This window comes from Triticum aestivum, chromosome 2B (genome assembly GCF_018294505.1).
Source record: "Triticum aestivum cultivar Chinese Spring chromosome 2B, IWGSC CS RefSeq v2.1, whole genome shotgun sequence".
Classification (NCBI taxonomy): Eukaryota; Viridiplantae; Streptophyta; class Magnoliopsida; order Poales; family Poaceae; genus Triticum; species Triticum aestivum.
Window position 1 is genome coordinate 276,748,721 of NC_057798.1, and position 72,089 is coordinate 276,820,809.

The following is a 72,089-nucleotide window of genomic DNA, read 5'->3' on the forward strand; positions in this document are numbered from 1 at the left end:
TTTGCCTGGTAATCAAAAAGGAGAGGAGCAGGAAGAGTAACATGGACAGCATTGCGTCTGTCATAGATTAGACGATACTGGAGGAATTGTTCATTCCTCTTAAGAAAATGATGTTGGACCATAGCGTCATAATCTAAATAAGTAGGAGGTAACATCATATACCCCTCTCGTGGGGCTATACCAAGGTAATTAGCCACACGGGTCACATAGATTCCTCCAAATAAATCTCCAGCCCTACCATTATTATGCAACCTACGTGCAACTATTGCCCCCAAGTTGTAATCTTTATTACCTACCAAGGCACTCTTGAGGACACTAAGATCAGGGACACACATATGACATGCTTCGTCTTTACCGTTAATGCATCTACCAATGAAAAGAGCAAAATAATGTATAGCAGGAAAATGAATGCTCCCTATGGTAGCTTGTGCAATGTCCCTAGATTCTCCCACAGTAATACTAGAAAGGAAATCTCTAAATTCAGATTTGTGGGGATCATTAATATTTCCCCACTATGGAAGTTTGCAAGCAGTTGTAAAATCCTCTAAGTCCATGGTATAAGATGTATCATAGATATCAAATAGGACACTCGGAGAATTACGTGTACATTTATATTTAAACTTTCGCACAAATGAATCAGTCAATTGATAGTACTGAGGACACTTATCTTGTAGGAAGTCCTCCAGATCAGCATTACACACATACGCGTCAAATTCCTCCTTAAAGCCTGCTTCGACCATAAAATCGTCAGATGGCCACTCACAAGCTCGTACTTCTGCGTCTCTTGGTAGTTCCTCATCTTGTTCACGTATAGCAATCCTAGGTCCTTTCTCTACCGAGGAACCACCTTGGTACATTCTCCTAGACATAATTCTTTTTCTGAAAAATTTCTGAAATTTTAGTAACTTTAAAATAAAAGTGAATAAAACTAAACGAGATTGATAGCAACTACTCCTACAAGTGCCTAGACCCTATATCATGCATTAGAATTACTTGGGACCTCATAAATTTAACATGCAAGCTCAAGAACATGGCCGCCTATGCAGCAAAAATTTGCAATGAATAAAGCACTAGAACAAAAGCTAATTGGACCAATGGAGGAGTCACATACCAAGCAACAATCTCCCAAAGCAGTTTTGTGAATGGAGCTTTGAGAAAGGAGATCGAAAATCACAGCAAAATGAGCTAGAACTCGTGCTTGAGCTGGATGGGGATTTTTTTGGGGAAGAAGATGGAGTGTGTGGGTGCTGGCATAAGTGGAGGGGGGCCACCAGGGACCCACGAGATAGGGGGCGCACCCAGGGAAGGTGGGCGCGCCCTCCACTCTCGTGGCCTGGTGCTTGCCCCTCCTGCAGTGATTTTAGTGCCTAAAATCCTCAAATATTCCATAAAAAATCATACTAAATTTGCAGGCATTTGGAGCACTTTTATTTTCGAGATATTTTTTATTGCACGGATAATTCAGAAAACAGACAAATAATACTATTTTTGCTTTATTTATTTAAAATAACAGAATATAAAAAGAGGGTACAGAAGGTTGTGCCTTCTAGTTTCATCCATCTCATGATCATCAAAATGAATCCACTAACAAGGTTGATCAAGTCTTGTTAACAAACTCATTCCGAATAACACGGAACCGGAGAAATTTCGAATAACACTAAGTTACCTCAACGGGGATATGAACATCCCCAACAATAAGAATATCATATTTTTTCTTGATAGTAGGGAGAGGAAATTCAAAACCTCCAATAATGATAGTTGGAACTTTTCCAATAGAATTGATGCTATGAACTTGAGATTGTTTCCTCAGAAAGTGTACCGTATGCTTATTACCATTAACATGAAAAGTGACATTGCCTTTGTTGCAATCAATAACAGCCCCTGCAGTATTCAAAAAGGGTCTACCAAGGATAATCGACATACTATCGTCCTCGGGAATATCAAGAATAACAAAGTCCGTTAAGATAGTGACATTTGCAACCACAACAGGCACATCCTCACAAATACCGACAGGTATAGCAGTTGATTTATCAGCCATTTGCAAAGATATTTCAGTAGGTGTCCACTTATTCAATTCAAGTCTATGATATAAAGAGAGAGGCATAACACTAACACCGGCTCCAAGATCACATAAAGCAGTTCTGACATAATCTCTTTTAATGGAGCATGGTATAGTTGGTACCCCGGGGTCTCCAAGTTCTTTGGTATTCCACCCTTCAAGGTGTAATTAGCAAGCATGGTGGAAATTTCAGCTTCCGGTATCTTTCTTTTATTTGTAATGATATCCTTCATATACTTAGCATAAGGGTTTACTTTAAGCATATCAGTTAAGCGCATATATAAGAAGATAGGTCTAATCATTTTAGCAAAGCGCTCAAAATCCTCGTCATCCTTTGTCTTGGATGATTTAGGAGGAAAGGGCATGGGTTTCTGAACCCATTGTTCTCTTTCTCTACCGTGCTTCCTAGCAACAAAATCTCTCTTATCATAACGTTGATTCTTTGATTGTGGATTATCAAGATCAACAGCGGGTTCAATATCTACATCATTATTTTTGCTAGGTTGAGCATCAACATGAACATTATCATTAACATTATCACTAGGTTCATGTTCATCACTTGATTGTGTTTCAGCATCAGAGATAGAAATATCATTGGGATTCTCAGGTGTGTCTACAGTAGGTTCACTAGAAGCATGCAAAGTCCTATTGTTTTATTTTTCTTCTTTTTAGAAGAACTAGGTGCCTCTAAATTATTTCTCTGAGAATCTTGCTCGATCCTCTTAGGGTGGCCTTCAGGATACAAAGGTTCCTGAGTCACTCTACCAGTTCTAGTAGCCACTCTAACAGTAAAGTCAGGTTTATTATTTTATTCATCAAGCAAATCATTTTGGGCTTTAAGTACTTGCTTAGCTTGAGTAGCAACCATAGAAGCATATTTGCTAATGAGTTTAAGTTCACCCTTAACTCTAGCCATATAATCGCTCACGCGTCCTATCTCGAAAGCATTATTCTTTAATTCTCTACCAACATATGCATTAAAACTTTCTTGTCTAGCCATAAAGTCATCAAATTCATCTAAGCATGGGCTATGAAATTTAATAGAGGGGATTTCAACTTTATCATATCTATAGAGAGAATTTACCTTTACTACCTGTGTCGGGTTATCAAGACAATGTGGTTCTTCAATAGGCAGTATATTAAGACCATGTATTTCTTCGATAGGTGGTAAATTCTTAACATCTTCAGCTTTAATACCTTTTTCTTTCATTGATTTCTTTGCCTCTTGCATATCTTCAGGACTGAGAAATAAAATACCTCTCTTCTTCAGAGTGAGTTTAGGAATAGGCTTAGGAGTTGGATCAGTTGGTTCAGGAATTTCCTCAGGAATTGGCTCAGGAAGAGTCCAATTATTTTCATTAGTCAACATATTATTCAATAGTAATTCAGCTTCGTCGACTGTTCTTTCCCTGAAAACACAACCAGCACAACTATCCAAGTAGTCCTTGGAAGCATCGGTTAGTCCATTATAAAAGATATCAAGTATTTCATTTTTCTTAAGAGGATGATCAGGCAAAGCATTAAGTAATCAGACAAGCCTCCCCCAAGCTTGTGGGAGACTCTCTTCTTTGATTTGCACAAAATTATATATTTCCCGCAAGGCAACTTGTTTCTTATGAGCAGGGAAATATTTAGTAGAGAAGTAATAAATCATATCCTAGGGACTATGCACACAACCAGGAGCAAGAGAATTAAACCAAGTCTTAGCATCACCCTTTAATGAGAACGGAAATATCTTAAGGATATAATAATCGCAAGACTTCTCACGATATAATAATCGCAAGACTTCTCATCATTAGTAAACAGGGTGGCTATATCATTTAACTTGGTAAGATGTGCCACAACAGTTTCAGATTCAAGGCCATAAAAAAGGACCAGATTCAACTAAAGTAATAATCTCAGGATCAATAGAGAATTCATAATCCTTATCAGTAACACAGATAGGTGAAGTAGCAAAAGCAGGGTCGGGTTTCATTCTAGCATTAAGAGATTGCTGCTTCCATTTAGCTAATAACTTTTTAAGATCATATCTATCTTTACAAGCAAAGATAGCTCTGGTAGCTTCCTCTTCCATAACATAACCCTCAGGAACAACAGCTAATTCATAATCAGGGGGAGAACTTTCATCATCACTATCATCAATAATAGCATCTTCAATAATTTCATTCTCTCTAGCCCTAGCAAGTTGTTCATCAAGAAATTCACCTAATGGCAAAGTAGTATCACGCATAGAAGTAGTTTCATCATAAGTATTATGCATAGAAGAAGTGGCATCATCAATAACATGCGACATATCAGAATTCATAGCAGTAGCGGGTTTAGGTGTCGCAAGCTTACTAATAACAGAAGGAGAATCTAGTGCAGAGCTAGATGGCAGTTCCTTACCTCCTCGTAGTTGAGGGAAAAATCTTGGTTCTTTCGTCTTTCAAGTTCCTCATAGTGATCAACAGATATAAATCCCAAGTGACTCAAAGAATAGAGCTATAGTCCCCGGCAACGGTGCCAGAAATTAGTCTTGATAACCCACAAGTGTAGGGGATCGCAACAGCTTCCGAGGGTAAAGTATTCAACCCAAATTTATTGATTCGACACATGGGGAGCCAAAGAATATTATTGAGTATTAGCAGTTGAGTTGTCAATTCAACCACACCTAGATAACTTAGTATCTGCAGCAAAGTATTTGGTAGTAAAGTAGTATGATAATAAAGGTAACAGTGGCAAAAGTAAAGGTAATAGTTTTGTAGTGATTGTAACAATAGCGACGGAAAAGTAAATAAGCGAAGAACAATATGTGAAAAGCTCGTAGGCATTGGATTAGTGATGGATAATTATGTCGGATGCAATTCCTCATGTAATAGCTAAAACATAGGGTGACACAGAACTAGCTCTAGTTCATCAATGTAATGTAGGCATGTGTTCTGAATATAGTCATACGTGCTTATGGAAAAGAACTTGCATGACATCTTTTGTCCTACCCTCCCGTGGCAGCGGGGTCCTAGCGGAAACTAAGGGATATTAAGGCCTCCTTTTAATAGAGAACCGGACCAAAGCATTAACACATAGTGAATACATGAACTCCTCAAACTACGGTCATCACCGAGAAGTATCCCGATTATTGTCACTTCGGGGTTGTCGGATCATAACACATAATAGGTGACTATATACTTGCAAGATAGGATCAAGAACACACATATATTCATGAAAACATAATAGGTTCAGATCTGAAATCATGGCACTCGGGCCCTAGTGACAAGCATTAAGCATAGCAAAGTCATAGCAACATATATCTCAGAACATAGTGGATACTAGGGATCAAACCTTAACAAAACTAACTTGATTACATGGTAAATCTCATCCAACCCATCACCGTCCAGCAAGCCTACGATGGAATTACTCACGCACGGCGGTGAGCATCATGAAATTGGTGATGGAGAATGGTTGATGATGACGACAGCGACGAATCCCCCTCTCTGGAGCCCCGAACGGACTCCAGATCAGCCCTCCCAAGAGAGATTAGGGCTTGGCGGCAGCTCCGTATCGTAAAACGCGATGAAACTTTCTCCCTGATTTTTTTCTCCGTGAAACGGAATATATGGAGTTGGAGTTGAGGTCGGTGGAGCCTCAGTAGGCCCACGAGACAGGGGGTGCGCCCAGGGGGGTGGGCGCTCCCCCCACCCTCGTGGACAGGGTGTGGGCCCCCTGGTCTTGATTCTTTCGCCAGTATTTTTTATATTTTCCAAAAAGTGCCTCTGTGGATTTTCAGGTCATTCCGAGAACTTTTGTTTTCTACACATAAAACAACATCATGGCAGTTCTGTTGAAAACAGCGTCAGTCCGGGTTAGTTTCATTCAAATCATGTAAGTTAGAGTCCAAAACAAGGGCAAAAGTTTTTGGAAAAGTAGATACATTGGAGACGTATCAGCTGACTATGCTAATTATATTGTTGCTAAATACATACCACCTAACTTCACATACCAACAAAAGAAAATTTCTTCTATGATTTAAGACATTACTTTTGGGATGACCCACATCTTTATAAAGAAGGAGTAGATGGTATTATTAGACATTGTGTACCTGAGTATGAATAGGAACAAATCCTACGGAAATGTCACTCTGAAGCTTATGGAGGACATCACGCGGGAGACAGAACCACTCATAAGGTATTGCAATCTAGTTTTTATTGGCATACTCTCTTTAAAGATGCCCGTAAGTTTGTCTCGTCTTGTGATGAATGACAAAGAATAGGTAATATCGGTAAGCGTCAAGAAATGCCTATGAATTATTCACTTTCTGTTGCACCATTTGATGTTTGGGGATTTGGTTTCATGGGACCTTTTCCTTACTCTAATGGGTATACACATATTTTGGTTGTTGTTGATTATGTTACTAAGTGGGTAGAAACTATTCCAACCAATAGTGCTGATCACAATACCTCTGTTAAAATGCTCAAGGAAGTTATTTTCCCAAGGTTTGGAGTCCCTAGATATTTAATGACTGATGGTGGTTCACACTTTATTCATGGTGCTTTCCGTAAAATGCTTGCTAAGTATGATGTTAACCATAGAATTGCATCACCTTATCATCCTCAGTCTAGTGGTCAAGTTGAACTTAGCAATAGGGAATAAAATTAATCTTACAAAAGACTGTTAATAGGTCCCGGAAGAATTGGTCTAAGAAATTAGATGATGCACTTTGGGCTTATAGAACAGCTTATGAAAATCCTATGGGTATGTCTCCATATAAAATGGTTTATGGAAAAGCTTGTCATTTGCCTCTTGAGTTAGAACATAAAGCATATTGAGAAATTAAAGAACTTAATTATGATTTCAAACTTGCTGGTGAAAAGAGGTTATTTGATATTAGCTCATTAGATGAATGGAGAAACCAGGCTTATGAAAATGCAAAGTTATTCAAAGAAAAAGTTAAAAGATGGCATGACAAAAGGATCCAAAAGTGTGAGTTCAAAGTTGGAGAATATGTTCTTTTGTACAACTCTCGTTTCAGATTCATTGTAGGAAAACTCCTCTCCAAATGGGAGCCTATGTCATCGATGAGGTCTATCGGTCCGGATCTATCAGAATAAATAATACTATACTAACCCCGAAGGTTGTCAATGGGCAACGAATAAAACACTATATCTCAGGTATGCCCATTAATGTTGAAAGCAATATTATCCAAACTTTGACACCGGAAGAACACATAAAGGAAACCTTCCGGAACACTCCAGAATCATGAAAAAAGGGAGGTACGTGATACGGTAAGTAAACGGACTCCGAAAAATCCGCAAAAATATTTTTTGTCAGTTTTGGAATATTTAAAAAATTAGGAAAATAAGAAACTTCCAGGAAATTGACCCTAGTGGGCACGATACACCAGGGCGCGCCTGGCATGCCAGGCGCGCCCAGGTGGGTTGTGCCCACCTCGGGCACTTTCCGGACTCCGTTTTTCTTACGTTCTGCTTGTTCCCAAGATAAAAAAAATCTTTATATACCTCCCGAACCTGTTGACCTCCGTATCGCGGAAAAATCTCCTGTTTTCTTTTCTTGCTGTTTTCTGTCAGATCCAATCCATCATGGCCGTTTCAAGCTCCTCCAAGGATAAGTTCTTCGACAACGTCATCAACCCATATCTGCGGGGGGTGATGTAGCACCCTCAAGCTATCCATATGCACGATGGGGTGCTACACATCCGCGATGTGCAAGGACCCAAGGGGACTGGATCCTGTGGAGGCCAGGCTTGAAGCTATGGAGCAGCACATCTTCAGGTGCAATGGTGGAACATGGACTTAATGCCAATCTCCTCATGATCGCGGACTACACCTGTGATCTCAAGGTGGATGGCTAGTCCATAAAGGACATCATCTTCTCCCTCAACGAGCAAATCAACTTCCTCCATAGCCAGATCCATGACCTTCAAAGCCAAGTCTTTGAATATGAGGCAAGGTTTAAAGGTATGAGTTTGGCTGCCAGTTGCAGGATCCGGGAGACTCACTCTTCCTCTTATGATGGTGAGCCTCTACCATGGAAACCCGAGGACAAGAAACTTCCTACTTCATCACCATCGCCTCCTTCTTCACCACCAAAAGACAACTGAGTATCGGGTATGGGCACTCCCCTTGGCTTTCGCCAAGCTTGGGGGAGGTTCCCCGATATCGTATCATCTCCACTAGCTTTTGCCTTTACTTTCTTATTTCGATCCTTTCCTTTCAAGAGTTTGCTTAGTGATCAATCTTTGTAATCGTGTGCGAGATATATAATAAAGTTTAGTTTGAGATTTGTCTTCTTTACTTTCTTGTTGCAATAAAAAAGAAAGGAAATAAATGAAAAAGATCATATGCTAAACTTATGGTAGGTGATGACATTACACAAGGAAAAGTGTAAGTAGGAAATTTTATTGTAGATTGGCAAACATAGCATTGGTTAATGATGCAACTCATGAAAAAGTTAATAAGGGAAGAGAAGATTCACATACAAATACTCTATCCTGGAAATCTTTTGTGATTGTGGGCACCCATCAAAATATTATATGCCAAAATTGTTGATGTTGGACAAGGAAGACAACTAAATGATTTATGTTTTTTCATATTCACATAGAAGTTATATTGTCATAGATCCTTCAACATGTGGTGCTTGCCCCTATCTTTTCTAACCAAAAACTCTGCACTAAGCAGAGATACTACTTGTGCGCCCAAATCTTGTTTGAGAGTCCACCATACCTACCTATGGATTGAGTAAGATCCTTCAAGTAAGTTGTCATCGGTGCAAAAAGGGCAATAAAAATTGCTTCTAAAAGTGTGAGATCATTTAGTGTAAGGGAAAATTGAGCATTGTACGAGCTTGTGATGGTGAAGAATAAAAGCGACAAACTGCATAATAAAGGTTGCCATCATAAGGGGCAATATAAAGTGGCATTCTCTTGCACTAAGGGGTTGAGCATACAAACAAAAAGCGCATGGCAGCCTCTGCTTCCCTCTGCGAAGGGCCTATCTTTTACTTTCATGTATTTACTTTCATGCAAGAGTCAAAGTTTTTCTCTCTATCCCTTTTATTTTTCTCCTTTGGCACGCATCATGTGATGAGGAAAGATCTAGGCACATATATCTAGTTGAATATGGGTAGCATGAGTTATTATTGTTGACATCACCCTTGAGGTGAATGCATTGGGAGGCGAAACAATAAGACCCTATCTTTCTATGTGTCCGGCTAAAACGTTTTGCTTATGTGTACGCGGTGAGTGTTAGCAATCATAGAAGACTAAATGATGGTTGAGTATGTGGACTTGCCTAAAGGCTCCTATACGTGACCCTTCCTGAAAAGATGATGAATTGTAGTTGCAAAGTTGACTAAGAACATAGTTTCTTGGTTTCCAATAGAGTTTATGCTTTATACTTCGATGTTGTGATGAATTGTCACTTGTTCATGAGAAGTCCATGATAAAAGTTGTATGATAACAGTTTTATGTTAAAGGTTGTTGTTGTTATAATAAGTTACATGATGCTGCTATGTCCATATTTTGGTTTTTATCGACACCTCTCTCTCTCTCTCTCTCTCTAAGCATGTGGACATGTTTTTCGATTTCGGTTTTCGCTTGAGGACAAGCGAGGTCTAAGCTTGGAGGAGTTGATACGTCCATTTTGCATCATGTTTTTATACTGTTATTTATGATATTTTATTGTATAATAATGATTTTTGGAGTAATACTAATGCATTTTCTCTCATAATATGCAAGGTATACACAAAGGGGGAGAATTCTGGCAGCTAGAAATCTGGACCTGAAAAAGCTACGTCAAGCTACCTATTCTGCACAACTCCAAATGAGCTGAAACTCCACGAGGATTTTTTATGGAATATTTAAGAATTATTGGAGCAAATAAGTACCAGAGGGGGGCCACCAGGTGGCCACAACCCACCCGGGCGCGCTAGGAGGCCCAGGCGCTCCCTGATGGGTGCTGCCCTCCTCGGTCCACCTCCGGTGCCCATCTTCTCATATATAAGTCATTTTGACCTAAAATAATTTGGGAGAGGACTTTCGGGACGAAGCGCCGCCGCCACGAGGCGGAACTTGGGCAGGAGCACCTTTGCCCTCCGGCGGAGCAATTCTGCCGGGGGAACTTCCCTCCCGGAGGGGGAAATCATTGTCATCATCATCACCAACAACTCTCCAATCTTGGGGAGGGCTATCTTCATCAACATCTTCAACAGCACCAACTCCTCTCAAACCCTAGTTCATCTATTGTGTTCAATCTTTGTACCAGAACTATAGATTGGTGCTTGTGGGTGACTAGTAGTGTTGATTACATCTTGTAGTTGATTACTATATGGTTTATTTGGTGGAATATTATATGTTCAGATCCATTATGCTATTTAATACCCCTCTGATCTTGAGCATTATTATCATTTATGAGTAGTTACTTTCGTTCTTGAGGTCGCGGGAGAAATCATGTTGCAAGTAATCATGTGAACTTGGTATGTGTTCGATATTTTGATGATATTTATGTTGTCATTCTCTTAGTGGTGTCATGTGAACATCGACTACATGACACTTCACCATATTTGGGCTTAAGAGAATGCATTATGGAGTAGTTATTAGATGGTGGGTTGCGAGAGTGATAGAAGCTTAAACCCCAGTTTATGCGCTATTCTGTAAGGGACCGATTGGATCCAAAAGTTTAATGCTATGGTTAGAATTTATCCTTAATAGTTTTCTTGTAGTTGTGGATGCTTGCAAGAGGGTTAACGTCACGCCCAATATGCGACCCTATCCTAAAGGAACTCGAAGGTCCCACCAAGGATAGAAGCGCATATTGGAGACGCTTTTGCAAGGTGGATATCATTACATCGTACCATTAAATAATAGTTGGGGATACATACAAAAGGCATACAATGCCACATGAATACAACAACATCATACATAAGGCAACATCGGACTACGGATGAAACACAAACAGAAACTCGACGACATCCACCCTGCTAGCCCAGGCTGCCGACCTGGAACCTATCCCCTGATCGAAGAAGAAGTAGAAGAAGAACTCAAAGCAAACAAGCATCGCTCTCGCGTCATGATCATCACATTACCTGTACCTGCAACTGTTGTTGTAGTAATCTGTGAGCCACGAGGACTCAGCAATCCCATAACCATGGGTATCAAGACTAGCAAAGCTTAAAGGGTATGGAATGGATAAGTGGTGAGGTTGCAGAAAGCGACTAAGCATGATATGGTGGCTAACTTACGAGTATAAGAATAAGACGAGAAGCTACACAAACGGTCGAAACTAGTAATGATCAATAAGTGATCCTGAACTACTTACGTTCAAACATAACCCCATCGTGTTCTCTTCTCGACCCTCTCGAAAAGAGATCGTCACGGTTACGCACATGGTTGGTGTATTTTAATTCGAATATGGTGTCAAGTTATCTACAACCAGACATTAAAAATTCCCATCTGGCACATAACCGCGGGCACGGCTTTTGAAAGTTTAAACCCTGCAGGGGTGTCCCAACTTAGCCCATTATAAGCTCACGATCCGCGGAGACAATCTTCCATCGCGGGACATCCGATCAGACTCGGGGTCCTGGTGCACAAGACATTTCGACAATTGTAAAACTAATCCAGCAAAGCCTCCCAGCGTGTCGACACCCTGATAGTAGTCGCGCGTATCTAGTCTCAGGACACGTCCAGATGGGAAAGCTTACGAGTAAAACCAGATCCTCGGGTTGCCCCGTGGTGGCCTTGCAGTCTGCCCGTTTGGGACCGACGCCATCAGCGCTGGCCCCGCCCTGTATGTAGAAAAAATCCTCGGGTTCATGACGCCCTATGCAAATTTATTATTTAGTTTAAGTATTATTATGGCAAATGTTAAAACCAATGTTGGGCCTTGCTGGGAGAGTTTTATTCAAAGCGAACTGTCAAGAGGGGCCCATAAACCCACACCGTGTTAGGGACGCAAAATCAAGGAACATAACACCTGTATGACGGAAACTAGGGCGGCAAGAGTGGAACAAAACACCATGCATAAGGCCGAGCCTTTCACTCTTTACCAAGTATATAGATGCATTAATTCAATAAGAGATATTGTGATATCCCAACATAAACATGTTCCAACATGGAGCAATCTTCAACTTCACCTGCAACTAACAACGATATAAGAGGGGCTGAGCAAAAGCAGTAACATAGCCAAACAACGGTTTGCTAGGAAGGGTGAAAAGGTTAGAGGCTGACATGGCAATTTGGGAGGCTTGATAAGCAAGTGATAGGTAGCGCAGCATAGCGATAGAACGAAGTAACTAGCATAGCAATGACAGTAGCGAGATCCGAGGTGACGGTCATCTTGCCTGAAATCTCGCTAGGAAGAAGAACGAGTCCATGAAGAAGACGAACGGGTGAAGACGAACCAAGCGTAGATAAACGAATCCTCACGATCGCAACGGAACAGGAACTATCGAGAAGGAGCACAACCGGAAAGAAGCAAACAACATGGTAAACACACAACACATAAACATGAAATGATGCACAATCAAGCATGATGCATGACAAGGCTATATGATGCTACTCATGGCAAGAGATGATGCAAACAAGAACAACACGACAAAGCAAGTTTAAATGAGGCCGGAAACAACATATAACTAATCTAGTAAGTCCTCATATGCAAATTTTGAAGTTGGTCCAGATCTGAACAAACATTAAGTTGAAGTTCTTAAACAACAAGTTAAAGAGCACCATGATGATCTACATGAAATTCTAGTCAAGTTTCATATAAAGTTCATTTAATTCGGAGCTACGGCCTAGAAGATATGAGTAAAACAAGTTAAACATGGCATTGATGCAAAATGCATTCAAACAATCAAGAAAACACCTCAAAACAAGGATGCAACATGATAATATGAAACTACATGCAACTCTAAGCAAGTTTCATATAGAGCATGCTCAAAACGGAGCAACGGTGCAACACATACACTCCAAGCAAGATATAATAACAATCTGCCCAAAACAGCAAGTAGGCACTTTGCAAACATCAAAACAACATGCTACAGGAATCATATGAATACAAACTTGATATGCACTTAAAGTAGAGATAACATACTTCAAATATCATTAAAGGTTCAGGTTCATAGGCATCAATATTAAACCAATATGATCAATGCAAAATGCAACTTTATAACACAGGAGCATATACATGAGCAGAGTTAATATGATGGCAAGTTGAGAGCAAGAAAGAGACAAGCTACAGCAAGAAAACATATCAACAAAGGGCATGGCATCAAATTAAACATAACAAAGAGCAAATAACATCATGGCATCATATACATATGGCTCATGGATTAGTAGGAACCAACATGACAAGATTGGATGTTGAAACAGTTTCAGCAAGTGTAAACCAGCAACATTATCATAGCATGTTTGCAAGCATGAAAGAGAGGCATATGACACACAAAATTAGCAAACATGGCATGTGAACAAAGTACTCATAGCATACTTCAAATCATGTAATTAGAGCATCTCCAGAAGAGGCATGGATCACTCAATAACAAGCTCACAACATAGCATCATGAAGTTAACAGCAATCTAAAACATTATATAAGCATGTTCATGGCAATAAAACATATGCTACAGGACATATATAGGGCATCAAAAGGTATGGCATGATATATCATAACATAGGAAACAAAACATGTCAACTAAGCATCTCCATATTATGCATGGATTAATTGGTAGCATCAAAAAACATGGCAACATGATATAGCAGATTCAGCATTGACAGAACATTAACAGCGGATAGCCCACTTTACAAGCTTGATGCACTCATTACAGGCATATAAAAATACATGGATTGCACCACTGTAAATATTGCATAAAAATTCTCCTAAAACTTGTAGACATCATGTTCATAGAATGCACACACAAAATGCAACAAAAATGACAAATCAGCAAGTTACAGCAGTTAACAGCAACATGCACTTTTGCAACAGGGAATATGATAGCTAGATGTATCCTAACATGAATGAAAGGCATACCAACATATAGATCATGAAGAGAAGAACATGTGAATATCAAGATCATCATCATAGGATCAACAGGGACAAAGTTGTGGCACTCACAAGAAGCATACATAACGTTAACAACCAGCAGATTCCAGCAGCTTATATTACTTAGCAGTTTTGCAACGAAGGTTAAGGCATCAAGATGAATCCTAACATGCATTAAAACTACTCCACCATGAAGAGCACTCTGAGATGAACATTTTGACATATTATACACGCAAAATGGTGCAACGAGCATCCAGTTATAGCAGGTCAAACATGTGCACATGATGTTGAAAATCTGGGACTTAGAAGAAAAATGGATCTCGGGGAAAGTTGGACGGGGCGGTTCGGGGACGAGCAGATCCGGGACGGTGGGGGCGTTTGGATGGGTGTGCTGGTGGATCTGGTCCAGGAAAAACTCCGGCGAGGTCGAGGAAGTCCGGCGAGAAGCGAGGAGGTCCGGAGGAGGCCGAGGAGGCCGGAGAAGCTCGGGGCCGGCCGGATCCGGTCCGGCCCGACCGGATCCGCGGCGAGCGGTGCGAGAGGCGCGCCGGTGAGGCGCGGGGCGGCGCCCGCGGGACGGCGCAGCGCCAGAGGGCGGCGGCGGTCGGCGGAGGGAGAGGCGGCGGCTCAGGGTCGACGCGGGGCGGCGCGGCCCGCGGTGGCCGGTGCTAGGCGGCGCAGGCGACGGGGTCTGGCGAGCGGCGAGCGGCGGCGGGGTCCGGCGACCGGCGCATGGAGAGGAGCGGGCGCGCGGGGTCCGGGCAGCGGAGCGGGAGGCGGTCGGCCGGGCCTGCGCGGGCCGCGGTGGAGGGAGTCGGCTGGGGGCAACATGGCGCGTCCGGGTTGGCCGCGGGCGCGTCTGGGCGGCGAGGTGGCGGCACGGGAGGAGGCCAAGTGTCGGCGGCAGATCGGGCAGTGCAGAAAACGATGAGGAGGCGGGGTCGGCTACGGCAGGAGGTAGGTGGAGGGTCTAGGGGCTAGGGTTGCCCAAAATGGAGAGGGGGTGCCCATTTATAGCAGGTAGGCTAGGTTAGGGGGGGTTTGGGGGCTTTTAGAGCCCTCCAATCGCGATCCGATGGCTCCGGTCGGAGGGGGGTTTTGGATGGCTAGGTGGGCTGCAAGTGACTGTGTAGAAGGCCTCAGGTTGAGAAGAGAGGGGGAGAAGTGCGGCCCGTCACGGTTTCTGGAGACCGAAAACATCCGACGAAGGTACCAGCAACGGTACCGCTATAGGTTTAAAGGTTGGGCTATCAAATGGACTCCGTATGCGACGAAATTTGACAACCTGTCTACCTACACTATAATAAGACCACATGCCAACTTTCATCCCATTCCAAGAACATTTTTGTGCCACTTATAAAATAACATTTCAGAGGTGCCGCGGGTGCGTGCGAGTGTCTGGACTCTGAACGGACAATGGAGAGAACTGGGAGGACCCGAACGGATGCAAGTTTTGAAAAACATGCTGATGAAATGCAGATGATGACATGGCAAAATGCAACATGCAAGCAGATGACATGGCAACGATGGCGAATAACTGGAAGACACCTGGCGCATCGGATTCGGGGCGTTACATTTAATCATAAGTAGGAGGTTTATTCAAGTAAGAACATCACCTAAGCACCGGTCCACCCACATATCAAACTATCAAAGTAGTGAACACGAATTAAGCCAACATGATGAAAGTGACTAGATGAAATTCCCGTGTACCCTCAAGAACACTTTGCTTATCATAAGGGACAGTTTTGGCATGTCCTTTGCCTCAAAAGGATTGGGCTACCTTGCTGCACTTTTGTTACTACTATTGTTACTTGCTCGTTACAAATTATCTTTCTATCAAACTACTCTGCTACTTACAATTTTAGCACTTGCAGACATTACCTTGCTGAAAACCACTTGTCATTTTCTTCTGCTCCTTGTTGGGTTTGACACTCTTACTTATCGAAAAGGCTACAATTGACCCCATATACTTGTGGGTCATTAGTGTCCCATCATCAAACTTGTTGACTTGCTAGGGATTGAGGGAGGAAACCTATATATACACTTACACCAAACGAAACTTGATTCCCCCATACTTTCACTTGTGAGTCAATTGCACAAAACTACCACATTTGCGACTAGGTTTGCAGAAAACCACCAAGTCGCTAATCCGTTGCAAAAATCACCGTGATCCACATAATCTCGTTGCAAAAAGCACTGATCGGGTGATTTGTCCCGTTTGATCGCTTTGTGACAACTGGGGCCCAATTGTAAGGTGCTGACATGGCAAAAAATTGACATACACATCCCTAGATCTAGAATAAAAAAGCAATCAGACCCCCACCCATCCCTCCCCCTCCCTTGCGCTTGTGACCCATCTCTCATCTCCCCTGCGCGACTGACCTTCCTCCGACGCCGGCTCCGGCTCCGGCCACCTCACCTAACTCATCGGCGCCGCCCTATCCTGCTGGGGCCTGGCCCTTCTTCTTGCTGTAATCGGCGTCATCGTCTCCTTCCTTGTCGGTGGCAGGGGCGGGGGCGGGCGCGGCATCGGAGTGGAGGGAAGGGAGCGGGGACGTCTCGGTGGGCACAGGAGGGGATGCCGCCGACTCCTTGTCCTCGTCGAGGGACCCCGTGGAGGGGGCTATGGAAGGGGAGGTGGATCTGTTGGCGTCGAGGCGGAGGAGCGGGGACGCGGTGGCGCGCCGGGCGACGGGGGCTGCGAGATGGAGCTCTGCGCGGCGCGGAGCGGCGGCGCGGCCACCATGAGGAAGAGGAGGAGGATGCCATCGTGGAGCCCCCGTCCAAGAGAGCCACGCCCAGCCCCTGGTGGTGGTGCACCGCACGGCGTCCCCAACTGCTCTGCGCTATTGCTTCGGGCACGACGTCGAACCAGGGAGGAGCGGCATCGAGCTGCTGCCGCTTCTTGCATGGCGTCGAGCAGCCGCGGGGCCGAGCACTCCCGTCACCACCGAGCTGAGGGTGCCACTGCTGCCCTTCTCTAGTGAGGATGCCGTCACGGCGGCTGCGTGCAGACGAGGCCATCATCTGGGCACGACGGCTCAGGACATAGATGGCGACGTCGTCAGGTTGGAGCAAGGCACGGCGGCTCAGGGCGTCTGTGCCATCGAGCGGCGGCTGGGCTTCCTGTGGCGGCGATGGGAGCCGGCGGGATTGAGAGCAGGGGGATTGAGAGCAAGGGGGTAGATTGCTTTTTATTTTTAGATCCAGGGGTGTGTATGACATTTGTTTGCCAAGTCAGCTCTAGACAGCCGGGCCCCACTTGTCAGATAGTGATTAAATGGGTTAAACCACCCGATCAGTGCTTTTTGCAACAAGTTTATTACTCATGAAGTGTTTTTTGCAACGGATTAGCGACTTGGTGGAATTCTGCAAACCTAGCCGCAAATGTGGTAGTTTTGTGCAATTGACTCTTCACTTGTGGATCTGGTTACTCTTGGGTGTTTAGGCACCCTAGATGGAAGAGGTCACCTCGGAGACACATTCCATTGTGGTGAAGCTTCATGGTGGTGTTGGGAGCCTCCAATTCAGTTGTGGAGAGAGCCACAACCTTGTTTGTAAAGGTTTCGGTTGCCACCTTCAAGGGCACCGCTAGTGGATTCGTGACACCTTGCATTGCGCGAGGGCATGAGGAGAATAAGGTGGTCCTAGGGACATTTGGGGAGCATTGTGCCTCCACCCTCTCCAACGAAGACATTCCTCCCCCAAAGGAGGAAAGTTGGGCAACGCATCCCCGTCTCCATCGACTCAACTTGCGGTTACTTTGTGCCTCTACTTTGTGCAAGCTTTTATTGTGTGTTTACTCTTCCTTGCACTTTCTACTTGTGTTGCTTGCCATATAAGTTGTCCACCTAGTTGCATATCTAGACAACCTACATTGTTGTCGAACCTAAATTTGCTAAAGAGGCTAAAAATTGTTAGTCTCCTATTCACCCTCTCCCCTCTAGTTGACCATATCGATCTTTTCACAAGCACAAAAAGTAACTAAACAAAGTAGGTAACATGGTAGCAAAGTTAAGGTATGCAGAACCTATGGTAGAAAGACAAAACTAAACAACAAAAGTACCAAAAAGACTTGGCAAAATTGATGGTAGATTGGGTTGAATGTACCTGTAAAGCAAACTACCCAGCAGCGACACTCGAAAAAGGCTTGCTTCCTTTGAACTAGCAAGGTGTCGGTCCCCAAGTGCAAGGCTTGTAGCAAGCATCAATTTTCCTCAAGTAGATGACCTTGAGGTTTATCGAATCAGTAGGAGTTTGTGGCACATCCAATGATCAGGATATGCACACAAAAATACAAAAATCCCTTGGTGCCCAACGAAACAAGAAAGGTTGTTAATCTCACTAGCTCTGCTAGTTACAAGTATTTAAATGCACAAGTGTATGGAAAATTTGATTGCATCAAGAAAGTAAAAAACAAGGAATTTTAAAAAAGAGCATGTGATCGGGGTTGAAGGAAATAGGAAGAATAATGGACCGAAATCCTTAGGTTCACTAGTGGTTTCTCACCAAAAGGGCGTGGTGAACAAATTACAGTTGTGTATCGATTAAATTATAGTTTTATAACTATGACTATCCATGCATAACTAGCATATGAGCATCAGACGCAAATATCTATCCAACTGCATCTATAACTAATACTCCACCCATGACTGCTTTCCATCATGCATATTAAAGTATTAAGTAAAAACAGAGTACTGCTTTAAGTATGATGACATGAATTCGATGATATATTGTCTTCACCCTGCGTTCAAAGGTCAATTACGTAATCATCTTTTTATCCCTGGTGGCAACAACACGATACAATATTTTTCCACTTTCTGTCACTGCGGTAAATTACTTGCAAGATTGAACCCAGCTATCATACACAACCCCCACTTTTGGGGATCAAATATCAAACTTTTTCAAACAAAGACAATTAGATCATATAGCATATATGAATAAGAGTTATGCAACAAAGAAACCAAATAGATCTCTAAAAGACTCATCGATAAATCTGACCATCAAGTGACAATTCATCACACTGCAACAAACGCACCAACATACTACATCAGATGGACCGCGGGCATGTAGGGCAGCTCATGTGATCATTGTATTGAGAAGCAATGGAGAGAAAACCATCTAGCTCCTGATATGGACCCATAGTCCAAAGGAAACTATTTACATGTGCTCATGGTGACTTTCAAGTTGATGAAGATAGCCACCATGATGATTTCCCCCTCCGACAGAGTACCGGGAAAGGGCTACCAATTGGATCGGATCGCCAAGGAACAGAGAGGTGCGGCGGCAGAAACATAATAACTCCTCGATGTTTAGGGTTTCTGGAACGAAAAAGAAATATGCGTCGAAAGGCGGTGGATAGGAGATTCAGGGGGGCCACGCGCCCCTGGCCGCATGGTGGGGCTGTGTGGAGGCTGTGGGGCCCCTCTGGTGGGTCTTAAGCCCTTTGGAAGCTTCCCGAGGAAAAATGATTCGTGCAATTTTGGGGGGTATTGGAGCTCTGTAAAATTGATTTTCCTATAAATTGAAAAATTGGGCACTGAGTTAATAGGTTAATCTAGAAAAATGATAAAAATTGATTTCAAAACTATGCCAAAATAATATAAACATAGTATGAAACAATCGAAATTTATAGATATGTTTGAAATGTATCAAGTGTCCAGAAGCCCGTTGCGCGATGAACTCCTCCATGCGGTGTGCGCGGTGATTGTTTGGAGTTTTGGTGCTCTTAGACATAACCACCTGCCAAACAGCACCATACAATTGAATGGATTTCTGGTGTTTTTGTTGGTGACTAGTAAAATACCATTCTATCTTAATAAAGGAGGAAATCTTTATTGAGTTGCCAAGCATGGCCTTACTAGATGGCTCTGGAATGTCATCCTGGCCCGAGAGGGCCCTTGCTCGCCTTATATACTCTGCTGAGCTAGGGGTTACATGGCCCGGATCGGAATAATTTTGGGTTTACGACCCTTGGTCGAACAAAACATGCACGGGTAGCTTTCTGCTTCCTTGTCTCCGAGGTTGGTGCGCTCGAATGGCCGACTCGACACCTTGGTAGATGACATGGTTGATCCAATGCCTGCCTACCTGGTATGCCCAGGTGTCATATCCTCATTATCGAACGGTGGAGTTGCGAGCGGAGCAAACCATGCCATGTGCAGGAGACCGGGAGTGACAAGACATGAAGGAGAAGATAAGGAGGACTTTTTTTTCAGGATGAGAAGCAAGGATTAGATGACCTCGACCTCACATAAGAAGACTATAGTGGCTTCCGATGGATCAACCGACGCTGCCTAGCACCAGTCATCCCGTAAAGGGCTCCTTGATTGAAATCATACAGTCCATGAAGTTCTATAGAAAATAATGATAAACAAGTTAATTTTAATTTATATTTGGAATGCTTCCAGTGAACTTTTATAATAGATTTGGGTAATTCGAAAAGAGAAAAAGACATTGAAAAAGATCATTCATCGGCTCCAATCAATGGAAGGCAAAAGGCGAACCAACTTGTGGTTGGATGGTTAGATGGACTGTGATATCCCAGCCCATCAGGGTTCAATCTTGGTGCTCGCATTTATCCTGGATTTATTTCAGAAATTCCGGTGACATGCGTTTAGTGGGAGGAGATGTTTCCATCAACTACAAGGCGTCTACGGTGACTTCGTAAAATCTCAATATGATATGTCGGCTCAGTCTCTCGGATGTGCTCATAAGGGTAGGATGTGCGTGTGTGCGTTCATAAGGGTGAGTGTATGCGCGTATATACGAGCGCTTGCGTCTGTGCTGTGTTAAAAAACTGGGAGGCAAAAGTATGTCTGACACACGCCATGACTTTACACCACAAAGAAGTATAAGTATATAGGTAGTTTAAAAAAGATTAACCAAAACAAGTATGAATTAAACCAAAAAAGGCAAGCAACATTTCGCTCCTGAACCAACAAATTAACCGAGATGCGCATGCTGTTTCGCCGACGTATATAATGTGGATGGATCAGTAGTTGACGGCGGAGCACTTGGATCGGACCTCGCCCTCGCTGCCGGTGAGGACCTGCACGTTGCCGAGCCAGTGCATGGACTCGGCGAACTGGCGCTTGAATTCCTCGGGCTCTCTGGCCATTTCCTGGACGAAGCTCCTGGTCCGGGAGTCATGGAGCATCTTCTGGTCCGTCTCCAGGAGTCCCATCCTGCGCTCCAGGTTCTTGTAGTACCCGTTATCGAACGCCGTGGGCGTGACGCCGTCGAGCTCCACTCTCTCGTGCTCCGCGTCGCCGCCGCGGCACTTGCGCCTCAGGAAGTCACCGTACTTGCCGTCCAGCGTCTCCGGTTTGCTCTTGCACAGACGCGGCTTCACGGCGGCACAGCTGGCCTTGCCGATGGTGTGCGCGCCGGAGAGGACGACGAGGTCGCGGACGTTTAGGCCCATGGACTCGAAGAAGGCGACGAGGTCTGTGACGCTCTCGCGGCCCATGGGCACGTACTTGTCGGCGGCCTCTTTGCGGGACTGGCGGCCGTCCTTCCGGCCGTAGACGAGAGGCCAGTAGCTCACTCCCACCTCCCTGCTGGCGTCGCGGGTGGCGGCGGTGAGGATGTCGGCGCAGGAGACGGTCTCGGGGCACTTGGCCTCCAGCTCCGTCTTGATGGCCTCGATGAGCTCGAAGCCCCGGAGCGTCTTGCTCGCCGCGGCGTACTTCTCGCTCCCCGGCGCATCTATCAGGATCGACGCGTCGCACCCCTGATTATCGATCAAATTAATCAGAACAGTGCAGATTGATGATCTGTGGAGAGAAATGAATCGTATGATAATTCTTGCATGCATTGCATACCCCGACGGCAAAGTCGTGGAAGAAGAGGCGGATGAGGCCCGCGGCGATGGTGTAGTCTGCGGCGAAGGCCTTCTTGACGGCCCTCTGGACGATGCCCTCCATGTCGGGGCACGACTCGCCGTAGTATCCGGCGACAAGGCCGTCCGCGGGCTTCCTGTAGGCCGGCGGCTGGTAGTCTTGCGGCTGGCTGTAGCCGTCCGCCATCGCCATGGGGGCGAGGATAAGCACTGAGACGGTGAGGAAGGAGAGAAGCGACAACGCCGTCCTCATCGCGCTCGTCGGAGAAATGAACTGTTGACAGATGGATTGACCTGAGGTTGGTTCTAGTGCTGGTTATATAGTTTTGCGCGGGAGCTGGTTTGATTCCTTTCGTCCTACACGCGAGCACGTTGCTTGAGACGACGTGAGGAGCAATACATGAAGGAGATTGTAAATGGGCTGCACGTAGGGAAAGGAGATGACAAATCAGGTCAGCGTGTGCTAATCATCAAATAATTGCACTCGTACATGTATATAATCAGCAAAGAGACCAGGTATAGTCCAATGTCTGAAATAAGTAAACAAATCAGGTCTAGTAGTTGTATAACAAAAGGTTCCCCGCAAAAAAAAAGTATAACAAAAGGGAAAGGGAATTGTGCCTGAGCTTCATGATGAAACAAAAGGGGATTATGCAAGCATGCGAAACAGAAGCAGTTACTGACGACTGAAATTTTTTCAGGCGCCCGATATTTAGCAAACATGCAAAAACATCGACATGACAGGCAAAAGTCAAAGTATTTGTATAGCCACAACAACATAGTTTCCAATTAGATCTTGCAAATATATATGCACAAAATAATGCAGCCTGCCTTTTAGTGTCGGTGTCACATGGAAAGATAAGTCGGTGTGGGAGAAAACTCCACTCTGTTTGATCGTTCAACAAACAAATCCAATTAAGCTATTCTAGGATTCAGGAGTACACGTCGTAAAACTCCAATACTGGGTTAAAGCTACAGTTTGGTATTCGGAGGAAATCTCTTCTGTGACAACGGATAATGCTCCAACGTATTCATACCCCAAGAAAAAAATTGGGGAAATTTTCTCACAAGGCTAGCTCTGAATTGCCGCAAGACTTGCTGCTAGCAAATCGTTCCATGCATCGGTTGGTCCTGGTAAACACCAATGCATGCAATCGTCGTGCTTCTTTCCTCCGGTTGTCGCCGGATGAGCATCAGCTCTGAATTCACTCATGTGAGTGACGTTCAAAACTCTCAAGGTAGTAGACAGCTCCAGAGCCTTCATCAAGTGCTGGTTTACCAAGCGTGCTTCTATGTTTGTGCCGTTGTTGTCCAAGGAGAAAAATTCTTTGACCTAGACCAGTTTTGCTCAACATATTAATCTCAAAACTCCAGGCTCCAAACAATCACCAACCTTCTACAGCCCAATATTTGGTATTTAGACCAAAGGGAAAAAATATATATTGCAGCAACACTGAAATATAAACACATTCAGTAACTTTCAAGAGATTGATTTCATGTTCAGCAGGAAAGTGTTATTCCAGCAGAGGTAAATAAATATACGAAGATCAGATTGTCTGCCAGATACTGCATATTTTCTGGGGGGGGTAATAACCGTGCATTTGCAAATGCTATGCTATATTGGAATCCATGCAAGGCATTGATGATCACAGAGGAGATATGTTGACAAGTGCAACTCTTTTTTATGTCATACGGATGTTTGTTCTCTTTAGTCAAGCCGTTTGCGCTTCAGACTTGAAGTGCTTGTTTTTTCTGTTAGGGGAAAAAATTACAAAGCAGGTTTTTTTCTGTTAAAACTTGAAAGTGATTGATAAGCGATTGGAGTACTTCATGGAAAGGTGCAATGTCAGGCAACCAGAGGAATCAAATTCATGTTTCTTTATTTTGAGGTGAAACAGACAGCACTCTTGTTCAGATACACAAATCACATGTGTGTGATAGCTTATGGCCTTACAACTACTTTAAAAACCTAACATATAGACATGCATATGCTTTTGGCAAACAAGACTATGGTGCAGTCCTAGTATCCCCTTGTTAGAACATCTGTTTCACTCCATATTACAACTGTGAGTTCTGATTTAAACAACTTCTGTCATTTATCACATTAAGACTACCTACCAACAATTGAACATACTAAAAAGAGTATAACAATAATACGTATGATTTTGAAAGAAAAAAGGAGAAGAAAATGGAAGCATGCAGCAGAAGATGAAAAAGCGCAATCCAAATATCAACATACTGTTGTTTCGATACCTCTTCAGAGGACAAGGGTTGGTCATGTTGACAAGATCCACCTTCATTCCAATCACCACCTTCAAAATGTCTAGGAGATTGAGTGCTGAAGAATTTCAATCCATTGGGTCTCATTGCTTTGTTCACAAATGTTATCTGATGAAAAAAATTATTCATAGTGTTAGAGTGAAAGTTGAATATCATGATGATATTAAACAGCAAAGCAGATATTTTTCTTCTTTGCTAGGGCATATTTAGACAAGTCATTTAGACATAATGTAGTGTGAAAATATTCAAGTCAAAATCAACCCAATTTTTTTCTTGAGAAAACACAAAAAGCTTTGCGTCTCTTATAGACTATTTCAATGAGTGAAATGATCAAGAATGGCCCACCGCTTCGCTGGTCTAACCGCCGGTTTAATGCGTAAAAAATCACATTTAATTGATTCTCAAGTCAGTTTGGAGGAAGCTTTGACTTCATATATACTTGGGAAACACATCATAGCAGTTATACATGGTGACTTGGTCATAAAAGGAATGCAGCCCAGCAGGTACTGGGCATCCCATGCCTGCGCGAATGGTGGCGAGAGGTCCTAAGTTTGATCCCTTACCTGCTGCTCATATACGATGATCTTTTGTTGAACCGGTATGGGCCCTAGCCCATCTAGATCTGGCTCTTGGGCCCAAGCCCATGAGAGGGGGTGACCTAGAAGAGGAGCCAAGCCGCCACACAAGTGAAACACTCGCGCGAGCCACCAGACAGCTGCTCGATCCAGTCTGGGGGTACCTCTCCCTCGAATCAACATGGTATCAGACCAGGCTATGGAGGCGGCGGCGGCGGCGTAGTTGCTCGCTGGCGAGGTGGCGGGGTCCGGCGGGGCCAGGCGCGACAGAGACGGCTGCGTGCGGGGCTGTGTGCGCGCGCGCGAGGCGGCTGTGCTGTGACGCGGAGGTGTGGGGCCGGCAGGAGAAGAGGCGGAGGAGGATAAAGGAGAGGCAGCGCCTGAGGGTGCGGGAGGAGGAGGAGCTGCTCCCACAGGAGCAGGACAGGCAGGAGGCCCAGGTGGCCAGGTGGAGGAGGACGCTAGGAGGAGAGGCGGCTGGCGGGGGTGATCCTGCGCAGGCTGCTAGAGTGCTCAATCTGAAACAGGAAGAGCTTGGGCTGGACTGCTGGAGTGTCCTGCTGCTACTGCTCCTACTCTCCAAGAGTTGTTGACTCTGCAGCTTGCTCGTGAGGGGCTGTGAGCTGCTGCTGTGTGCTTTACTAAGGGTTTTTTTTCTGTGGACTTGCTGCTGTGTGCTTGGTGCTGTGGTGGTGGTGGTGCTGTTTGGGAAAGAAGACTTGCTGAGGCTAAGTTCTGCTGCTGCTGTTGAGAGCTGCTACAGCTAAAGTGTGCTGTCCTGAGGGTTGCTGCTGCTGATTATCCCGCCAAACGATGGCTGAACCAAATGCTCTTGCCGAGGCTTTCGAGAAGCTCACTAAGATCCTCGTCGAGTCCAACTTTGGGGCCATCGTTGTTATGGCGCTGCTAGAAGGAAGGCGTGAGAGGGCCAGCCGGGGGCCTTTTGCCCACGGCCGGGCAAGAGGGAAGGGATTTCCTTCTTAATTCTTGCTTGATTAGATTGATACATCTCCTCTCTTTATATAGAGAGGTTTACTTGACTCCCAAGCAAGGCTTACTTGACCCCTAAGCAAGCGACCCTTATCTCTAATTAACCCTAAGACTAATGGGCTATACCGCCAGCCCAGGCCCATTACATACTCTAACACTACACCCCACCTGGACATACAACTTGTCCTCGAGCTGCAGCCTAACCAACTTATAACCATGACTCGACGCAACACAAACCTAACACCTAAAAACAAGCCTTTTACATCTCGGCTTGTTTTATGACTCTCAACCTGAAATGGACTGGGACGCTTTATTTTGGAACCCCTCAACAAAAAGTGGACACCATCCGCACGTTGGACGTGCACGTGTATAGCCACCTGGATCCCATGGACACCACCTGGACCAAAGGAGTGCATGTGTATGGCCACCTGGAAGTGGTCGCAAGAGCGACCAGCAAAGGCGCCCTCGCGGCGGCCGGCGGCGGAAAGCAGTGGTGCACCGCTGTGCACTCCTATCGGTGACACCCTGCCTTCTCCCCGCCGGACGACTATTGGTCTGCACCGCACAGGGAAGAGTGGAGGTCTTGCGATGGAGAATGACGAGAAGGGGTGCCCCCCCCAACCGCCGATGTCGCAGACTTTGAGGTCGCTACCCGCGGGGAAAACAGCATGTCCGCCGCCCATGGGGGAAACCGCATGCCCAAGATCCCCGACACAGTGGACGAGATCGAGGTCCTTTGCACAGCGAAGGGCAACTTGGAGGAGCGACAGCTGCAGACCACGCATCTCCCGCACACGCCGACGCGCTAGGAGGCCGCGCGCAGCAGCCTGCAGCCTCACCGCCGCCAACACGTGGCGGGTAGCAATCCAAGACGGAAGCGCTGACGGCGACGGCGGGGACTTGATCTGCTGGATGTGGACGCCCTGGGATGGCGGCGGCGCTGATGGGAACGAGGTCATCGCACTCCCGTCGTAGGGCATCCCATACTGGGCGGCGGAGCTGACCGGCAGTGGATGCTGCAGCCGCAGCGGTAGCTGCGGCGGAGCGCCGGGTGCGGCGGAGGCCGCCAGAAGCGGCGGCTGCCACTGCAGCCAGGGCTGGGCGGTGGTGGCGATGGATGGCAGCTGCAGCGGCCCGGTGAGCGCGGCGAAGGCTGGTGCAGCCCGGGGGCGGCGATTGGCGGCGCAGCCTGGTGCGGCCCGTAGGACCCGGCCAAGAACAAACGGATCTCCTGGACCGCCTGGGTTAGGTCCCGCAGCACCCCGGACACCTCCTCCCAGGTGAGGACGGCGGGGGCGGGCGCGACGGAGGATCCCGGTGCGAGCAGGAGCGGGGCGACGGTCGTGGTGGTCGCCGGAGGCAACAAGGTGACCGGCAGCGGGAGAGACGGGTTTGGCGGCGGTGAAGACATGATCGAACCGAAGCTAGCTGATACCAAATTGTTATGGCGCTGCTAGAAGGAGGGCGCGAGAGGGCCGGCCGGGGGCCTTTTGCCCACGGCCGGGCAAGAGGAAAGGGATTTCCTTCTTAATTCTTGCTTGATTAGATTGATACATCTCCTCTCTTTATATAGAGACGTTTACTTGACTCCCAAGCAAGGCTTACTTGACCCCTAAGCAAGCGACCCTTATCTCTAATTAACCCTAAGACTAACGGGCTATACCGCCAGCCCAGGCCCATTACGTACTCTAACAATCGTTCCTAGACAGGAAGTGGCTCAAAAGTTCGAAATGTCGCCCCTGGACATGAAGCTAGAGGAGGCCACTAATTATTTGAGCTGGTCCAGGAGGGCTTTGTGGGCTGTGGAGCAGAAGGAGCTTGATGGACATTTGTTGGGCACCGTTGTAGAACCAGGGGACAAGAGTAGTGCAGAGGGCAAGAGGTGGAAAGTCATCCACTCTGTACTTATGGTGTGGTTGTTGAACTCCGTGGTGCCCTCCATTGGACGCTCTGTGGAGGGGCTATCCACTCCTGCTGAGATATGGAAGATTCTATCCACCCAGTACTCTGGCAAGGGCAATGCCATGCTCATTGTTCAGATTGAGGACAAGATTAGGTTGTTGCGCCAAGATGATGGCATGTCAGTGATGACATACGTGGCAGAACTGCAGGCGTTGTGGGCTGACCAGGATAATTGTGATCCCCTGGAACTCTATGACGCGGCTTCAATCGAGTCAGGGACAAGTGGATGGCACGCAGGCGTGTGGTGAAATTTTTGGCTGGCCTCTAAGGTTGCTTTGATGCCAGGAAGGCTTCCCTGTTGCGCCAACCTAGTCTGACTACCATTCCCGAGGTTGTTGCAGCGATGACTCAAGAGGAGGTGCGCCTATCTCTTGAGCATGCAGACATGAAGGTTGTGCCAACTTCGACCTTTGCAGTCACTAAGCGCATGGAGTGGGGAGATCCCACCAAATGTCATATCTGTGGGGAGGTAGGTCACTGGAAGAGAGAATGTCCAACTCGTGGCAGAGGCAGGGGATATAACAGAGGGGGAACAGGCAGAGGCAGAAGTGCTAGAGGCAGAGGTGGATACTCAGAGGCCTCATGGGGTCAGGCTGCTAGAGGCAGAGGTGGCTACTCAGGACACTCGGGGGGGGGTCAGAGGGCTCACATGGCCGTTGCAGGAGAGACTGGTACGTCCAAAGGCAAAGATGTAGATGATGTTGTCTATGGAGATTTTGCTCACTGAGCCTCCACTGATGAAGGTAATCCGGAAAGAGCATCTCTTGCTACTAATGAGAGTGCTCCAGAGTGGCTTCTTGACTCTGGAGCATCTAAGCATGTTGCTAGTAAATCATGTGTGTTCGAGTCTTACAATAAGCATCCTCCCTCTCACACAGGCACCATACAAACGGCTGATGGCATAAAACAGCCTGTCATAGGGGTTGGTACAGTAAAGTGCGCTCCAACCATTTCCCTATCGTCAGTTTTACATGTGCCAGCCTTTCCTGTCAATTTGGTCACTTTCAGTGCTCTCATTGATCAAATAGAATGTCGTGTGATCCTTGACAAGTTCGGTTGCTTGATTCAGGAGCGACAGACGAGCCAGGCGGTTGGGACTGGCACCAGGCGTAGGGGGCTCTGGTACATGGACCAGGAGGTGCAGCCGGACTTGGTGTGTGCTGTGACCATGGAGGACAAGGAGAAGCAGGCGATGATCCATCACTGTAGGATGGGGCATGTATCTTTTGATAAGATGAGTAGAATATTTCCGGATGTTATGTGTGGCATAGGCAAGGGCAAGCTGACGTGTGATGCTTGCGAATATGCAAAACACACATGAGCCTCATATGTGAGTAAGGGGCTCAGGAGCATATCTCCTTTTATGCTTATTCATTCGGATGTATGGACTAGCCCCCCTAGTGTCAATGAATGGGAAGAAGTATTTTGCTACCTTTATTGACTGCTATTCTCGCATGACTTGGATTTACTTGATGCGTCACAAGGATGAGGTGTTTAGCTGTTTTCAGAACTTCCATGCTCTTGTAGAGAACCAGTTTCAGGTGCAGGTCAAGGTGCTCCGGACTGACAATGGCACGGAGTATGTGAACAACAGTTTTGGGGCTTTCATGGCTGACCAAGGGATTCTACATCAAACTTCATGTTCGGACACCCCCCCCCCCTCAGAATGGAGTGGCCGAAAGGAAGAATCGTCATATTCTTGAGGTTGCTTAGTCGTTGATGTTTACCATGAATGTGCCTAAGTTCTTGTGGGATGATGCAGTTATGACAGCCACATACTTGATCAACCGGACACCTTCCAGGATACTAGGCATGAAATCTCCGTCTGAGTTGCTCATTGGAGATAATAAGTTTGTTGTTCCCCCAAAGTTGTTTGGCAGTATCTGCTTTGTTCGTGATCACCGACCTTCTGTTGGAAAGCTTGATCCTCGGGCAGTGAAGTGTGTCTTTCTGGGATACTCGTCTAGTCAGCAAGGGTATAAATGTTGGTGCCGCTCTGAAAAACGCAGGTTTGTAAGTATGGATGTTACCTTCAGGGAGTCTGAGCCATTCTATGGTGAGCCGACTGATCTCAGTCTACTGTTTGCAGAGCTTGACCACCTACACCCTGTGCGTGATGGTCAAGAGGGGGAGAAGGCTGTGTCTCATACTCATGGTGATTCTGTGGACATTAACACTGATAATGATGTGCGGGCTTAGGTTCAACCAATAGTGGGTACAATTCCGTTTAGTACCCTCACCGATGATGATGTGCAGGCTCATGTCGAGCCAAGTGTCGATACACTTAAGATTGGTGCTCTCCATGTTCCTGTTCAGGATCGATGGCAGACGAATACCTTGGTGTACTCTCGACGGCAACCACAAGTGCAGGGGGAGTAGCAAGGCAGGGAGGCAAGAGTGCAGGGGGAGCAGCAAGGCAGTGAGGCAAGAGTGCAGGGGGAGCAGCAAGGCAGTGAGGCAAGCTGTTGTAACACGGTAGAGCAGCCCATTGCGTTGCGAAAACCTACACGTGAAGCGGCAAGGAAGGGTGAGGTAGCAAGGAAGGCTCTGCCAAAGGATGATGCTTGTGATGACCTTGATATTGGCAATTTTGTGTCTTACAAGGCTTTGTCACCTTCATACAAGGCGTTTGTTGCCTCTCTACAAACTGTGTCTATCCCTAAGGATTGGAAGGCTGTGAAGCAAGATACAAAGTGGCGTGAATCGATGATAGAGGAGTTAGAAGCACTGAAAAAAACAAGACATGGGTGCTAACCACATTGCCGGCAGAAAAGAAAGCAGTGAGTTGAAAGTGGATTTTTACCATGAAGCAGAATCCTGAGGGCAAGGTGGAACGATACAAGGCTAGATTGGTCGCCAGAGGATATAGTCAAACTTATGGAATTGACTATGATGAGACATTTGCTCCAGTTGCAAAGATGAACACAGTAAGGGTATTGGTCTCGTGTGCTGTAAACTTTGGGTGGAAATTGCACCAGTTAGATGTCAAGAATGCCTTCTTACATGGTGACTTGAAAGAAAGGTGTACATGGAGATACCACCAGGTTTTGGCACAGAACAGACTACGGGGAAGGTATGCAGGCTGAAGAAATCCTTGTATGGTCTGAAGCAATCGCCAAGGGCATGGTTTGATAGGTTCAGACGGGCTGTTTGGAATATGGGGTATGGCCAATGTAATGGTGATCACACGGTGTTCTATAGACACACTGATAAGAAGATCAACATTCTTGCAGTGTATGTTGATGATATCATCATCACTGGAGATGATGAGGAGGAAATAAAGAGAGTGAAGGGGTGTCTGAGCAAGAGGTAAAAGACTTGGGCAATCTAAAGTACTTCCTTGGCATAGAAGTGGCTCGGACAAAGAAGGGAATATCTTTGTGCCAACGAAAATACACCTTGGATCTCTTGGCTGACATGGGCATGATGGGATGTCGTGCAGCCCCTACTCCGATTGAACAAATCATCAAGTAACAGCACAATCAGGTGAGCTAGTGAATAAGGAAGATTATCAAAAGCTGGTTGGGAGGTTATTATACTTGTGTCATACCAGGCCTGACATTACGTATGCCGTGGGGGTGGTGAGCAGATACATGCATGAACCAAGGAGTGGGCATCTTGACATTGTTCACAGAATCCTGAGATATTTGAAGGGTACTCCGGGTAAAGGGTTGTGGTTTGCAAAGAGTGGACATCTTGAGGTGGATGGCTATAGTGACTCTGATTGGGCTAGCTGTCAAGATGATACTGTGTGTTTGTGGGAGGAAATTTGGTGTCATGGAGAAGCAAGAAACAGACTGTTGTGTCTGATCAACAGCAGAAGCTGAGTATAGAGCATTATCTCAAGGGATGTGTGATATGCTCTGGGTGAAGCACCTACTGTGCAAGTTGAAGCTTTTGAGGAAGGGACCCTTGAGGGTGTGGTGTGACAATCAGTCAGCTATAGCCATTGCTAATAACCCAGTTCAACATGATAGGACGAAGCATGTGGAAATTGATCGCTTCTTCATTAAAGAGAAACTTGATGTTGGGATCATCAGCCTTACTCATGTCAGCTCTGGCAGCAGTTTGCAGATTGCTTAACAAAGGGACTGGGTACAAAGGACTGTAACTTGGCGTGTGACAAGATGGGCATGATAGATATCTACCACCCATCTTGAGGGGGAGTGTTGAACCGGTATGGGCCCTAGCCCATCTAGATCTGGCTCTTGGGCCCAACCCCATGAGAGGGGGTGACCTAGAAGAGGAGCCCCCCCTTGTCCCAGTCCCGTGCAGGCCCGTATGGTGGCTGTTTGGAGCACCAGACACTCGCACGAGCTTGCACGGGCTGTTTGGAGTATGGACTGCAAACACTCGCACGAGCCACCAGACAGCTGCTCGATCCAGTCTGGAGGTACCTCTCCCTCGAATCAACATCTTTTCATGGTTGTTATCGGCAAAATGTTCTTTTAAGGTTTAAGCGAACCCGAACAGATGAGGGCCTAACTTCCGGTATATCCGGTTGGACAGACAGTCTGATTCAACATTATCAGACAAGGAACAGTAAACAGGAATTTTCAGAAAACTCAAGAGACAACCACAAGCGTACCATGTGTTTAAGAGTCAAATCCAGTCCTTCAGGTGGCAGTAAAGGAGGTATAATCGGCTTCCCTTTCTCAAAGAAGAGCATCGGTGACTGTATTGGATCAAACTTTGAAGAGGACCACCACCTGTATAAAGCAGAGGGGGATGAGCCCAGTAATACGAAATACGAATGCACACAAAAAACAAGTTTCAGGAAATAGCTTGGTTATCTTGCCCTTTATATGTGCTAGAGTGGTCATAGATTCGTCTAGCTCAGCACATAAAAATAGTTAGCAAAAGAAGCCAGGAAATATGGCATATCTAATAACAATAATCAGATAACACCGCATATCCTTTTCCATCATTACCATCAATAGGTTAATCAAAATACTTCAATAGCACCAATCAGATAATGAAAGCAATCTATCAAAACAATCATTTCTTTCTGATGTTATGTGCCTTGGTAAACAACACATATTGTGAATGATACCTTCTAGACATCTCGTTGAGTGCACTGAGGCCGAGGAAGAGGCACATTACAAAATAACAATAAATGGAAGAGAAACAACACAGTATTGAGCTATTAACTGATTACTCAGAGGGTTTAAATATTAGGATTCAGGATCACCAATTATTAATGGGGAGCTAACATTGGACAACTGATCAACTGTTCATTTAAAGCTTATATGCCTTAAGAATTGTGATGTCACGTACCAATGTCCTGTATTGAAAATAAGAATATCATGGAAGCTTGGTGCCTCTGCCCATGTTTGGTCGGCAATATCAACATCAATCCTGTGGCCTTGCTTGTATCCAAGAGATTCTAGGGGACCTCCGTTTGGACTGGCTGACCAGCTACAGAACCAACAATATAGTTTTGATCAATGATAACCAAATAGATGAGTTACAGCATCATCCATGAAAAGATCTATGAGTCACCCTCTAATACACAGAAAAAGGTTAGGGAAACAGTAGACTGTCTAAAATATTAGGCAAACAAAACAATTTAAAGAAAAATGGTGAACCGGCGAGAAAAGACTATTAATAGCAACCTTAATTTTTCTCAAAATCAAGTACCAAGAATGGTTTACTGGAAGCATTGCAATACTACCAAATTAGAACTAGAGTCCAAAACTGAAAGCAACGACCCACATTGTGGATATATAATTCTTAGACAACTCATAACAATAGAAGTTACATCCATCTCCAAAGAACTAAATTTTGGTACTAATACAAATGGCACTCGTTACCTGCCATAGCGTACCAAAAGATTAGTTCGGTGGTATGCGAGGGTGAGGTTGTAGCGTAGGAATGTGAAACCTCGGTCTGCCCCTGCTGGACGCCACTTGTGAACCTCTCCGTTCACTCCCCTGAGCATGCAGACCAATGAGACAAACATGTTTCGATTCAAAGAATCACCCACAAATCCTACAACAAAGCATTGAACATACATCAACGTGTGGTAGCATATTCAAGGGGTCACTGAAATGACTGAATACACTACACGTAGACAAACAGATAAATCTGAACCAAGAAGCTGTATCACTTAAGGTATGCATTGACCCAATTTCCTCTTATACAATTTATGATCATTATGCAGCAAGAATCATAATAACTGACCATGCCCCAACATGACCACACTACAAGATGACATTCGCACAGCTACATATGTAAATTTCAACACATTCAACAGTACAGGAAACCAATCACATATCTATCCGCATACCATACTACTACCTTGCTTAGTAGACCAAGCAAGGCATAGAGACGTTTCTTGAATGCCGATCTATGACAATGGGTAGTAAGCACCGCAAGTATTACCACGTTCTATACAGAGGATTTTTTTCAAAGACGCCAAAAACTCCAACTCTACAAGGAGGCTACACCAAAAAGGCTTCACTCTGCAGACGGAGTCACATCTCAACTCTCAAGCACTAGCTACCAAACACAGCGAAATGGGTGAGTACGAACCAATGTTGGTGTTCCTGTGACGCTCTAAGAACCGGAGCGGGTCGAGTCTGGGGAGTAGCTCGCACCCGGCGGGCTTCCATCGCCAGCGGAGGAGGGCGTGGCCGTTGCGCTTGCCATTAGCGATGCAGTTCCACCCCTTGAAGATCTCCTTGCACGTGTGGTCGTACCGGAGGTGGGACTCAGCGGAGGAGTCGGGCACCCATCCGCCGGCAGCGTAGTCGCAGGTCTGTTGGGACCTGAGAGCTGCGTCGCGGAGCGCGGGGATGGAGCGAGATGGGAAGATCAGGATTAGGGTCAGTAGAATAAGGGGGAGGAGCAACACGAGAGGGAGGAAGACTTTGCGCCGCCGCAGGCCGGCGGCCGGGCTCCTCGCCGGCGGCATGGGAGACCCGGCGAAGCGAACGGGATCGAGTTTTGCTTGGGCTTAAAAGAACAGTGGGCCTGAAGAAACTAGTCTCAGCCGAGTTTTTGGAGTCGGCTAGGCGTCACTTTGGCCCGAGACATAGTAAGGCACAATAGCATAACTGGGCTGAGCCTTTCCCAGAATATAGAACATAGAAAACCCTATTTGTCCCCCTAAAAAAACCTATTTGACCGAAATCATTAACTGAGGAGTACTCCTTGTAAAGATCACTCTCATCTTCTGCACCACTTGTCACAACCTGAAAGTGTTTATCCTTTTTCTGTAGATTCGTTTATTCAAAACGTTTTACCTCCTAAACCGTGAGACCAAATTTTGAACCGTTTTCACCATTGAATTTCTCACGGCGAGATGTTCAAAACTAGATCCCATGTTGATAAAGAATTTACTTTTTACAAAAAAAAATGGCCGAAAAAAACCAAACCGCGAGCATGGTTTTTTTTCGTTTTCGAAAGAGGCACAAGTGTGTCTCTCTCGGAAGCACAAGCGTGCGTATTGTGGAAGAAAAACCATGCCTCTCGCGGAATGAAAAAAAACAGAAAATAAGTTTTTTTTTCGTTTCCGAGAGTCACGCCCGTGTCTCTCACGGAAGCAAAGTCGTACCTCTCGTAAAAGAAAAAAGAAATAGAAAAGGCGTTTTCTTTTCGTTCCCGAGAGGCACGGCCGTGCCTCTCGAGAAAGCACAACTGTGCCTCTCGCGGAAGCAAAACTATGCCTCTCGCGAAAGGAAAAAACATAAAATGCGTTTTTTCGGTTTCCGAGAGGCACGCGCCTCTCGCGAAAGCATAACTGTGCCTCTCGCGGAAGCAAAAATATGCCTCTCACGGAAGAAAAAAAACAGAAAACCTGTGTTTTTCGTTTCCGAGAGGCATGACCGTGCCTCTCGCGGAAGCAAAACCGTGCCTCTCACTGAAGCAAAAAGAAAAAAGAAAACACGTTTTTTCTGTTTTCGAGAGGCACGGTTGTGCCTCTCGTGAAAGCACAACCGTGCCTCTTGCATAAGCAAACCCGTGCCTCTTGTGGAAAGAAAAAAACAGAAATATGTTTTTTTTTCGTTTCCGAGAGGCACGGCCGTGCATCTCGCGAAAGCACAACTGTGCCTCTCACGGAAGTAGAACCGTGCCTCTCATGGAAGGAGAAAAATAGAAAACATGTTTTTTGTTTCCAAGATGCACAACCGTGCCTCTCGCGAAAGTAAAACCTTGCCTCTCGTGGAAGCAAACCGTGCCTTTCGCGGAAAAAAATGTGTTTTTTGGTCCAAAAGCTAAGGAAGGCCGATGGAAAACCAAAAAGGAAAAAAAAAGAAAAAAAAAGCCAAAAGCGTGTGCGAAATAAAAACAAAATCTGAGGGAGCACAAAGAGCACAACACGTGGTGACGGCTGAGAGCGCGCCAAGATGCGAGCTCTCAGCCCACCCGCAAGTGATCGTTGTGAGGCTCCCGAAGAAGCGCTCGCCAACTAGTTGCTCCCCTATTTGACGCTCTCTGCGTCAAATTATTGGGCGCACGCATAGGCAAACTTCCCAGCGCAAGAAATTTGCCAGCCCACATTACCACAGCGAGCCAGACGATTTTAGAAACCTTCGAGAAGGTCCAACCGGTTTTTGTTCTTTTACAGGTTTTCCATTTTCTTCTTTTTCCTTTTTATTTTTTATTTTTGTTTTTACGTTTTCCCTTTTGTGTTTCTTATTTTTATTTTCGTTTTTTTGTTTTTCCTTTTTTTGTTTTTCCCTTTTTCGTTTCTTCTTTTTATTTTTCAAAAAGGCATAGTGTTTCAATAAAATGTTCATGCTTTTAAAAAATTGTTATCAAAAAGTGTTTGTGTTTTAAATTATGTTCGTAAATCCAAAAGGTGTTCCAATTTTTCAAAATTTGTTCAGGAATTTCAAAAAACGTTTATGTTTTTCAAAAATTGTCTAGAATATCAAAAAGGGTCCACTTAAGTTGTACACTTTTCCATCATTCTCCTTGATCAAGGCAACAACATGGCAGACTCGTAGTGCCCTTCTGTCGACCCCCCTCCCATCCCTTATGGAGGTAAGGTTGTTGTTTTCTCATGATTCTGGGGCCTCTGTGTTGAAGTAGTCAACCAGGCAGATGTGATATTGTACGGTAATGACCGCTAATACGAGCGGGCGGTGTCGTACCCCACACCGTCTTCTCTTTCCGATGGCTCCACGTTGATGGTTTTCTTTCCAGTTGATTAGTGTTAATTAGCATGATTTCACCCAAATACAGGTGTTTTCCAAGCAACAGATGAAATCTCCCACTTCTTTGAGATACTGGTGAAATTAGGCAAAATGTCGCATGAAAGCGGTAAAGTATGAAATATCATACAATTAAGGTATGAAAACACAAGGTAAAAAGTGACGCAAAATGCACCCACCATGCCCGAGCACCTCCGTCGTCCACCTCAAGTTTGGTCGCCCATTTGGCATTCATTAAGCTAGGTTTGTACTTCATCCATCCCATACTACATTCATTTGAGGTTCAAGTAATATGGAGTAGTACTTAAAATTGACTTTGAAAGGCATATGACAAAGTCAAATGGTCGTTTCTTCAATGGGCCCTGAGAATGAAGGGCTTGATGGGGAACGTTGCATGAAAATCAAAAAATTTCCTATGAAAAACCAAGATCTATCTATGAGAAGCATAGCAATGAGAGAGAAGAGTGTGTCTACATACCCTCTTAGACTGTTAAGCGAAAGCGCATATAACGTGGTTGATGTAGTCGTACTCTTCGTGATCTGATCATGATCCAACTAATCTAGTGTTGAATGGACGACACCTCCGAGTTTACACTACAAGAAATATGTCAACTAGTGACCTTCTGTTAGTGACCCTGGAAGAATTGGTCATAGATCTATGACCATTTCAGATCAATTGGTCAAAAACTGTTCGGGGGGCTCCAAACCCTAAACCATTGCGACCATTTTGGTCAGAAAGGTCATAATTTCCTTACACGAAATGGTCACAAAGCAAACAGTGCTAGTCTGCTGCCTTATTTCTAGTTGTTAATGACCAATATAGATGGTCATAGCCTTATAGATTATGGTGGGTTGTGATGACTAGGCGCCATCTCATCAGTTTTGCCTATGTGTCATGTCCATGTGGCAGTTTTTGCCCTAGGTTGTGAAGCAGCCTATATTTCTGTTATTCCAAAAATTCCCAAAAAATTCTCATAAATGTTTTGGATCATATCTTCGTCAAATATGTCAAAAACATTCCTTGCCTAGTTCAAAAATAATTCAAAAATATTCATTTTCCTATTCTGTTCAGAAGAGCACTTTGTGAAGGAAGTACCACTTTGGCATGTCCAAATGGTATCCATTTTCTACAGTGGTTTCCTATGCCCAAATAACCATCCTCCACAAAATGCCAGCTCAATCCATTCATTATTTTGAGCCCAGCTTCAACATTCGTATTTATGTCCAGTATGGTACTTTGTAAAGCAAGTACCACCTAGGCTCCTCCTTTTGAGGTGAAATTTTGTGAAGACGGTCTTCTTAGTAACTGATCATCCTCAGCCAAAACTCACGCCCATTAGCCATGTGCATTTCCCGTACCGCAAATCAAACACTTGGCTGCTTATTCATGTTTGAGCATCGATCGGTCTCCTCGTGAGAATCTTATGTTGTGATTTTCTTCCTAGCACCTACCTGGGGAGTGTCCAACCCACTAGACATGCCTAGGCCGCCCAGAACACATGGCAACGCCACGGTCACGTGGTGACCACGCGGCGGGCATGCGAGCTTACGCGCTCTAGGGTTGGGGCCCTCGGCCACCGTCCAAACCTCGATGTCTCTCCATCAAACCATGTATTTCTGATTAAACAGATACTTATTTACCTAGAAATGATTTTCGAAAACAATAAAGAGCAAACTATGAGGCAGCTGTAGTTCAAATTTGATCCGCTTCCACCTGAATCGGCGGGAATTTGTCTGTTTCACGAGAGGTGGATAAAAACTTTTTTCACCCAACCATTTTATCAATTGTGCATTATATATGGCCTAGTATTTTATAAAATTGATTTGGTCCATTTTTGCAACAATTATTTGGTAGTTCCTTCACAAAAAAACCTCCTAATGAAAAATGAATTTTCCATGCAAAGAAAATGAAAACTTCCTTAGGCAACATTGTTTGGAATTCCAAGATGTGCCCTTGTGCACAATATGAGATCATTTTAATAAACTATGCCATGAATGTGGCCATAAGATTGATCATTTGGCTTGAAAGCCATGAATCTTCACACATGATAGCTCATTTCCGAGAACACTTTTTTAAAATAATTACCATATTACAAGTTTATTATTTTTCCTGGAAACTTGGTCACATACAATGACACAATGCGAAGGTTTTCTAATATTTTGATTTTTTTTGAATTTTTTATGCCCGTTTCAAAATGCGGTCAAAACGGCGGGCTTGATCGTTCCTAGCTAGTGGTTGAGTCTTGGAATTTTTTTGGTGTTTCTATGATTAAATAGATACTTATTTACCTAGAAATGATTTTTGGAAAAAATAAAGAGGAAACTATGAGGCAGCTCCAGTTCAAATTTGACTCGCTTTCAACTGAATCGGCGGGAATTTGTCTTTTTCACCAGAGGTGGATCAAAACTTTTGACACCCTACCATTTGGTCAATTGTGAATCAAATATGGCCTAGTATTTTAGAAAAATGATTTGGTCCAATTTTGCAACAAATATATGGTAGGTCCTTCACAAAAAGAACTCAATTCGGGCACTCGGAAAATGGAAAATGAATTTTCCATGCAAAGAAAATGAAAACTCCCTTAGGCAACATTGTTTAGAATTCCAAGATGCACCCTTGTGCACAATATGAGATCATTTGAACAAACTATGCCATGAATGTGGCCATAAGATTGATCATTTGGCTTGAAAACCCTGAATCTTCACGTGTGATAGCTCATTTCTGAGAACACTTTTTTAAAATAATTGCCGTATTACAAGTTTATTATTTTTTCAGGAAACTTGGTCACATATAATGACACAATGCGAAGGTTTCCCAATTTTTGATTTTTTGAATTTTTTATGCCCGTTTCAAAATGCGGTCAAAACGGCGGGCATGACCGTTCCTAGCTAGTGGTTGAATCTTGATTTTTTTTGGTGTTTCTATGATTAAATAGATACTTATGTACCTATAAATGATTTTTGGAAAAAATAAAAGCAAACTACAAGGCAGCTACAGTTCAAATTTGACCCGCTTCGAGCTGAATCGGCGAAAATTTGTCTTCTTCACGAGAGGTGGATCAAAACTTTTTACACCCAACCATTTGGTCAGTTGTGCATTAAATGTGGCCTAGTACTTTATAAAAATAATTTGGTCCAATTTTGCAACAAATATTTGGGAGGTCCTTCACAAAAAAACCCTCCTTTTGGGCACTCGAAAAATGGAAAATGGTTTTTTCATCCAAAGAAAGTGAAAACTTTCTTAGGCAATATTGTTTGCCATTCCAATATACACCTTTGTGCATAATACGAGATCATTTGAACAAACTATGCCATGAATGTGGCCATAAGATCGATCATTTGGCTTGAAAGCCATTGATCTCCACACGTGATAGCTCGTTTCTGAGAACACTTTTTTTAAAATAATTGCCTTATTACAAGTTTATTATTTTTCCTGGGAACTTGGCCACATATAATGACATAATGCGAAGGTTTCCCAATTTTTTGATTTTTTTTGAATTTTTTATGCCCGTTTCAAAATGCGGTCAAAACAACGGGAATGACCGTTCCTATCTAATGGTTGAATCTTCGATTTTTTTGATGCTTCTCTGATTAAATATATACTTATGTACCTATAAATGATTTTTGGAAAAAATAAAGAGCAAACTACAAGGCAGCTACAATTCAAATTTGACCCGCTTCGAGCTGAATCGGCGGAAATTTGTCTTTTTCACGAGAGGTGGATAAAAACTTTTTTCTCCCAACCATTTAGTCAATTGTGCATTAAATATGGCCTAGTATTTTACAAAAATGATTTGGTCCAATTTTGCAACAAATATATTATAGGTCCTTCACAAAAAAACTTATTTTGGGCACTCGAAAAATAGAAAATTGATTTTTCGTGCAAAGGAAATAAAAACTCCCTTTGTCAATATTGTTTGCAAATCCATGATGTAAACTTGTGCAAAATATGATATCATTTGAACAAATATTTGATAGAACTTTCACAAAAATACTCATTTTGAGCACTGAAAAATGGAATGAATTTTTTTTATCTTGAATCGATCACGACCAATTTATATGGTCATAAGGTCATCAAATGGTTTGCTGCGTTCTGATTGGACCATGAGCATATCACGCGGATCACGCATCAACCACCGTCGGATGCTTCCGGATCCAACGGCCCAAACCCACCCGAGCCGAAACCCTAGGTCTGTCCTCATGGACATTTTCCACCCACCCCCCGCCTCCATTCTTTCTTTCTTTCTCTCCCTCCACCCTCAGATCCTCTCCCCTCTCCCCCGTGCAGCAAACCCTAGCCCCTCTCTTCCCCGCACAGCCGCCACCCTCGTCCTTTCCTCCGTCCTTCAGATCCGCCGCCACCCACCTCCCCCGCCACCGCCACTACCACCGTCCTTCCCTCTCTGCCTCGCCTCTGTCTCCCACCATCTCCCTCTCCCTCCCTCAGATCCGCCGCCGTCCGCCTCCGCGCGGCCTCCATGCGCACCCCGTCCTCGCCAGCCTCTGCACGCACCCCGTCCTCGCCCGCCTCCGCGCGGCCTCCACCTCCACCTCCAGCCCCACTGCACACCACTCCTCTCTCTCCCCGCGCGACGAACCCTAATGCTCAGATCCAGATCCCTCCCATCGCCGCCACCCACCTCCCCCGTCTCCCTCACCTCGCCGCCGGCTACGACCTCGGCTCTCCCCTCCCCTCCCCCATCAGAAGAGATCCGATCTCCCATCGACATCCTCCTTCCTCCTGCTCTGGGCAACCAGTTCCCCTTCCAACCTCCAACCAACATCCCACCACCGCGCTACCACGCCCTCCCTCCAACCCCTTCTCCAGTGGAACCGCATCTCCCCGAGCGCCGCCGCCGCTGTTGAGCACCCGCCGCCGCAGGGATCCGCGCTGCGTCCCGAGCCAATCGCGCTCTACGACGGAGAGGCGATGGATTCGGCAGGCGCCTCGAAGCCCGAGGAGGAGGTGGTCGCTTACCAGAGCAGCGAGGCCAAGCAGGCGAGGCTGCAGTCCATGCTCGCGGCGCTCCTCGACGACCCCATTCTGGCTGACGTCCCGAGGAAGCCCTCGCTGGCGGACGTGGACACGCTCATCAACCTCGAGCTCGGCAGCGCCATGAGGGTGACCGTCGTCAAGCTGGACAACACCTCATTCAGTATAATATGGCCCTCTTCGAACCTCGCCCACATTTTTGTCCAAATCCCTTATCGTGCGTTTATCCCACATCTCAATTCGTGTTCTTCTTGTCGTTGTGGTGAGTGATACAGATGTCACGGTGTTGAACACTGCTACGCTCAAGGATTTGAAGCTGGTTATCAGGAAGTGATAGTCAGATTTATTTGTCTGAAACTGTGGAAGGATGAATTCTGACATCCATGTCATCTAATTCATTCATGCTGACATGTGTTGATCTAATTAGTTGACATCCTTCGAAATGCTGCCGATTTGTCTTTGCTATTTAATATATCCTATGATGGGCACTAAGGCACTGTTGATCCACCAAAAATTTCTTAGTTTAGATGGGTGTCATTATCTAAATAAGCTGAGGGTCACAAGATGTATGGTATTAACCTGAATTCTTAGTAGGCTCGAGATGTTGAGTCCTAGCTGAAGTCATGTTTTAGTTTGACTTTGCATTGTGTATTGAATAGCTGAATCTATGTACATAAGGTTATTCAAGCCTGCTTGAATTAGATTCCAAGCTGGAGCTTATTCTAATTTTTAGTTTGATTTTGCACTGAACTTGACCTGTTTGGTATTGACTAGCTGAATGTGTGTACACAAGGTTAGTCAAACCCATTCGAATGAAGGTCCCTATCTTAACTAATCTATTTCAGTTAAGCTAAGGAGAATATAATGTTCGAAGGTTGTCCTCTTAAAGAAGTATGAGCTCAACATAGAAAGAATTTTCTCTCTAAGATGTTACACTGGTATCTATATTCTAAACTAGGATCCCATTTCTGTGACTCCATGAAGCTTCGGTCATGTGGTTATAAGTTTATCTAGGACACTACATTGTTTGCCTGTCTGATATAACGAGAGCACTGACTGCAAAGAGTTCTTGGCATCAGTATTTGTTAACGCTAAATTGTCAGAAAGTATTATACCTATTCATCCAAGAAAGGCTACTGTGTAGTATGAGGATTGTAGTGCTGTTAAAATAAACTGTAGATTTGGGAAGGCTCAACTAATTTATTGCTGTGCAGATAGAACATTACTAGATGCTGGGAAAAATAAACTGAGAAAATTACGTGCCGACATACGTGTTCTGTAATTAAAAAGCTTCAGCTGCATAAGTGTAAAACTAGTTAGAGATCCTACCTTATTGAATGTTAGCTATGCTTAATAATATGGCCTTCTAAGTTCTATCACAATGTTACCTCTTCAGCTGTATAATAACTGTCAGGCTTGTATTGTATTCCCCAAAAGTGCCAACTTGTAAACCCTACCTGATGGACGTCATATACTGCTGGTCAAAGGTTGAGACATCGATTCTTATCATGCATAATCTTGACATCTGATGCAATCATACTCTGCATCTGTATTGTTGCTGCAGTTTTTGTAGTTATATTCTGTGTAGAGTCCTGAAACATTTTCCTCACAGGGTGCCACCTTCGGAGAGGTGACAGAAATGACTGACATTTTTGAAGGAAGCATCATACGGCTAGTTAGGAGGCTGGATGAATTTCTGAATCAGGTAAACCACCTGTTGGTTCCGGGCACTAGTACTAAAATCACTTGGATAGAGAGTGTCTGTCTTTGATTATCCCATTTGACTTAAAGTGCATGCGAATAAATAAAAACTGCCTTCAATTGATCCATTAGATCAATGTGCATGTGAATACAAGTGTGACATGTCCTTCTAGCAAAATGTCCATAAACTGTCAACATTTACTCTCAACGTGACATGACTGAATATGGTGAACAAGTTGGGCTGTAGCTAGATATGTAAGAAATGTTATCTATTTCTATTTATCTCCATCTATAGAAGTTGTGATTGTCATCGACTTTCTTCTTTGCCCTTTTCTGCATGCCCAACACTTTACTTTTCTATTACAAGTTCTGTAAATAGTCAAGAAAATAAGCTTGCTTTGTTTTCCTTTGTCGAACCAACCGACTTGATTTGTTTGCCAGCTAAAAGCTGCTGCTGAAGCTGTTGGGGAGGTCAACCTTGAGAGTTTGCCAGCTAAAAGCTGCTGAAGCTTCTTGTTTCCCTTTCATTTGTTAACTTGCACAGGGCATGATTGCTCTATTGTCTATTGTCTAGAAAAACTGATCGCCTACCTGGGTGGCATCTGCATCGTGCTTTCCAGATTATTTGTGTGGTCAAATGAAACGGTGAGTGGTATTAAAATGCTCATGTAGACAGTGTTTAAGCATTAGAATGGTGTAGATAGAGTTGCCCGGCAACTACAGTGTCTGTGATATTCGAGATCCAGCGTAAATAAGTGTTCATCAGAATAGAATGTGATTATTTTTATTGTTCTGGATCTATGACTCCGGTTGCATATCTTGTCAAACTCTTTTAGAGTTATCTTGATGAGTGTCCACGTCCCAATATTATGACTATCTCTAATGAGTATAAATATAAATTAATATAGCTGCCAATTTTAAGACAGAGCAAAGTGTCAATGCATTTCACACTTATTGATTCATTAGGCTCGGTCAGTCGGTCTGATCCTATAGTGTTTAAAACTGATAATTATGATGCATTGGTCCATATGGCCTTGTTTTTTGATGCATATATATATGATGTAGTTGATAGGCCTTGATCTCAACCTCTCAAGTTTATGTTTCCTTGTGTGTAGGTAACTTGTTATTTTTATTGGCAAGCCTGTAATGAATTTATTAGATTTTTGCTCCTATTGCCGTGTACAGTATGTCACAGGCTTGTGGAGCCTGTCATTGTTCTTAGTGTGCTGTTGTGATTCTTGAACGGTGTCAATGGTCGTGTACAGGTTGTCTTTTGTAGTATAAAAAGGGCCACTATCAGCCGTAGGATTGGGATTCATGTTGTGAAGATCATGAATATATATATCTCATTTTGCTGCTCTATGCCTCATTCTAATTCTTCTCTGATTCATGTAACATGATGACAGTGGAAGCCATCTTGTTGTTTTGTTTGTTCCCGGCCTTTACTATGGTCGTCGAGCGAGTCCGACATGTTGTTCATCTAGTAGAGCTTGTTAGGAGTCTGAATCTAAGAACTTGTAGAGCTTGTTAGTATTACAATTGTAGAGCTTGTTACACTTGTAGAGCTTGCAAAGCAGTATGGTCTTCTGTTTTGGAATGGATAGAGCTTGTATTATGTGATCTTGTTGCTCTTATTTATGTATCATGTGTGTTTTTGTCTTCGAAAATCTAAATAATGCTTGAAATATGAAGAATATGAGTTTGAATTGATGGGACCCACTTACCACAACATGACAAATGGGAACCTGTTACTAGAACCTGACAACTGGGACCCATCTGACTAGTGGACCCTTCTTTTGGGAAAAAAGAAAAACTAAATTCATTTAGACAAAAAGGCCACAACCCAACAATAAAAAGGCTGCAATATTGGGCTTGGCCCATGAACCCAACCAAAAATTGACAGACAGAAAAAAACACAAATAGGCTGAATTGTTGGGCTAGGCCCAAGTAGAAAATCGAATTGGACCGGGCTGATTCTTGTGCCACATCAGATTGCCATGTCGGATGCCTACGTGGCCTGGGGAGGCTGCTACTGACCAAAACCAAACAATAGGCGTATTTTGGTCATAAACGTCCACGACCTTCTCACAGAGAAGGTCGTGAATGTCAGTTTACGACCGCCAGCTTTTGACCTTCTGTTTTTGGTCACAAAAAGGTCACAAATGAAAAACAGTGACCTTTGAGTGACCAATAGTCAAGGTCACAAGTTGACATATTTCTTGTAGTGTTAGCACACGTGCGGCTCGATCACGTATCCTCCTCCTCCTTGATCCAGCAAGAGAAGGCGAAGAAGTAGATGGGATCACAACTAGCACGACAACATGGTGGTGATGGAGCGTCGATAGCGCTTCGCTAAGTGTCGTTGGGACGAGGCGGTGGTGTAACGGGAGAGAGAGAGGGACGCCCAGGGGCTGGTGTGTTGATCTATGGATCTCTCCTCCTCTGGTGCGCCCCTCCCCTCTATTTATACTAGATGATACCCCGCGCGTTGCTGCGGGAAATATTGCCTAAATTTGATGTTTTACTCATCAACTGACTCTCCTAAAAGGACAAAATGATGAATAAATGGTTCTTATTTGAACATACATTAGAATGATAGATAGGTAAGTAAGATCAAACCTCCAACTTATATCATTCAAAGCTTGGACAATAGACGAACAATCCGAAAGAGAATTGGTTAAACCCTTTAAATATATGCTACCATCTCCACTATCTCTGCAAGTGGAATAAACTATCAAGCTGCAGCTAAAACTTGAACACCTAGCTACAACCCCAAGTCTTGATTGTGCGCAATCTGCATCCTAACACCCATGTACATTTACTTTAATCAATCCCACAACAGGAGATAAACAAATGTCATACAAATGTCATTAGTCCCGATAGAACCTTACAGCTTTGATCTTATAAATATACATATAGTGTCTAGTTGTACCTGCATCAGAAAGCTCCCTCTTCTGACTAATCTATTCATTGGATAACAAATCTCTACAGAAAGAAAATAAAAAACTGTCATTATGCAACTTGTTCTTAACAATCACTCACTTCGAGTGCCAAAAATAGCTCAATTACATAGATTAAATGCACCAGTAGGATACAATCACGCATGCCCACTGAACGCGTTGCTTTCACACAAAGCCTGAAATTCACAATTTATTGATTCTTCATAGAGGATTAGCAAAGAGAGTTAACACAGAGAGTAGAGAGAGAAACATATTGAGAGAGAGAGATGGAATTAACAGAGAAAAATTCTCCAGTCCACTGCCGCCTAGCTCCTGGTGGTGGCCGATGTTTTGTGCACCTGCAATCAAAGGAGAAGGAATAGTACAGTGCCCTTGGAATCAACTTGGAGAGAGGATTAGCACCAGCACAACCGGCCGGTGCATGCACGCACACCCGGACAGCACACAACACACACGCATGCTCACTCGGCCAGCGAAAAACAGACACACCAAGAAAAAACTCATTACTGCTGCAAGGATTGTTGAGATGATCCAAACAGGCATACATGTCAATTATAGAAACCACATATTGGAATTTAAGGAGAGCATATCCAAATACTGTTGGAAGGATTGTTGAGATGACAACCCAAACAGGCATACTTGTCGTCAATTACAGAAATCAACTAATGGAATGGACATATGCAGAACTTCAGCTCGGATAAGACCTCACGGGCGGTCCTCCTGGACTCATATATCATGAAGATAAACGCAAACTTGTCCCAGTATTTCGCATTCCATTATGACAATTCCTGCAAGAAATAGTTTGAAGAAACTAGCCAAATTAACCAAAATCAGACGAAATCAATCATATCACAAATACAAGGCACCATATGACCTGCGCGGTGGTATCAGCGGCTGTGGAAAGTACAGATGAATGCTCCATTTGTAGTGATGACTGATGGCCTGATGATGAAGTAATGAACTGACTGATACCAACAGACAGAATAACTAATCGACAGGAAACAGAGTTGGAGACGACACTGGAGGTGGTGCCGATGTGTGGGTGGGCGGCGAAGGCCTCCAACCATCCATTCACATCCACCTAGGTTTTATTGTTCGTTCCCGGTCGCAGACATGGCCGGCGCGGAGCACACAGACCATCCAGAGGGATCTAGATATAGACAGAGAGCTGGAGATGGACTCACCTCGATCCAGTGCTAAAGCCCTCCATTCGGTGCTGATGTGTGCCCACTCTCCATAGCTGCCACAAGTCTCGAGAGGGGAGGGAGGAAGAGCACACTCGATTTTCTGTGAGGTGAGGGAACCGCCCTGTCGTCCCCAGGCCTCCGCCGCCTGATTCCCTCAAGCCGCTGCCACATCTTCATACACAGACGCCGCTAGGGAGAAGTCGCCTCGTGAAGTACATCGGGGCGAGGATGTGAAGGAAAACTGTTTTTATTCGAAGCCTTGAAGGCAAATTTTGTGAAGATATATTGATTCAGGGAAGATGAAGAGAACCTTCGGGATAGGCTTCTGAATATGGGCGACGTCACTAGTCCGGCCGGTTGCTCAAATGCCTCCTCAAGTAATCTTATGGAACGTGTGGGATAGTGGGAATTAACTGAAAGTACATAGTGGATGGTGGCTTGAGGTCGCGACGCGCTGGTAAAAAACCATCGGGGGGAAATATGCCAGCAAGGATGCTATGTGAGCCTGGAGAAGAAACAAATAATGAAGAGATGAACTGACGTGGTTGAAAATTGCTGAAGTGGCTAGATGATGATGTGGACGGGCTGCATGTTGAGAGAATTGGAAATAGTGGGGATCAAATTCTTAAGAATGTAAGATATGTGGAGGGGCTAGGAGTCCAGCCCTACTCCTAATAGGAGTTGGCGCCAAGGTGAAGGAGTCCTACTCCTAGTAGGAGTCGGATTCCTAGTCCCCTTCCACATGTCTTAGCCACATAGGACTCTTAGGGGCTGGTGCGCCTGGCCCATGTAGGCCAGGGAGCCCACCCTTCAGCCCATGCTAGCCTATGGAACGTGGTGGACCCCTTGGTAGACTTCCGGACTACTCCGGAAGTTTCCGGAACCTTCTGGAAGCTTCCCGGTACAATACCGAAAAAACTGAAACATTTTCCGAAACCCAAAATATGACTTCCCATATATAAATCTTTACCTCTCGACCATTCTGAAACTCCTCGTGGCGTCCGGAATCTCATCCGGGACTCCAAAAAACATTGGTTCACCAACATGTATATCCCAATATTACTCTAGCGGCATCGAACATTAAGGGTGTGACCGTATGGGTTCGGGAATCATGCAGTCATGACCGATACACCTCTCCGGTCAATAACAAATAGTGGGACCTGGATGCCCATATTGGTTCCTACATATTCCACGAAGATCTTTTATCGGTTGAACCATCACTGGTACAACGAGGTGCTATACAAACGGTTTTTAACCCCTTTCCGCGACGGTGTTTTGAATAGTGAGTGACTATGATATGGCGGTCCTTCCCACACGATCCAGAAACCGTCCGGGATAGGCCCTCTGGTCATACACGCTCGGCAAAGTGAGGTCATGTGTGACGGGCGAGAGATGAAATACGGTTATACAGGCATAGTCGGTTCCGGTCGTAAGTACATTCCACACAGTCAGTCCCAAACAAATGTTTCCGTTTGTTATGTACATTCCACACAGTCAAACCAAGGAATATGTTTTCGTTCTTATGTATATCCCACACAATCAATCCAGGGAAAACTTTTCCGTTCGTATGTACATCCCACATAGTCAATTCAGGGAAAACGTTTCCGTTCATATATACATCCCACACAGTTTTATGTATAGCCTCGTATGTGATAGGTGTAACTATCACACACGCTCTGCCTCGGTTAACCGTTTGCTTTTATTAAACTACATCACACACGATTTGATGAAGAAAATTGTATGACATTGGGTTATCCATCACAAGCACTTTTACTGCTAAAACCATTTGCAAAGTTTCATGACCCATTTAGCAGGTTTATTAGTTTACAATTAATATTTTCAGTATTACGCAAATTCACATTTCATATCAAACAGTTGTTTGCCAATTTCATATTAGGCACATAAAAATATTTTAATATCACAGTACGATAGCTACCTGAAAAAAGCACAGTACAACAGATAGCTAGTTCACCTTCACAAGAACAATATTAGAACAATATATTCATTTCCCTAATCGAGATCATCCACGCTCGTCTTATCCACCTCTGCTTTCAGTTCAGTAAGAACCTATTTTGCATTGGCCAACTAGGAAAGTGCCTCCTCCTTCGCCAACACCATCTTAGCAAAGTTTGATTAAAAAAATCTGAGCTCATTCTCCATCTTCCTCTTTTTATCCCGCATCTTCAAATATTCTTTAGCATTGACAACATTTTCTCTAAGCCTACCTTTGTTCCCTTCCTCATACATGCTCCAGAGCTTTGCTAGGCACATCTTCAAAGACCGTGACCACTCTTGATCAACCCACTCCAGGTAAGAACACTTCCGTTCATCCTATAATATTTAAAACTAGATCAGTAACAATTGTAGGGGAAATGAGTTTCTAGCAACATAGAAAATCACCAAATACATATTTTGAAAAACTGAAGAAACAAGTTAATTATGACATATCTTCTCAAAAAGATCAATGTGCAAATGAACTAATTGCTACTGAGACAACAATCAAATTCTGAAACATCAGAAGCTATAATTAACTACAACAATGCTACAAGTTCTTAGTCATGTACTATAAATAACAAATTGAACATTTTATGAGGAAGCTAAATATAACTGCAACAACATAGTGACAGTGTCTGGATGACAACAAATTGATACTAACAGGTGTGTACATGCACAAATTTAGTAACATAGAACTAATAGCACTAAGGCCGTCCACTATGTATGCCAAAACCGGTGTAAAGACAACTGTTGCTACATTTGGCACCGGTGCCCTGCACTGGCGAGCCGATGCAACGGAAAAAAATCAGGGACCCGAACTCCGGAGCACCTAGTTGCTCTGATGCCCAGTTCCTTCATGCCATAAAGATTTAGTATTTTACTGCTTGGCTGCTCGGATGTGTGGACCAAAGTTAGTTGCACAAACTGCTGAAGCGGTGCCAAATAATTTTCTAATCGCACTGCTGATGAGATGGCAACATTTTTAGATACTAGGTACAAACTGTGACACTGTCTTAACATCCAGAATAACATAGCACAGTGACAGTGTCTGAATCACATCTAACAAATGATTTGTAACAACGAAAGTGGGGCTAACCTTCTCTGCACATGCTAGAAACTTCCTCCCACTGTCCATAGATTCAAACGCAACTAGCTTCACGCATGGAGATTGATGGTGACAACAAGCAGGTAGATCTTCAACCACTTGATACATCTCCAACGTATCTACTTTTCCTAACGCTTTTCCTCTTGTTTTGGACTCTAATTGCATGATTTGAATGCAACTAACCCCGGACTGACGCTGTTTTCAGGAGAACTATCATGGTGTTATTTTTGTGCAGAAATAGAAGTTCTCGGAATGGAACGAAACTTTGCGAGGATTTTTATATCAAATAAGAGAATTTCTGGAGCCAGGAGGGACCTGAGTGGTGCACCTGGGTGGGAACAACCCACCATGGCGCGCCAGACCCCCCCCCCCCAGGCACGCCCTGGTGGGTGCTGCCCACCTGGTGGCCCTGCTGACCCTCAAACCGACGCTATAAAATCCCATATTTCCAGAAAAAAATCAGGGAGAAAGAATTATCGCGTTTCACAAGACGGAGCCGCCGCCAAGCCCTGTTCTTCTTCAGGAGGGCAGATCCGGAGTCTGTTTGGGGCTCCGGAGAGGGGTATCTTCGATCTTCATCACCAGCAACACATCTCCATAGCCAATTCCATGATGCTCGCCACCGGGAGTGAGTAATTCCTTCGTAGGCTCGCTGGTCGGTGAGGAGTTGGATGAGATTCATCATGTAATTGAGTTAGTTTTGTTAGGGCTTGATCCCTAGTATCCACTATGTTCTGAGATTAATGTTGTTATGAGTTTGCAATGCTTAATGCTTGTCACTTTGGGTCCGGGTGCCATGATTTCAGATCTGAACCGTTTATGTTATCACCATTATATCCATGTTCTAGATCCGATCTTGCAAGTTATAGTCACCTACTATGTGTTATGATCCGGCAACCCCGGAGTGACAATAGTCAGGACCACTCCCGATGATGACCGTAGTTTGAGGAGTTCATGTATTCACCGTGTGCTAATGCTTTGTTCCAGTTCTCTATTAAAAGGAGGCCTTAATATCCCTTAGTTTCCAATAGGACCCCACTGCCACGAGAGGGTAGGACAAAAGATGTCATGCAAGTTCTTTCTATAAGCACGTATGACTATTTACGGAATACTCCCTTCATCCGGAAAAAGTTGTCTCCGCCGATGTTTTACAAAAAAACCCTCCCCTTTCTTTCGACAAGCCACGCAGCCCATCGCGCCTGCTGTGTCGCCTCGCCACGCACCGGCGGCCTGCTCTGCCGTCTGCTCCGCCGCCTTGCCGCCTGCTCTGCCGGCTCTCCACCTGCTCCGTCTCCTCGCCATGTGTCGGCCGCCTCCTCCCCCTCGTCTCGCCGCTTTTCTTCCTTCGCACCAGGAGATCCAGAGGGAAGGATCCCCTTTTTCTGCAAAGCCCGCGGCTTCCCGGTGTCACTTCCCTAGCTTCTGGTAATGCTCTAGGCTAGCTTCATGTGTGCATCATGTCTATATTCCGAAAGTTGAAATGAGGAAATTGAAAGCCTCGGAAATCATTTTAATAAAGGGGCAAGAAACCCTAAAATTGCAATCAGTAAATCCAAAATGCCCTAGAAATAGCTCTGACAATGTTGGCAAGAGTTATAAATCAAACCAAAATTTTGGGACATTTCTAAGGAATTATTTGGGCTCTGATTTTAAATCAATATTTTATTTGAATTTGGAGTTATATTCATAATATATAATGAATATATTTTCAAATGTCCTGAGATATTTTATGTTAATGAGGAGTAGACCTTAAGTGACATAAAATTATCCAGGGGAGTTTTGGCACTGTTTTCAAATTTGTTTGAATTTGAATTCAGTGGCAATTAAATAGAAAACAGAACAGATATATAAAAAAAAGAGAAGCCCAACCACTTACCTGGCGCCCACTTACCTGCCCCAGCTCCTCCAGCGGCCCAGCCCGCCACCGCTACCCTCCCTGTCGCCTTCCTCCTCGCGCCAGTAGGCAGAGGAGGGACACGGCGCACGCGCCCGAGCTCGCCACGCCACCACCCTGCTCGTCTGCATCGCCTGGCCACCGCGACGCCGCGCGTCATCTCCTCGGCGCCGCCCCGACCCCCTGGACCCCCTCGCTCTCTCCCTCTCCCTTGTTTCTCTCCTCTGCTTCCTCTCTCTCACTCGCCCGAGCGCAGCCGCAGCCGCGCCACCGTAACGCTGCGGCCACCGTCTCCCCCTCGACCCCTCGCTGTGCTTGCGAGCTCCGTCTCGACGTCCCCGACCTCCTCGACAAGCCACGACGCCACGGACGCGCTGCAACGCCGCCATCACCACCGTCTTCATCGCCATGGCCGGAGATCGCCGCCGCTCGATTCGCAGCAACGAGGACGCCCCGAGCTCACCAACCCCTTCGTTCGATCCGCTGTGAGCTGCTGCGTCGATCCCCTCCCTCCCCTGGCACTTTTTCTCCTGCTAGCGCCAATATCCACCGGAGCCGAGAGCTCTTCGCCGCCGGCCATGTCGCCGCCGTAGCCACCGTTGCCTAGAGCTGCAACCGAGCACGCGGCCGTGCTCAGTGCAACCCCAGGAGGTCGTAACACCCCCCTTTGCCTCCTGCTGTGCTCCCTAACACCGACCCCGAGCTCGCCCGAGCTCCGGCCGCCGCCGAGGTCGACGCCGTGCTCAACTCCGGCCACCTCGCGGCCTCCCGTCCGTTCCTTTGGATGCGGAGGAGCAAGAGCTTCTCCCTAGTGCCCTCAGCGCGCCAAACTACCGCTCGTAGCGCCAAACCCGCCACCACCCGAACTCCGGCCGCCGCCGTCGTCATGATTGCCGTCGCCTCCGGCCACCCTAGCTTCTCCCGTTTGCCCTGTTAGATGCGCGCGAGCCTGGGCATCCCGTAGAGCCCCTCCGCCGCTCTTTTGGTCATCGGAGGGCGAATCCCGACGCTCTCCGCCGTTCCTGGCCTCGCCGGCGACGAGCCTCGGGTCAACTCCGGCGAGTTTGACCCGGGTTTGACCCCACTGGCCGGTTTGACCCCTCTCTCTCTCACTGACATGCGGGCCCCGCCCGACTAATTAAGTTAGGTTAGTATTAACTAAGCTAGGTTAGTTTAGTTAGACACTGACACTCGGGACCCATCGGTCAGAGTTTGACCGGACTGTGCCACGTTGACCTGCTGACGTCATCATGACGTCAGGATGACACAGTAATGTTTTCTGGATTTGTTTTTATTCAGAAAATTCCAGAAAATTGTATAAACTTCTAAAAATCATAGAAATTCAACCGTAACTTCAAATTAAATAATTTATATATGAAAAATTATCAGAAAAATTCAAGGAATCCATCTGTACCATTTTCATGCATGTTAGAACAACTTATAGCTGCTGTTTAGCACAAATCAATTAAATGGCATTTGAATAATCACATATGGAGTTTAAATTTGAATCTTGTATTCAAACCAACTTCATTTAATCTGTTGCTAGTTGCATTAGCTCAAAACACATTCATTTTGCCATGTCATGATCATGCATCATATTGTGCATTGCATTTGTGTTCCCTTCTATGTTGCCGGTATTTGTCCCCTCTCGATAGACGTGGTACCGATGATGTGATCGTTGACACTGATGAAGACTCAATGCTATCTTCAGAAGTGTCAGGCAAGCAAAACCCCCTTGTTCATTCCGATACAAACCCACTCTCTCGCTCCTGCTCTCTTTTACTGCATTAGGACAACAACGATTCATCTGTTACTTGTTGCGGTAGTTGAACCCCTTTATCCTTTGCATGACCTGTCATTGCCACAGTAAATAGATGAAACCCACTAGCATGAGTAGGAGTTGTTTGAGCCCTGTTGTGCCTACTCATTCTTGCTTGTTTGTCATGCCTGCTACTGCTTAGAGTTGTGTCAGGTCTGATTCATCGAGAATGGATCAGAGGTGTGTGAACATGTCCTACCATTGAGAGCTAAGTGTGTGAACACGATTTGGTAAAGGTAGCGGTGAGAGGCCATGTAGGAGTACATGGTGGGTTGTCTCATTGAAGCCGTCCTTAGGAACTGAGTTCTGTGTTTGTGATCCATGACTCAGCTACTACCATACATTGGGCCCTGAAATATGACCCCGCTCGACTTCTTAATCACCCTTGTCCTCTGTCCAGGAGTTGCAAGTAGTTTCTGGTGTTTGTAGTATGCTGGAGGCCGTGGACAGCGCTGACCATAGGGGTGGGCTGTGATGCGGTAGGCACGTGGCCGGGTAAACCGGGCACCCGTTTGGTGTCACAGAACCCTGTTCACATCGTTTGGGGCTATGAGCGAAACTCCGGCCGGATCTCCTCATGGATGGAACCCGAATAGGCGATAAACCTGGACTAGAGACTTAGGTGTTTAGGTAGGTCGTGGTCTACACCCACGTCGGCTTTGGCTTGAAGTCTGCCGAGCACATGTCGTGTGCAGACGCTAAGTGGTGGAAACATGTATGAAGAAGTACACCCCTGCAGGGTTAACATCATCTATTCGAATAGCCGTGTCCGCGGTAAAGGACTTCTGGGTTGCTTATGTCAGTTCATAGACAAGTGAAAGTGGATACTTTAAAATGCACAAGATAAGCGTGAGTGCTATGGATGGCGTTCTCGTAGGGAGACGGGAGCGGATCCATAGTGGTGTATTGATATGGTGAATATGTGGACTCGTGTGCGCCACCTCAAAAGAGTCGCTTGCAGTCGTAGTTTAGGATAGCCACCGAGTCAAAGCTGGCTTGCTGCAGTTAAACCCCACCATCCCCTTGTTGAAAATGATGCATATGTAGTTAGTTCTGATGTAAGTCTTGCTGGGTACATTTGTACTCACGTTTGCCTATTTTATGTTTTTGCAGAGAGACTTCAGTCTCACTAGTAGTTCCACGTGGACTTCGACGTTTAGCTTGTTACCTCAGCTACGATCTTGTGCCTCAGCAGGATTTGGTAGATAGTCAGGCTTCTCAGCCTTTTTCATTTATAGATGTCTGTACTCAGACATGATAGCTTCCGCTTGTGCTTTGATATGTATGCTCTGAATGTTGGGTCATGAGACCCCTGTTTGTAATATCTCGCTCCTCGGAGCCTAATGAATAAATACTTGAGTTGTAGAGTCATGTTGTGATGCCATGTTGTATTTGCACATATCGAGCATATTGTGTGTATGTTATTGAAATGCTTGGTATGTGTGGGATCTGACAACCTAGTTGTTTATCCTTGGTAGCCTCTCTTACCGAGAAATGTCTCCTGGTGTTTCCACTGAGCCATGGTAGCTTGCTACTGCTCCGGAACACTTAGGCTGGCCGGCATGTGTCCTTCGTTGTTCCTGTGTCTGTCCCTTCAGGGAAATGTCACGCGATGAATACCGGAGTCCTGTTAGCCCGCTACAGCCCGGTTCACCGGAGTCCTGCTAGCCCAGTGCTACAGCCTGGATTCACTCGCTGATGACCGACACGTTCGATGCTGGGTCATGGATGCCTGTCCCTGTAGGTTTGTGCCACTTTGGGTTTACGACTAGCCATGTCAGCCCGGACTCCTTATCATATGGATGCTAGCGACACTATCATATACGTGTGCCAAAAGACGCAAACGATCCCGGGCAAAGGTAAGACGACACCCGTGGGAATACCGTGCGTGAGGCCACAAAATGATATGAGGTGTTACATGCTAGATCGATGTGGCATTGAGTCGGGGTCCTGACACCCGGCTCCGGCGGCGGCGCTCATGTCCTGGAGGGAGTTGGGGCTCGATCTGGAGGCATGGAAGATCCTCGAGCTCCTCGTCCTCGAGCTCCTCATCCACCAATTCCTCCTCCAGACGACGAGCGGTTGCTGCGGAAGTCAACGGCGTGGGGAAGACGACCATGACATGGGGAAGACGAAGACTTGCTCCAGCCACATGCCACTGCCCCGTGCTTATCTTGCCACTGCCATTTCCCTCCTCGAGCTGGCGGACTGATGATGGAGGACCCGCCCTCTTCACTCCACCGGCGCCGTCGCTGCCTCTTTTGCTTCTGCTTCTGCTGCCCGCTCGCCCATGGTAGCGCAGGTCCATCTTCTAGCTGTTGATTTCTGTCTGGTGAAGCAAGCAGCTGAGCTGGTTTTGTTCTTGTCCTCTTGGATTGTGCAGCGATTAGAGGAGGACTTGGTGCAAAGGAATGAAGTACGAGTACGGATGCTTCTCCTGTTGATCTCAGGTGAGCTTGCTAGATGAGTACAAATGCGCCCTTGATGATTTTAAAACTATTGTTAGCCATGGAATTCAGTAAGATAAGATATGCTTGAGATGAACATGCCACTGTCCAGTAAGATAAGATAAAACCATGACAATTTTGACTAGGAAACATGACAATCTCAAACTAATTGAGTAAAAATTCAGTAAACTTGTGCATCTAGGAATCAAAACCTGAACATCAACTTGACAGATCAAAAGTTCAACTAATTTAGTAAAAATTCAGTAAACTTGACAGATCAAAACCTGACAGAAATTGATAGGTTTTGGAAGAAAATGAAGGTTTTGAACATCAACTTGACTGAACAAAGATCTTGGCTGAATAATACAGTTAATTCTGAAACTTCAAAAGTTAACTGAAATTTTTGTCCTCTTGGATTCAGCTACTGAACATGATCACCATTGAACATGATCATATTCTGATTGTACTTATGTTCAAAAGTTCACTGAAATTTTTGTGAAGTTTTAAACAAAATGATTACTATTGCATCTAGGAATCATTGTTCTGCTCCTATATGTAGTGTTGCTGCTATAAATTTTCTATGCACTGAATTTTCTATGCATGTACTCCCATGGCCTCCTAATTTTCTATGCACATCAAGATGCTTAAGATAATCTTGATGTATTATTGACACTTTGATCTCTGAATGTTGTTAAAGATTATCAAGAATGCTTAGTTTGACATTTGGATCTCTGAATGATGTTAAAGATTATCAAGATGCACATTATCAAGGATGCTAGTTTGACATTTTGATCTCTAGTCTGGCCCATCGACTCCTCCTCCTCCTCCTCGTGCTCATCGACCTCATGCACAAGTGCTCTGCAAGTCTGCACTGGGTAAATTTTTTGATATTTACTGTCAAGTTTGATCTTTACTGTAACAAAATGAACAATGGTTAGTGTATGGTGCCCAAGTACTGTCAATTCTGTTTTTACACTGTGTATGGTGCCCAACTATTGAAGTCAAAATTCACTAATCTTGTGGGTACATCAAGTTACAATACTGTAGTTTCTGAATAATTGTTTACAGTAAGCAGAATTAGTTAAGTCTGATTTGTAGTAAGTACTGTCAAGTCTGATTTGTCAATGAAAACCAGTAACTTTGCTTGGCTCATTTTCATGGACAGAGTCTACTTGGAGTATTGGATTTTCTTGCAATTTCTTCTTCATCATTTTGGATTGGTCGCACCTTCATCTTCATCGACCAATGTTCTTATCCAAGAAGAAGAAGAACAAGAAGAAGAAGAAGAAGAAGAAGAAGAAGACATTGAAGATGCTCAAGACCCTGTACAAGAGCTCCTAGCATATGCTTTAGATTCTTCTTCTTCTTACAAATTCTTAGCTTCTTCTTCTTCTTACTCCTTGTAATGACCATGTACATCTTGTAATGACCATTAATGAAGATATTATTTCTCCAACTGGAGTTTTGTCTTTACATCTTATCAGAAGATTTTATTATCAATGAATTCAAATAATTCCAACTTAATTCAAATAACCCAAATTATTCTAAATTAATTCAAATAATTCCAACTTAATTCAACTAAATCCAACTTAATTCAAATAATTCCAACTTAATTCAACTAAATCCAACTTAATTCAAATAATTCCAACTTTTCCTTTTCCTTTCTTTTCAAATAAATCCAACAAGACATACACATGACATACACATATACACAAGGCATACACATGACACATGACATACACATCACATACTCCTATCCTTTCTTTTTCAGAGAGGAACAACATCAACAAAAACGGATACAACAGCAACAGTACCCTTGTTTCTCTGAATTAAACTGAATGTCAATGTTACACCCTTATTTCTTTGAATTAAACTGAATGTCACTGAATTAAACTAAATGTTAATGTTACACCCTTGTTTCTCTGAATTAAATTGATCACACGCCATACAAATAGCACTTGTTACACAAGAATGTCACTGGAGTACATTGACTGAATTTAGTCACTGGAGTACATTGACAGAATTAAACTGAATTGCAATCTAGTCTTTTTCTTCTTCAGATTTTTCCTCTCTTTTGTTCTCTTGCATAAGCAGAAAGTATCAGCACAAATCATCAACCAAGTGCAGCAATGGATATCAACAGACTGATTGAAATTGTAGTTCAGTTGCAGCAGAAATGGATACTCCAGTGACTAAATTCAGCAGCAATAGAACCTTCTTCAGAGAGGATCAGCAGCAACACGAAGGCAGGCAGCAACACGAGCTCCACCGAAGAGCATGGAGCGTGAGCGAGTGTGCACGCGCACAACCGTGGTAGACACTTGGGTGCCGGTGCCGCTGGGTTTTGTTCACCGGAGGAGCCACGTGACGAGCTCCAGCGGCGGCGAGCGGCGGCCGACGACGACCAGGCCAAATACCAAGCGATCGAGAGGGGGAAAGTGGTCTGGAGGACCGGAAGTTGACACTGATTCCTTAAAACGGCTCGAGGAAGCCAGGGGAGGCGCGACGACGTCGACCTCGTGTGGGGAAGCGACGGCCGGAGTGGGAGGAGACGGGGCCGATTCCGTCGATCCACGGCTTCCCAGCAAGCCTGGCTCGATAATGGAGTACCTCTTGGTGAGGCGGAGTTCCTGGTCTGCTCGGGGAGGAGGCGGTCCAGCTGTGGGCGGCGGTGGGCGAGGTGGGGCGGCGGCGGTTGGGATGCATAGGTGGGCGGCGGTGGTTGCCTCCTTCGCACGTGGGCGGCTGCGGCGGTGGCGGCGTAGTTGGGAGGCACACATGGTGGGCGGCGCTGGACCTGACGGTGCCTCACGACGGCGGGCGACGACAGCTCGCGATGGCATGTCGAGGGGAAGGAGAAGGGTTTGTTTGTGTCAGATTTGAAAGCCCAAGGGATTTTTTGTAAAAAAAATTGAACTAGGCGTGGACAACTTTTCCCGGACGGAGGGAGTACATGCCTACATTATATTTATGAACTAGAGCTAGTGCTGTATCGCCCTAGGTTATAACTGTCTCATGATGAATATCATCCAATGACTCACCGATCCAATGCCTACAAATTTATCATATATTGTTCTTGCTAAGTTACTACTGTTGCTACTGCTATCGTTACTGCTACAATATCACTACTATGACTGTTACTGTTACTGTTACTACTGATGCTATCATCGAAACTATCATACTACTGTGCTACTAATCACTTTGCTGTAGATAATTAATCTCCAGGTGTGGTTGAATTGATAACTCAGTTGCTAGTGCCTTCAAATATTCTTTGGCTCCCCTTGTGTCAAATCTATAAATGTGGGTTGAATAGTCTACCCTCAAAAACTGTTGCGATCCCCTATACTTGTGGGTTATCACCACCCCGCTCCATTTGTTGCAACTGATGGTCCTAGGGAGCTACAATAGGAAGAAATGACTCAAGTCGACCGCCGAGTTAAAATCCTTCATTCCAAGTCATAACCCGAGAGAGAGAAGAGAGGCATATCCGGGTGGTGAAGGAGTCATCATTGAACGAGGAACTGCTGGAGAGGTCATTGAAGAAGACCATGGCAACGCGGCGATATGATGCAAGACGGTGCTACTTCTCGAGCTTGCATTGTTTTTTCCCTTGAAGAGGAAAAGGTAATTCAACAAAGTAGATATAAGTATTTCCCTCAGTTAGAGAACCAAGGTATCAATCCAGTAGGAGACAATGCACAAATCACCAATACTTGCACAAACAATCAAACAACTTGCACCCAACACGATAAAGGGGTTGTCAATCCCTTCACGGTCACTTGCAAAAGTGAGATCTCATAGAGATAGATAAAACTAAACAAATGATAAAGTATTTTTTTGGGTTTTTTGGTTTATAGATTGGAAAGTAAAAGATTGCAAAATAGTAGATCAGAAACTTATATGATGGAAAATAGACCCGGGGGCCACAGGTTTCACTAGAGACTTCTCTCAAGATAGCAAATAATAAGGTGGGTGAACAAATTACTGTAGAGAAATTGATAGAAAAACGCAAAGTTATGACGATATCTAAGGCAACGATTATAAAATATAGGCATCACGTCCGTGTCAAGCAGACCGACTCCTGCCTGCATCTACTACTATTACTCCACACATTGATCGACTCCTGCCTGCATCTAGAGTATTAAGTTCATGAAGAATAGAGTAACGCATTAAGTAAGATGACATGATGTAGAGGAATAAACGCAAGCAATATGATGTAAACCCCATCTTTTTATCCTCGATGGCAACAATACAATACGTGCCTTGCTGCCCCTACTATCACTGGGAAAGGACACCGCAAGATTGAACCCAAAGCTAAGCACTTCTCCCATTGCAAGCAAAACCAATCTAGTTGGCCAAACTAAACTGATAGTTCAAAGAGAATTACAAAGATATCAAATCATGCATAAAATAATTCAGAGAAGATTCAAATAATATTCATAGATAAGCACCAAGAACATCGAGGAGAACATGGTATTGAGAATCAAAGAGAGATAAGAAGCCATCTACCTACTAGCTATGGACCCGTAGGTCCGAGGCAAACTACTCACACTTCATAGGAAGGGCAATAGAGTTGATGTAGAAGCCCTCCGTGATCGAACCCCCCTCCGGCAGGATGCCGGAAAAGGCCCCAAGATGGGATCTCACAGGAATAGAAGGTTGCAACGGAGGAAAAGTGTTTTCGTGGATCCTTTTGGTGTTTTGGGAATATATGTGAATATATAGGAGGCAGAACTTGGTAAGGGGAGTCACGAGGGCCCACAAGGCAGGGGGCACACCCTACCCCCTGGGAGCACCCTCCCCCTTGTGGCTGCCTCGTGGCTCTTCTGACTTGATCTTCAAGTCTCCGGGGTGTCTTCTGGTCCAAGAAAAATCATCGCGAAGGTTTTATTCCGTTTGGTATTCTTTTTCTGCGAAGCTCAAAAACAAGGAAAAACAGAAACAGGCACTAGGCCCTAGGTTAATAAGTTAGTCCCAAAAATAATATAAAATAGCATATTAATGCATATAAAACATCCAAAATAGATAATACAATAGCATGGAACAATAAAAAATTATAGATACCTCGGAGACGTATCAAGCATTCCCAAGATTGATTACTGCTCGTCGTCGAGTAGGTAAATGATAAAAAGAGATTTTTTTATGTGGAATGCTACCTAACATACTTATCCATGTAATTTTCTTTATCGTGGCATGAATGTTCACATTCATAAGGTTCAAAACAAAAGTTTAATATTGACATACAACAATAACTAGTAGAATGCCCGTGCGTTGCCACGAGCTTCTGAAATAGTTTGCTGAAGATGAAGTCATATAAAGATAATGCATGCTAAATTTCACAAGTAGAGACAATATAACACGGTCACAATTGCATAATAATTGAACTCCACTTCACTCGTACTGTAAAACTGATCACAATATAGCAAATTAACAATGTATACATATAAACTGATGATCCAACTAAAAATCTATTACAAATTATTGAGACCTACTTGATGCGCTTAAGAGATAATATGTCATTTATAAATAATATGTCATCTGACAAACCTATTAAAAAAAGAAGTTGCATTTCTTTCGGAGCAAACAACCAACTATAATGTTGATATATAGATAATATTTCATCTGAAATTTCTTAAATCATTTTAATTTTTTTATATTTTTTGAGAATTTTTAATTTATTTATATAGGGTAAGGAAATTTGTTCGACAAAAGATAAAAACATGGAAGCGGTCCAACATAAATCAAGTATATTCGGTTTCTTCTCTCCAGATTTTGATTTTTTTGTGATACTCTAAACATATCTAATAAGTATAAAGAAATACATACTTTAATATTTTTTTACCTTCTGAGACCAGAGACCAAACATCATTGATGCAATCCAAGGCCCAAATCGGCTATCCAGCACGGTCCAACCAGCACCCAAGCTACCCCCCCCCCCAAAAAACAACATTAGTATTCCTCACACTCACTCTCTCCAGTCCGGCACAATCCCTAGATCTCGGCGGATTCACCACTCCATTCCCCCTGCTCTTGCCCCCACAGTCGACGACCTCATCTCCCACTGCCGCCCCTCTCATCTTGTCCCCTCCACTCATCCGACGGCGATCAGATGTGGGCACAACTGGCTCCCTCGTCTCCCACCACCGCCCCTCCCATCCCCTTCCCTCCACTCATCCAATGGCGGCCAACACCCCCGATGTCCTCAGCGATGGCGTCGCCGACCTCGTCGCCGGCCTCGCCATTGCCGTGTTAAGGAAGATCTCGTAGGGCGACCACTATGTGCATGTCGGCTTGTCAAAGTCCAAGGGGGATAACACACTCACCACGCATGTTGGTTGTGGCGACCAACATCACTCAAAGGTCGGCCCCGCCGTCATCGATGGACAGTCATCTTCCACCTCGATGGACGAGCTCGCACGCCACGAGAGGAGTCGGGGTCACGTGCTTCTTTCACGCTCAGTGTCCCTGTTGCCACGTAATGGATGGACCTCCCTCTGCTCCCACCCATGCCATGGACAGAGCTTGCTCCCCTCCTCAAGCTCATCTCTTCACCCCTCTCATCATCTGGCTTGCTGCACCGCTAGCCCTCACCTTCTCTCCCTCCCTTTCCTCCCAGATCAAGATCTGGTGCTTCTTCCCGGCCGCTAGTACATAATAAAGATAAAAGTGAAACTAACACAACTGTTTTTATTTGTAAACATAAAATCCATTTTTGTTTTTTTCACCTAACTTTTTTAAAAGGTTTTCACCTAACCTATTATCACTATACAACCACTCCACACTCTTCTCGCTCTAAACATCATCCACTCCCCTCCCCCGTGCCGCCCTCCTCCTCTCCCCCGCATCCCTGGTGGCCATAAGATGACCTACATATTACAGAATTTAAACACTCCCTCCGATCCAAATTAATTGACGCTAAAGTTGTACTTCATGAGAGTCAATTATTTTGAATCGAAGTGAGCATATTCGATAAAAAATTATCAACTTTTATATAGTTATTATTTATATAAAAAAGATAAAAAATCATCAAATGATAGTACCATAACAAGTCCCGACGATAAAAAAGATCACACTCACGTTGCTGAATCAGACGCCGTAGAAAAGAATGAACTTTTTTAGATTTTGTTTTTGAATTGAACAACGTTGCACTCACTCACTATCTCCTTGGTATTCCTGAAGCTAGATATATCCCAAGCCTTCGACTCGCTCTCATGGCAGTTCCTTTCTGAAGTTTTGAGGGCAAAAGGGTTCGGACCCCGATGGTTAAAGTGGATGGCCTCAATCTTGGGCACGACCAGTACTAAAATTATCGTCAACGGTGTGCCTGGAAGATCGATTTTTCATGCTAAGGGGCTGCGGCAAGGCGACCCGGCCTCCCCTTTACTGTTTGTCATTGCCATGGAAGTATTGCCACGGCTTATCTCTAGAGCAACCGAGGTGGGAGTCCTTAGTTCTTTCCGTGGCATCTCTGCGGTGCAGCGCCTTTCCATCACTACAAAAAAAAGACACATCCATGACATTTTGGGCCGAACGAATTTTTTTCTGTCATACATATGACACTTCTATGACGATAATTGTGACAAAACCCGGTATCATCATAGATGTGGTGGGCTCCTACTTCTATGACAAAAAATCATGACAGAAAATGGGCTTTTCGTCCTGGGCGGGCCGGAGAAGCAGCTGCATGACATTCTTTGTCCGTCCGTGATGGAAAAAACCGTGGTAGAAGCAAGGGGGATGAAAATTTCGGGGAGTTGCCGATTACGGTGGGAGGTCGGGGGCCGAGCGATGCGCGTTTCTCTCGTACACGTAGGCGCGTGTGTGCGAGGCGTTGGCTCTAACTAAACCCGAGCGAGGCGTTGGGCTCTAACTGAACCCGAGCGATTGCACTGCAGGCTACGCGTTACTGAACCCGAGTGATCGATTGATGGCTGTTAAATGAACCTGATCGAGCAATTCCTTCGCTACTACTGCTACCTGAAGCCGATCGATGCTGCCTTTGGGATGAACAGTGAGCGTTGCGCGCGGGGGGGGGGGGGGGGATGAAGAGTGAGCGGTGGCATTGCCTCTGGATGAACAGGACCCCATGGTGTGGAGGGCTAGATGAACAGTAGACGATGGAGGGGTGGCCGTGGAGGGGTGGTTGAACAGGACCCCGTGGTGTGGAGGGCTGGATGAATAGTAGATGGTGGAGGGGTGCCCATGGAGGGGTGGTTGAACAGTAGCCGGTGGAGTAGTGCGCGGTGGAGGCTGGATGAACAGGAGCCCGTGGAGGCTGGAGGAGGTCGACGGTAGCCCGTGGAGGCTGGAGGAGGTCGACGGTGGAGATGAACAGTATCCCGTGGGGTCCCGTTTTGCAGTACGCCACACCCCTACCGATGAACAGGACTGCCGTTTCGACTGTAGAGCTCCAACACAAGTCCGTTTCGTCCGTTTTGAAGTACGCCACACCCCTCCCGATCAACAGGACCCCCGTTTCAACCGTAGCGCTCCAACACAAGTCTGTTTCGTCCGTTTTGCGGTACGCCACACCCCTCCCGATCAACAGGACCCGCGTTTCGACCGTAGGAGGTCCGTTTCCTCCGTTTTGCGGTACGCCAGGCCCCTCCCGATCAACAGGATCCCGTTTCGAACGTGGTCGGTCGAACACAAGGCCGTTTCCTCCGTTGTGCGGTACGCTAGGCCTCGTTTCCATCGCCTGTTCCGTCCAAGCCCTCCCGATGAACACGACCATGCATTCCGTTCCGACCCAGCTGGTTGGCTCCCCATGAACACGACGACGACACTGTTTCTCCGTTCTGATCCAGCCATGTACATATGCGCGAGTAGGTGTTCGAGACCCTGCCCGTATGTACGTAGGTGGCCGTATTTTCTTTCTTGCACCCTCGCCGCTGTACGTATGTGTACATGTTACGTGCGTGCCTCTACTACGACACGTGCGCTCCTCTACTACCACACATGTGCGCCTCTACGTCGACCAATATGTACGTACACGTTCGCGACCAGAATGACAATGCTACGTACGCTGCGACCAGGTGGGTCCCGACTGTCAGGCACTACCTTGCCTGCGAAGATGTAGCTGGTGGGTCCCAGCAGTCAGGGGGGCGAATTGTTTTTTTTGCCCGGAGGCACTTCCTTGCGTGCGAAGATATAGCTGGTGGGTCCCAACAGTCAGGGGGGCGAATCGTTTTTTTCCCGGACGCACTTCCTTGCATGCGAAGGTGTAGCTGTTGGAAATATGCCCTAGAGGCAATAATAAAAGTGTTATTATTATATTTCTTTGTTCATGATAATAGTCTTTTATTCATGCTATAACTGTATTATCCGGAAATCGTAATACACGTGTGAATACATAGACCACAATATGTCCCTAGTGAGCCTCTAGTTGACTAGCTCGTTGTGATCAACAGATAGTCATGGTTTCCTGGCTATGGACATTGGATGTCGTTGATAACGGGATCACATCATTAGGAGAATGATGTGATGGACAAGACCCAATCCTAAGCATAGCACAAAGATCGTGTAGTTCGTTTGCTAGAGCTTTGCCAATGTCAAGTATCTCTTCCTTTGACCATGAGATCGTGTAACTCCTGGATACCGTAGGAGTGCTTTGGGTGTATCAAACGTCACAACGTAACTGGGTGACTATAAAGGTGCACTACAGGTATCTCCAAAAGTATCTATTGTTTTATGCGGATCGAGACTGGGATTTGTCACTCCGTGTAAACGGAGAGGTATCTCTGGGCCCACTCGGTAGGACATCATCATATGCGCAATGTGACCAAGGAGTTGATCACGGGATGATGTGTTACGGAACGAGTAAAGTGACTTGCCGGTAACGAGATTGAACAAGGTATTGGATACCGACGATCGAATCTCGGGCAAGTAAAATACCGCTAGACAAAGGGAATTGTATACGGGATCGATTGAGTCCTTGACATCGTGGTTCATCCGATGAGATCATCGTGGAACATGTGGGAGCCAACATGGGTATCCAGATCCCGCTGTTGGTTATTGACCGGAGAACGTCTCGGTCATGTCTACATGTCTCCCGAACCCGTAGGGTCTACACACTTAAGGTTCGATGACGCTAGGGTTATAAAGGAAGCTTGTATGTGGTTACCGAATGTTGTTCGGAGTCCCGGATGAGATCCCGGACGTCACGAGGAGTTCCGGAATGGTCCGGAGGTAAAGATTTATATATAGGAAGTCCTGTTTCGGCCATCGGGACAAGTTTCGGGGTCATCGGTATTGTACCGGGACCACCGGAAGGGTCCCGGGGGCCCACCGGGTGGGGCCACCTGCCCCGGGGGGCCACATGGGCTGTAGGGGGTGCGCCTTGGCCTACATGGGCCAAGGGCACCAGCCCCAAGAGGCCCATGTGCCTGGGGAAACCCTAAAGGAAGAGTCCCAGCAGGGGAAGGCACCTCCTAGGTGCCTTGGGGGGGGGGAGGACTCCTCCCCTGGCCGCCGCCCCCTTGGAGATTGGATCTCCTAGGGGCTGGCGCACCCCCCCTTGGGATCCCTATATATAGTGGGGTAGGAGGGCCTCCCAAACATACCTTATGCCTTTGGTGCAGCCCCTCCCTCTCTCCCAAGTTCTTCTCCTCTCCCGTGGTGCTTGGCGAAGCCTTGCGGGATTGCCACGCTCCTCCACCACCACCACGCCGTTGTGCTGCTGCTGGATGGAGTCTTCCTCAACCTCTCCCTCTCTCCTTGCTGGATCAAGGCGTGGGAGACGTCACCGGGCTGTACGTGTGTTGAACGCGGAGGTGCCGTGCGTTCGGCACTTGATCATCGGTGATCTGAATCACGACGAGTACGACTCCATCAACCCCGTTCACTTGAACGCTTCCGCTTAGCGATCTACAAGGGTATGTAGATGCACTCTCCTTCTACTCGTTGCTGGTCTCTCCATAGATAGATCTTGGTGTTTCGTAGGAAAATTTTTGAATTTCTGCTACGTTCCCCGACAGTGGCATCATGAGCTAGGTCTATTGCGTAGATTCTTTGCACGAGTAGAATACAAAGTAGTTGTGGGCGTTGATGTTGTTCAATATGCTTACCGTTACTAGTCCAATCTTGTTTCGACGGTATTGTGGGATGAAGCGGCCCGGACCGACCTTACACGTACTCTTACGTGAGACAGGTTCCACCGATTGACATGCACTTGGTGCATAAGGTGGCTAGCGGGTGCCAGTCTCTCCCACTTTAGTCGGAACGGATTCGATGAAAAGGGTCCTTATGAAGGGTAAATAGCAATTGGCATATCACGTTGTGGTCTTGCGTAGGTAAGAAACGTTCTTGCTAGAACCCATAGCAGCCACGTAAAACATGCAAACAACAATTAGAGGACGTCTAACTTGTTTTTGCAGGGTATGCTATGTGATGTGATATGGCCAAAAGGATGTGATGAATGATATATGTGATGTATGAGATTGATCATGTTCTTGTAATAGGATTCACGACTTGCATGTCGATGAGTATGACAACCGGCAGGAGCCATAGGAGTTGTCTTTATTTTTTGTATGACCTGCGTGTCATTGAAGAACGCCATGTAAACTACTTTACTTTATTGCTAAACGCGTTAGTCATAGAAGTAGAAGTAGTCGTTGGCGTGACAACTTCATGAAGACACGATGATGGAGATCATGATGATGGAGATCATGGTGTCAAGCCGGTGACAAGATGATCATGGAGCCCCGAAGATGAAGATCAAAGGAGCTATATGATATTGGCCATATCATGTCACTACTCTATTTGATTGCATGTGATGTTTATCATGTTTATGCATCTTGTTTACTTAGGACGACGGTAGTAAATAAGATGATCCCTTACAAAATTTCAAGAAGTGTTCTCCCCTAACTGTGCACCGTTGCTACAGTTCGTCGCTTCTAAGCACCACGTGATGATCGGGTGTGATGGATTCTTACGTTCACATACAACGGGTGTAAGACAGTTTTACACAGCGAAAACACTTAGGGTTAACTTGACGAGCCTAGCATGTGCAGACATGGCCTCGGAACACGGAGACCGAAAGGTCGAGCATGAGTCGTATAGTAGATACGATCAACATGAAGATGTTCACCGATGATGACTAGTCCGTCTCACGTGATGATCGGACACGGCCTAGTTGACTCGGATCATGTGATCACTTAGATGACCAGAGGGATGTCTATCTGAGTGGGAGTTCATAAGATGAACTTAATTATCCTGAACATAGTCAAAAGACCTTTTGCAAATTATGTCGTAGCTCGCGCTTTAGTTCTACTGTTTAGATATGTTCCTAGAGAAAATATAGTTGAAAGTTGATAGTAGCGATTATGCGATCAGTAGAAAGCTTATGTCCTTAATGCACTGCTCAGTGTGCTGAACCCCAAACGTCGTTTGTGGATGTTTCGAACATCGAACATACACGTTTTGATAACTACGTGATAGTTCAGTTAAATGGTTTAAGTAGAGGCACCAAAGACGTTTTCGAAACGTCGCGGAACATATGAGATGTTTCGAGGGCTGAAATTGGGATTTCAGGCTCGTGCCCATGTCAAGAGGTATAAGACCTCCGACGATTTTCTTAGCCTACAAACTAAGGGAGAAAAGCTCAATCGTTGAGCTTGTGCTCAGATTGTCTGAGTGCAACAATCACTTGAATCGAGTGGGAGTTGATCTTCCAGATGAGATAGTGATGTTTCTCCAAAGTCATTGCCACCAAGCTGCTAGAGCTTCGTGATGAACTATAACATATCAGGGATAGATATGATGATCCTTGAGGTATTCGCGATGTTTGACACCGCGAAAGTAGAAATCAAGAAGGAGCATCAATTGTTGATGGTTGGTGAAACCACTAGTTTCAAGAAGGGCAAGGGCAAGAAGGGATACTTCATGAAACGGCAAATCAGCTGCTGCACCAATGAAGAAACCCGAGGTTGAACCCAAACCCGAGACTAAGTGCTTCTGTAATAAGGGGAACAACCACTGGAGCAGGATTACCCTAGATACTTGGTAGATGAGAAGGCTGGCAAGGTCGATATAAGTATATTGGATATACATTGTGTTAATGTGTACTTTACTAGTACTCCTAGTAGCACCAGGGTATTAGATACCGGTTCGGTTGCTAAGTGTTAGTAACTCGAAATAAAAGCTACGGAATAAAATGGAGACTGGCTAAAGGTGAGCTGACGATATGTGTTGGAAGTGTTTCCAAGTTTGATGTGATCTAACATCGCACGCTCCCTCTACCATCAAGATTAGTATTAAACCTGAATAAGTGCTCTTGCACCTAAGGAATGGTTTATTGAATCTTGATCGTAGGATACACATTTTCATGCCAAAAGATATAAGATAGTAATGATAGTACCACTTACTTGTGGCACTGCCATGTAAGTCATAATGGTATAAAACGCATGAAGAAGCTCCATGTTGATGGATCTTTGGACTCACTCATTTTCGAAAAGTTTGAGACATGCGAACCATGTCTATTGGTATATACGCATGAAGAAACTCCATGCAGATGGATCGTTTGGACTCACTTGATTTTGGATCACTTGAGATATGCAAATCATACCACATAGGCAAGATGACTGAAAAGCCTCGGTTTCAATAAGATGGAACAAGATAGCAACTTGTTGGAAGTAACACATTTTGATGTGTGCAGTCCAATAATTGCTGAGGCATGCAGTGAATATCGTTATGTTCTTACTTCACAAATGATTCGAGTAGATGTTGAGAATATTTACTTGATGAAACACAAGTCTGAATTATTGAATGGTTCAAGTAATTTCAGAGTGAAGTAAAAGATCATTGTGACAAGAGGATAAAATGTCTATGATATGATCATAGAGATGAATATCTGAGTTACGAGTTTTGGCACACAATTAAGACATTGTGGAAATTGTTTCGCAATTAATACCGCCTGGAACACCATAATGTGATGGTGTGTCCGAACATCATAGTTGCACCCTATTGGATATGGTGCGTACCATGATGTCTCTTATCGAATTACCACTATCGTTCATGGGTTAGGCATTAGAGACAACCACATTCACTTTAAATAGGGCACCACGTAATTCCGATGAGATGACACCGTATGAATTATGGTTTAGAGAAACCTAAGTTGTCGTTTCTTAAAGGTTTGGGGCTGCGACGCTTATGTGAAAAAGTTTCAGGATTAAGCTCGAACCCAAAGCGGATAAAATACATCTTCATAGGACACCCAAAACAGTTGGGTATACCTCCTAATTCAGATCCGAAAGCAATATGAATTGTTTCTAGAATCGGGTCCTTTCTCGAGGAAAGGTTTCTCTCGAAAGAGTTGAGTGGGAGGATGGTGGAGACTTGATGAGGTTATTGAACCATCACTTCAACCAGTGTGTATCAGGGCACAGGAAGTTGTTCATGTGGCACCTACACCAATTGAAGTGGAAGCTTATGATACTGATCATGAAGTTTCGGATCAAGTCACTGTCGTACCTCGTAGGGTGATAAGGATATGTACTACTTCAGAGTGGTACAGTAATCCTGTCTTGGAAGTCATGTTGCTAGACAACAATGAACCTACGAGCTATGGAGAAGCGATGGTGGGCCCGGATTCCGATAAATGGCTTGAGGCCATAAAATCTGAGAGAGGATCCATGTATGAAACAAAGTGTAGACTTTGGCAGAACGGCTCGATGGTCGTAAGGCTAATGAGTACAGATGGATTTCAAAAGGAAGACGGACAATGATGGTAAATGTCACCATTAAGAAAGCTCGACTTGTCGTTAAGATGTTTTCCGACAAGTTCAAGGAGTTGACTACGATGAGATTTTCTCACTCGTAGCGATGCTTAAAGTCCGTCGGAATCATGTTAGCATTAGCTGCATTTATGAAATCTGGCAGATGGATGTCAAAACATGTTTCCTTACTAGTTTTCGTAAGGAAAGGTTGTATGCAATACAATCAGAAAGTTTTGTCAATCCTGAAGGATGCTAAAAGGTATGCTAGCTCCAGCGATCCTTCTAAGGACTGGAGTAAGCATCTCGGAGTTGGAATGTATGCTTTGATGATGATCAAAGATTTTGGGTTTGTACAAAGTTTATGAGAAACTTGTATTTCC

At 45.0% G+C, this 72,089-nt stretch overlaps 1 protein-coding gene and 2 long non-coding RNA genes across 6 annotated transcripts; 1 reads left to right on the forward strand and 2 right to left on the reverse strand.

The window, feature by feature from the left end:
- Positions 1–20,918: 20,918 nt before the first annotated feature.
- LOC123044739 (protein trichome birefringence-like 13) lies at positions 20,919–34,740 on the reverse strand. Of its 4 annotated transcripts, XR_006420284.1 has the most exons (7): positions 34,268–34,740; positions 33,547–33,724; positions 33,011–33,151; positions 32,322–32,442; positions 24,180–24,314; positions 21,910–22,347; positions 21,578–21,818 (listed from the first exon to the last, which is right to left on the reverse strand). XR_006420284.1 is itself a non-coding variant. In XM_044467580.1 (6 exons), exons 1-6 carry the CDS (start codon positions 34,647–34,649, stop codon positions 22,999–23,001), a joined length of 1,218 nt encoding a protein of 405 aa, XP_044323515.1. In that variant the 5' UTR covers positions 34,650–34,738; the 3' UTR covers positions 22,706–22,998. The 4 variants fall into 4 exon arrangements, 3 of the variants coding, with proteins under 3 accessions (XP_044323516.1, XP_044323515.1, XP_044323517.1); XM_044467580.1 differs by lacking the exons at positions 21,578–21,818; positions 21,910–22,347 and adding an exon at positions 22,706–23,259 and having other exon boundaries at positions 34,268–34,738; XM_044467582.1 differs by lacking the exons at positions 21,578–21,818; positions 21,910–22,347 and adding an exon at positions 23,086–23,322 and having other exon boundaries at positions 34,268–34,739.
- A 6,381-nt stretch (positions 34,741–41,121) lies between these two features.
- On the forward strand, positions 41,122–45,203 carry LOC123044740 (uncharacterized). Its single transcript, XR_006420285.1, has 2 exons — positions 41,122–43,592; positions 44,030–45,203. It is a non-coding gene; the product is annotated as an uncharacterized lncRNA (long non-coding RNA).
- Positions 45,204–47,135: 1,932 nt separating this feature from the next.
- Positions 47,136–48,208, reverse strand: LOC123041195 (uncharacterized). Its single transcript, XR_006418410.1, has 2 exons — positions 47,733–48,208; positions 47,136–47,490 (listed from the first exon to the last, which is right to left on the reverse strand). It is a non-coding gene; the product is annotated as an uncharacterized lncRNA (long non-coding RNA).
- Positions 48,209–72,089: the final 23,881 nt, after the last annotated feature.

Bases quoted from the DNA above. Each gene is read 5' to 3' on its own strand.
- LOC123044739 (XM_044467580.1), bottom strand. From the start codon at position 34,649: ATGCCGCCGGCGAGGAGCCCGGCCGCCGGCCTGCGGCGGCGCAAAGTC. The intron at 33,152-33,546 runs GTAACGAGTGCC...TTGGTTCTGTAG, and splicing joins CTTTTGGTACGCTATGGCAG to CTGGTCAGCCAGTCCAAACG. The intron at 24,315-32,321 runs GTACGCTTGTGG...TTTTTTCATCAG, and splicing joins ATTTGACTCTTAAACACATG to ATAACATTTGTGAACAAAGC.